Below are 72,089 nucleotides of genomic sequence, written 5' to 3'. Positions count from 1 at the left end.
ACCAAAACATTATTGCCCTTTTGTCCCAGCCTACTGCTCTGGTTTCCTGTATACTTATGAGTGCTGCATCCTAAGAGAAATTTCTTTTTGGCCCCATATATTCTGCTGGTACAGAGTCATCTTCAACAAAGACCTCAGCTGAACTGAACTGAAGTAGTTGATGCTTCAGAATCCGTTCCTGTCAGAAGCACTAGGAAGACTAATGTGTCTTCATTTGTGGATTCCTTGCTCTGTCTTCTGTTCTTCTTTTAATTTCCAATACCAGCAAAAATATGGATTTCTATGGCTTGTTCATGGGAAATAGCTATGTTTTTCAGTTTGCCTCTATTATCACTCTATACTTTTCAACCAGGTTTAGCCTGTGTCTTCCAACCAAAAGAAAAGTAATTTGTTTCTCTTGTTGGCAAACCATCCTTTTGCTGTTGCTCAGCACTCCTGAATTGTCTGCCAAGACTAAGGTGACTTTTCTTCCTGAGGCTCTGTGTTTCCTTCTAAAACCCCTTTTCTTATGTCCAATACTGAAGCCTTCTCAGCTTTTTATTGTAAATTTTTACTCTGCCTAAAAGCAAATTGAATTTCAAGAGCAAAGCTACCCCAGCTACACAGCTTTCTAAACTCATTGCCCCTTAATTTTATAATAATTTTGTTGAGATTTTCCCAAGAAGATGAAAAATGTCATACAGAATAAAGGCCTCCATTTTTCACTGAAAAATATATTTTAGACAACTGTAATAAACTTGACCTGTGACTTTAAATTCCCAATAATAATTTAGTACAAGTTCAAAACATGGAGTGTTACAGGGATCTGTGACAGAGCGGGGCATGCCCTTGGCCTGGATGCACTTCATGATAGGTAAGGAGGAGTTTGGCATGATCAATCTTAATACCATCAGTGTTGTTAGACCCTGTACATATCCACTTCCTACAATTTAAAGGAAGCTTCCCCATCCCCTAAGGAAGCTGTCTGACTTTGTCATGAGAGAGTCCATCAATACAATATATAATTAACTGTCCTGGAATGCTCTTAGTACACCTCCCCTGATTATAAGGGGAAAAATGTCTCCACAGCCAAAACCATATACCAGATTACTTATTCTATGGTTGAATTATGTCTTATCAAAAGACATGTTAAAATCCTAATCTTTGTCCTATTAATATTACCAAATACTTTCCTAAATTGATCAATAGAGTCAAAGCAATTGCTAGAAATATCACAGCTACTTTTTTCAGATATAGATATAGACATACTAATTCTAAAATTCATGTGAAATTGAATGGGAATCAGAAAAGACAAATTGTCTCAAAAGAATAAAATTGGAAAATTCATTATTTCTACAAGAATACAATAATTTACTACAATGATACAGTAACAAAATATGGTGGTAATGGCAGAAGAATAGACATAAAACAATGGATAAAATCCTCAGACAGAAATAAACATTATTTACAATTGATTTCAACAAAGTTGACTAGGTAATTCACTGAAGACATAATAGATTTTTTTAACAAATGTGACTAGAGAAACTAGGTCTCTGTATAGGAAAGAATGAATTTGAAATTCTACCATGCATCATGCCCCAAAATTAACACAAAGTGGATACAGGACTAAGTGAGAGAAGGAAAAAAATTATAAATTTTACATACAAAAAAATGAAATAAATCATCATGACCTTGAGTTTGTCAATGGTTTTTGAGATAAGACACCAAACAAAGTTAAAAAAGACAGACAAAACAAATAAATTAGACATCATCAAAATTAAACATTTTGTGCTACAAAGAACACTATCAATAAAGTGAATCCTGGTGTGGGGATGCATTACTGGAGGCTGAGGCAGGTAGATCACAAGTTTGAGCTCAGCCTGGAGACATTATTGAGACCCTTTCTCTAAAAAGTGGGGAGTTGGCTGGGGATATAGTTCAGGGCAAAGACTCTCAGTTTAATCCTCAGTACCAAAATAATTAAATTTTTAAAAATTTCAAATCATATATCTGATAAGGTACTTATATAGAGAATATATATAAAGCTCTTAAAATTTGATAGTAAAGACATACAAACCTTAATTTAGAAGTAAGCAAAGAACTTGAATAGACATTTCTCCAAAGAAAATAAAGAAGTGACTAATAAGCATATTAAAAGATAATAAATATCACTTATTAGAAAACTCAAATCAAAAGCACAAGATAACCACTTGACTACCACTAGAATGGCTGGGATAGAAAAGACAACCACCAGTACTGTATGGGTGAAGACAGAGAGAAAACAAAACTCTCATTCATTACTAATGGGATCAGAAAACAAGGTAGCTCCCCTGGAAAAGTCTCACACTTCTTCAAAATGTAAAACATAGAGTTACTCTACCTACTTAAAGCAATCTGAGGGAAGGTCAAGGCTAAAGACCTGACCTTGAGATGGAAAACAAGTTCAATTCAGGCAGTGCTTTGACAGGTCAGCTGTGGAGGAAGATGCTCCTAGCAGGAGACTTGAAAGCCGGCCTGGAGACTGTCATCCAAGGGGAGGAGGTGAGGGATGAAGATAAAGAGAGCCTGTGGGTCTAAATGATGCCATTCAGCCCCACATCAGGGAATCTGCAGCACAGCAGCAATTTGGAGTCTTTCACAGACCCAGTTTAATCTGCCATATTTCTGGCAGATAGATATTAGGTATTGTTTTGCAGGGTAGACCAAGCAGACAGGCTCTAAATGGCTAAAAGTCTGCTTATTTGCTCTATATTTAAAATAACTAGATATGTAAAAATTCAATTGTGGCACTGACAGCCTTGATCTAATGAGTGCTGACCTGTTGGAAAGATTTACACAATGTAGGGTCAACATATAGTCTTCTTTTGTGAAATTATATAATATATTCCACATGGCCCATCGATGCTACTGTTAGCCATATACCTGAGAGAAATGAAAACAGACATCCTCATAAAAATGTACACATAAATGTTCATGACAGTATTATTCATAATTTCCAAAAAAGTGAAAACATCCAAATGTCTACCCACTTATGAAATGATAAATAAATTGTAGTATACCCACACCACAGAATATTATTCAGCATTAACAAAAATAACATAGTGATTCATGCTCCAACGTTGATGAACTGTAAAAATATTACGTGATAGAAGCCAGTCACAAATGACCACATATTTTATGATTCTATTTATGTAAGTTTTCCAACATAGGCAAATCTAGAAGTAGGAAGTAGATTAGTGCTTTCCCACAGCTAGAGGGGAGAAGAATTGAGAGTGATTGCTAGTGGGTGATGGGTTTCTTTTTAGAGCAATGAAAATATTCTAAGATTAGATTATGCTAGTGGTTGTACAAGTCTGTATATATAATATCTCATAAATCATTTTAAATGTGTAAATATTATATGTGAATTTATATTTCAATAAAGCTATTAAAATTGCCATAGAAAGATCAACACACTAAATTCACAATTTATTTCTTACACTTTACTCATCTTTTTATCACATGCATATCTTGCTGCACCCAACACCTTGTTCCTTTCCCTCACCTGAAACTCCTTCATTCTACCCTCTGGAAGTCAAGGTCAGTCACCAGCAAAACCTTCTTGAACCTATCCTTCTCTCTGCAAGTTCCTTCATATTTTTGCTCTAAAACCTAGCTCTCTGTAAAGCACAATTTCCCTTCAGCTTTTTCAAATGGTTATTTTATTTTATATATATCTCACATTTCAAGACCAAGAGGTATTCTACAGTATCTACAGTCTTAAATACTTGAATAAAGAATGTAAGAGGCCTTATTATACATGAGTACAGCCTGGCTGCACATCTAAGCTCAGGTCCCCCTATTCTCTCCAGATAGCTGCCTTGTGGCTACCACTGGGGCACAGCATGAACTGCCCCCAAAAAGGCAGATTCAGGAAACAGGTTCACCCCAGCCCTGGAAGCTGGCTCAGGACAATTTGAGCACAGAAGTCCAATGTCCTACATACCAGGTATGTAATCCAGGCTGTGAGTGGCCTATCTTCTTTGTCCCATGGAATCCTTTATGGAAAGGGACATGGCAGGAGGAGGGCCAGCTGTGAGCCTTGCAAAGAGTGAAATGCATACGTATTAAACTGTTTGAGTCTGAGGATAATACTGTCATTATATTACTTTATGTCTAATATATGTATGACCTAAAATTTTAGTGTTTGTTTATACCATACATTGACTTCAGAGTGAAATTTTCTTCATATTTGGACTGGTCAATGTTACATATAAGAATATAGCAGAGGCGTCCAAAAGAAGAATCAAGATACATTATGTACAAGTACAAAATCCCTATGATGAATGCAATCATTATGTATATCTAAAATATACCACTAAAGTTAATATAAAATATAAAAAAGAAAAGTAAACTCAAGACATTTCTAGGTAAATAGATGCACCTTGAGACCATATTCTTAAATGAAATAAATTGGACACACATGCTTAAATATCACATTGTTTCTCTGGTGTGAGAAACTAAAAGAATAAACAAGTACCAAAATGTATAACAGGTATTGGGAAGTAGGAAGAAAATGTTCAAATGGGAAGGAGAACAAAGGATAGGTAGGGGAAAGGGCAGAAAATAAAAAAAGAAAGAACAGAAGGAAAAAATGGAAACAACATTTTTGTAAATAAGGATGGAAAGAGGAGTTGAAGGGAAGGGAGAGCATTGGGAAAGAAAGAAGAGTCAAGATCTATTGTGTACAGGTACAAATTCCCTATGATGAATATGATCATTATGTATATCTAAATGTACCAATAAAATTAATTTTTAAAAAGACATCTACATGAAATAATTCATACTGGGAAGAAACCCTATGTATGTAAGCAATGTGGGAAAGCTTTCAGTACACACATGTATTGTCAAATACATGAAAGAAATCGCACTGGAGAGAAACTTTATATATGTAAGCCTATTTTGAAAATCCTGTGAAAATTTCTTTAGTAGAGACCTGTAGGAGTAATTAATACAGAAAGATTGAGGTCACTATTTCTCTGTAAAATTTCCAAAACTAAAATCCCAGATAGAGATATCCTGAAGTACATACATTATTTGTTTTTCAGTAAATAACATAAATATATGAATTACATATCTACAGTGTTTAATATAAAAATATTGAGTTGACATAGATATTTTTGTGTATCTTTGAGCTTAATACATAGTATCTTGAGCATGGTGAATTAAAAGGTATTTTTTACTTTCAACTACAGTTAGTATTTGTATAGTTTTTATTTTGTCTTTACAATTTGGAGGTATAGGCTACTAAAAAACTTAATTTTGTTAATTGCTTTTTGTCAATTAGAATTTTTTTGGCTTAAATTCTTTTATTGGTACATTTTAGGTATACATTTACATTTATGATTGGGTACTTGTACCTGTACATGATGCATCTTGGTTCTTATTTTTTCCCCATTCCCTGTCCTCCCTTCACCCCCTCCACACTTCCCTATTTACAACGACCTTGTTTCTATTTTTTCCACTAATCATAATTTTTCCTTCCCCTCTTCTTTCCTTTTCCCTTCCCCTTCAACATCCCCTACCCCTGTAGAATTATCTTCCTATTTCAAATTACCAACTATTCATTTTAATCATTGTAATCCTTATTTACACTTTCAATTTCTCACACTAGAGAAACTATTCAGTATTTACACTTGTGTGTCCTATTTATTTCACTTAAGAGTATGGCCTCAATATGCATCCATTTAGCTACAAATGTCTGTAGTTTCTCATTCTTTATAGCTGAGTAGTACTCCATTTTATAAAAAAAACAAAAAACAAAAATCTTCTTTATCCAGTTTCCAGTTGATAGGCACTTGGGCTGTTTCCAAGCTTTAGCTGTTACTAACTGTGCCGCTATAAACATGGGTACACATATATCACTGTGGTATGATTCTTTTAATTCTTTTGGGAAGATACCCACCAGGGGAATAGCTGGATCAAATGGGACCTCTAGTCCTAGCTCTTTGAGGTATCTCCATACTGATTTCCACAGTGGTTGCACCAGTATGCACTCCCACCAACAATGGAAAAGGGTTCCTTTCTCAATACACCACTGTCAGCATTTGCTATTGGTTGATTTCTTAATAGCACCCATTCTTTCTAGGGTGAGGTGGAATCTCAGTGTTGTTTTCATCTGCATCTCTCCAATGACTAGTGTTGTCGAACATTTTTTCATATGTTTATTTGCTGCTTTTACTTCTTTGTCTGAGAAATGTCTGTTAATTTCAGATGCCCATTTTTGAATTGGGTCTTTAAATTTGTGGGCTCTGATTTTTTTAAGTTCTTTATATATTCTAGATAGTAGTCCTTTCTCTGAGGTACAGCTGCTAAAACTTTTTTGCCACATTGTAAGTTGTCTCTTAGCTCTGTTGGTGGTTTCTCTTGCAATGCTGAAGCTTTTTAGTAAGATGAGATCCCACTTGTTGATTCTTTGTGCTAGCTCCCATGCTACTGAGGTTTCATTCATAAAGTCTCTTCATATGCCAATGTCTTTAAGAGTTCTACCTAACTTATCTTCCAGCAAGTTTAGTGTTTCTGTTTTAATATTTAGATCTTTAATCCACTTTGATCTTATTTGAGTGCATCATGAAAGATAGGGATCTAGTTTTAATCTTTGGCAGGTAGAAATCCAGTTTTTCCAAAACCATTTATTAAATAGGCTATCTTTCCTCCAGTGAGGGTCGTAGGCTCCTTTGTCAAAGATGAGGTGGCTGAGTATGTCTGGAGTTCTTTCTGCATCTTCTAATCTATTCCACTGATCCTCAGGTCTTTTTCTTTGCCAGTACCATGATGTTTTTATCACAGTATATTTGTAGTATAGTTTCAACTTGGGGATTGTGATACCCCCTGCCATGTCTCTGTTGCCTAGAATTGCTTTTGCTATTCTAAGTATCTTCTGGTTCCAAATGAACTTTTGGATTGTTTTCTCTAGTTCTGTGAAATGTATTGTTGGAATTTCAATTGGCAGTGCTATAAATCTGTATAGCAGTTTTGGAAGTATGGTCATTTTCACTATACTGGTTCTTCCTATCCAGGAACAAGCAATGTCTTTTCATTATCTTATATCCTCTTCAATCTCTTTTTTCAGATCTTGTAGTTTTCTGTGTAGTGGTCTTTTGCTTTCTTTGTTACATTGATTTCCTAGATATTTCACTTTTTTGGATGCTATTGCAAAAGGAATTGTTTCCCTAATTTCTCTCTCAGTGAGTCTGTTATTTGTGTACAAGAAGGCTATTGTTTTTTGTGTGTTGACCTTGTATACAGCTACTCTACTGAACCTGTCAATTAAGTCTAGAAGCCTTTTGGCAGAGTTTTTTGGGTCTTCTATGTAAAGTATCATATCATCCACAAATAATGACATTTTAAATTCTTTTTTTCCTATCTTTATTCCTTTCATTTCTATCTCTTGTATAATACCTGTGGCTAATGTTTCCAGAGCTATATTGAACAGGAGTGGTGATAGTGGGCATCCTTGTCTTGTTCTTGATTTTACCATGAAAGTTTTCAGTTTTTGACCATTTAGTATAATGTTGGCTGTTGGTTTTTCATAGATAGCCTTAATCAGGTTGAGATAAAGACCTTCTATTCCAATTTTTGGTAGGGTTTTTATCATGAGTGGATGTTGGATTTTGTCAAATGCTTTTTCTGCATCTATTGAGATGAGCATATGATTTTTGTGCTTAGCTCTGTTAATATAGTGTATTACATTTATTGACTTACAGATGTTGAAGCATTCTTGCATCTCTGGGATAAATCCAACTTGGTCAGGGTATATGATTTTCTTGAGGAACCTCTGTATTCTTTTTGCCAGTACCTTATTGAGGATTTTTGCATCCATGTTCATTAGGGAGATTGGCCTCTAGTTCTCTTTTTTGGTTGGATCTTTCCCTTGTTTTGGAATCAAAGTAACACTTGATTCCAGGAATGAATTTGGAAGTACTGCTTCCCTTTCAATTCCTTGATGAGTTTAAAGAGTAATGGTGATAGTTCTTCTTTAAATGTCTTATAGAATTCAGTAGCAATGCCATCAGGCCCTGTGCTTTTCTTTGTTCGTAAACTTTTAATTATGTTTTCAATTTCACTGGTTGTAATTGGGGTGTTTAGAATTTCTATATCTTCTTCATTTAACTTTGGCAATTCATATGTATCTAGGAATCTGTCCATTTCTTCTGTGTTTTCCATTTTATTAGAGTACAGGTTCTCAAAGTAGGTATTAATGATCCTCTGGATTTCTGCTGAATGTGTTGTGACTTCACCTTTTTCTTTCTTAATTGCATGGACTTGAGCCTTTGCTTTCCTTTTTTGATAAGGTTGGCTAAAGCTTTATCAATTTTATTTACTCTTGAAAAACCAACTCTTTGATTCATTGATTTTTTATATCATTCTCTTAGTCTCCATTGCATTGATTTCTGCTCTGATCTTCATAATTTCGTCTCTTGTATGAATTTTGGGTTTGTTATGCTGTTCTTTTTCTAGGAGCTTGAGGTTCAGCATTAGGTTGTTTATTTGAGCTCTCTCTGTTTCCCTAATATGGGCGTTCACTGCTATAAATTTACCTCCTAGAACTGCTTTCATTGTGTCCAATAGATTCCTGTATGTTGTACAGGCATTATCATTTACTTATAGAAGCTGTCTAATTTCAACTTTAGTTTCTTGGAGCTTGAGGTTCAGCATTAGGTTGTTTATTTGAGCTCTCTCTGTTTCCCTAATATGGGTATTCACTGCTATGAATTTACCTCCTAGAACTGCTTTCATTGTGTCCAATAGATTCCTGTATGTTGTACTGGCATTATCATTTACTTTTAGAAACTGTCTAATTTCAACTTTAATTTCTTCTTTAATTTCCTCTGTGACCCATTGCTTCTTCAGGAGAGTGTTATTCAATTTCCATGTGTTTGTGGGGGTTTTATGGTTTCTTATGCTATTGATCTCCAATTTTATAGCATTATGGTCTGATAGTATACAGGGGGTAACTTCAATTCCTTTATATTTAAACATGTCCTATGAGCTAGCATGTGGTCTATTTTGGAGAATGATCCATGTGCAGCTGAAAAGAATGTATACTCTGGTTTTGTGGGATCGAACACTCTGTAAACATCTATTAAGTCCATTTGTTCAATAGTTTGGTTCAGTTCTAGAATTTCATTGATTTTTTGTCTAGATGATTTGTTTGTCTGTGATAGTGGGTTACTGAGGTCCCCCACTACAACTCTATTAGTGCTTGTTTTATTTTTCATACCATTAATATTTGATTTGTATATTTGGGGCCTCTGTATTTGGTGCACATATATTTATGATTGTCATCTCTTTCTCTTGGATTGTTCCCTTCTCAAGGATGTAGTGACCATCTTTGTCCCTCTTAATTACTTTTGGTTTGAAATCTACTTTGTCTGCAAATAAGATTGCTACCCCCGCTTTTTTTGCAGGTTCCTGTTGCATGGAGAACTGTTTTCCATCCTTTTACTTTCAGTCTATGAATTTCTTTTCGAGTTAGGTGTTTTCCTTATTACAGCATATTGTTGGATTTTGCTTCTTAATCCATTCTGCCCATTTATTTCTTTTGATTGGCGAATTAAGGCCATTAACATTGATGGTTATTATTGATAGATATTGACTCATCCCTGTCATGATGTTTTAATGTTATTTGCTCTTTTATTTTTCATTTTTCCCTCTTTCCCTTTAGTTTCTTACCTTGCCTGGTGGCTTCCCTCTGTTGGCTCTCATGGAGTTGTGAACTTCATTGTCTTTTTCTAGGATATTGTTTAGAATTGTCTGGAGTGCTGGTTGGGTGTTCATGAAATTTCTCAGGTGTTCTTTGTCGTGGAAGTATCTAATTTCCCCATTAATATTGAAAGATAATTTTGCAAAATATAACAGTCTAGGTTGAAAGTTATTTTCTTTTAGGGCTTGAAATACTTTTCTCCAGGCTCTCCTTGACTTGAGGGTTTGTGTTGAGAAGTCTGCTGTGATTCTGATTGGTCTCCCTTTGTAGGTGATTTGTTTCTTTTCTCTAACTGCTTGTAGGATTTTCTTCTCCTGTTGGGTTCCTGGGATCTTGACTATTATATGTCTAGGTGTAAATTTTTTTTTATCATGGCTAATTGGAGTTCTATATGCCTCACTTATCTGTATGTCCAATTCTCTACCTCTGAATGGGAAGTTTTCTACTATTACTTCTGTGAACATTTTTTTATGTCAATTGTACTTTCTCCTGCTTTTTTGTGGTCTTCTATCAGTCTTATATTATTCTTCTTTTCATCATCTAGCAGCTGCTGGATTGATTTCTCATGGTCCCTTACTATTTTTAAGAAATCTCTGTTTTCATGGTCCTTCACTGCAATCCCATCTTCTATATCTGATATTCTATCTTCATATTCCCTTAATCTGATGTGAATACTTTCAATGGAGTTTTTAATCTCCTGGATATCTACTTGAATCTGTTTCATGGATTCCATTTCTTTATGTTGGGTGATCATAGTTTCCATTTATTTCTTATGCTGGGAATTCATGGCTTCCAGTGTGGTTCTGAGCTTATCAATTTTTTTGTCTGTTTCTGATCTAGAGCCTCTAATCATGTCTTTCACTCTGCTCACCATCTCTGTAGTTATCTGGGAAATTATTTCTGTTTTGAATTTTTCTAGAGCCTCATTCATCTCTTTTGTTACTTCCTGTGCTATTAGTTCAGGGTGTCCAAGGGGTTGAATATCAGACTTTTCCACCTCGTTTCCCCCAGGATTTACCCTTGGTGGGGTGGAAGTCTGAGTTTGTGCCTTGCTTAAATGTCTTTTCATTTTTGTTTTTGGTACTGTCCTTGGTTTAATTCCTGGGTTGTTCTTGAAATTGCTTATTGTAAGTATCTTTGTTGCTTGTAATTAGAACCCTTATGGAATGATTGCTTCTCAGAGGTGTCTTCCAGATATAGCTGGTCTTTAGGTTTTGAGTTTCTAATGACTCTGAGGCTATCTCATTTTCATTATACCAGGAAGGACAACTGATTAGATCAATAAAAACTCCTTAGCCCAAATGAAACATTCAGCAACCCCATAGCATCAAGCACAGCTTAGAAAATGATAATTTGTGGTAGTTATTAATCTATCAGCTTTAACTGTGTTAATTAAATCAAAATCGAGGACCAGCCTATCTATGTTTATAGTGAATAAACTCTTCAATATGGCAACTTTACCCTTTGGGATGGGGAGTTAGAAGGAGCTGGGGAGGGAGGAATAGGTAGAAGGATAGGGAAAGGTTAGCAGTGAGGCCAGAGGACACAGGAAGATCACACAACCTCTAAGAAACTGTTGAAGACAAGAGGAAAAGACAGAATGAAAGAACAAAGATGAGAACGGAACAACCCAACAGCAATAGGGAGGCTAGAAACTGTATTTACTTTCCTTTAAAACTAATGACAATCAAGAGAAGGAAAAAGAGAAGAAAAGAAAAATAAATAAGAAATCCAAATTAGGCCCAGAACAGGAACAAAAAGGAAGATGAAGAACAATGTGGGACAGTGAGAGAACAAGAGAAAGAAGAGAGAAAAGAAAGGGAAAAAAAAGAACAGAAAAATAAAAATCTGAAAAGAGTAGAAAAAAATAAAAATTAAAAATAAGAGCAAAAATATTTTGAAAATAACAAATAAAAAATAAAAATGAAGGGCCTCCTTCAGGGTATGTCTCTGCTGTCACAAAAGACAATGTGGGCAGCAGTGTGCAGATATTAGCCAATAAGTCTCAGCAAGCCAGTACCAGATCCTTGAGATTCAGCCAGATTTTTGGTTGCGTGTCCCAAGTTAAGCTCCCTGTCCTCCTGCAAGGTTGAACTCTGCAAAGTTCTACTCCAGGTTCCAGCTGCCCTTCCCATGAAGATAGCCCAGGTTCCAATGGGAGGCGATGATCCCTCTAACTTTCCAAGTACAGTGGTCTGGTGTGCCTTTATTGCAGAGATTCTCTTCACTTTTCCAGTGGGCTTCAGTTTTCATCAAGGAGCCTGAGAGAGGCCCTCTTTCTGTTGTTCACTTCTGCTCTATCTTCTGGAGCTCAGGACAACGGCCTTTATGACCTCCTGTGCCTCTGTAGTGTGGAACCAGGTAGTGTCACAGCCAGAAGGCCAGAGGGGTGTGGTTGCAGTCACCTACGTGGCTAAGCTGGTTGCTGGGGGGCCAGGTGCAGGGACTGAGCAGGGCTGCACATGGCCAAGTTCCTCACCATCTGCTGGCTCTGTTAATTAGGATTTTGCCACTACTTTTGTTTTAAATTTTTGGTGTGTATACCCTGTATTCTGTGTAACAAAAGAATTTGCTGCCATATTAAGATAAATATTTTCAGAACTTGTGAACATGTGTTTTTGACAAAGTTGATTTGTTTTCACACAACTTGTAGATGAGCATGTTATTTCTCACATTGTGACAAGATTATCCCAACATTATATATTTTATCATTACCTAATTTTGCCTATTTTTCTTTCATATTAAAGCTAATATTATTATTTACAATAAAAGACATCCACTTGAACTCTTCTTTATCATTCCTTAATATGCTCTGTTCTATTGAAAATGTGTTTTTAAAAATAAGAATAGATTATTCACCAAAAAAGATAAAAACTTAGCCTCCAGATATAAAAAAAATTCAAAGATACTCATACTTAGAGCAATATGCATTAGAACACTGAGATAGCATTTCTCACCTCAGATTGTTAAAAATCACAAAGTATGACAGCATGCTCTGCAGGAAAGCATCTGGAGAAGCAGGGTTACCTTCCACACCTGCTGTCCTGATTCTAGGAATCTGTCCTGCCGACATACATCTGACCATATGGACATATGTAAGTGCATTTATGCATTGCAGTATTTGTAATTGCAAAACACTAAGTTGTTCATAATTGCAGAAACAGACTAAATCCACATACTTTGGAGAGTAACTGAATAAAACTCCATATACCAACAGCCAACATGATGGAAGAGTATCCACCTATAAAAAGAAACTGCAAAACATCTCCATGAACCAAGACTGGATGATTTCTATGATAACTGTTAAGTTCAAAACAAAACCAATGTGCAAAAGATTATACTGTTCTATCCTTTGTACAAAAGAAAGGGTAAAAGAAAATGTATATGCATTTGTTCATTTATATAAATACAGGAAGTATAAACCAGAAACAAAATAAAGTGGTTACTGTTACGTCCAGTGTGTCTAAAGTCTAGAGTCCCCAGACTCACCCTCACCAGGCTTGTCTCTCTCTCTCTCTCTCTCTCTCTCTCTCTCTCTCTCTCTCTCTCTCTCTCTCTCTCTCTCTCTCTGTTGTAGAAAGGGGAAGAGGAGTTAGAGAAGACCAATGCAAAATGAAGCTAATTCTATTGTAGGTATTTCAAAAGGAAGTGACAGGGCACAGAGCTGACTCTGGGGCTGCAGTACTGTTTTTGGGGGTAGGGTTCCTGTCTCCACTCCACCTAGTTGATTTGATATTGGGGTTGTTGCTAGGAGTTTGGTCTTGCAGGCTAATGGGAATTTGGGTAGACATGGCAACCTGCAGTAGGAGAGGTAGAGAGGCAGGTACCTGCACAGAGGCAGGTGTCAACATCATGGAGGGTCAGCTCAGTGTAACTACACAGACACAGATCTCAAAAGCACAGGCCGTTGACTTAGCTGCTTGCTGAGATGCAGAGGCCCCCTTCTTACTACCTTTTGAAAGAGTCTGGTTTCCTCATCTAAACCTAGGGATCTCAACTGCCCCTACATCATCGACAGAGGTAGATGTTGAAGGGGTGGAAGAAAGAAAAGAATAGAGGGAGGCAGTAACAGTTTCAGAATCTATCTTTTTCTGTAGCTCTGACTCTTAAAATGTTATTAAGGTTTCACATACAAAACATGTAAATCATTAAAATCAATCACGATGGTGGAGGAAAGATTGAAAATAGAGTATTGATGGTAACAAATGAATCACAACGAATGAAATCTTAAGCACATCAAAGAAGGTAGGAAAGAACAGGCCTAAGAAACAACTATGTAAGACAAAAACACCTTTTCTTCCTATTTCACATTATCTATTATGCCTTTTGATTCTTATTTACACTTTCAGTTTCTTACACCAGAGGAAGAAAAGGTCCAAAGGGGAAGGGGAAGTGAGAGGGGTTGGGGGAAGGAAAGAAGGAAATGGAATTAATACAAGAAAATGAAAAAATGGAAACAAAGTCTTTGTAAATAGGTAGGGGTGGAGGGTTAAAGGGAGGGAAGGGGAATGGGGAAAAAATAAGAACCGAGATACATTATGTAAAGGTACAAATTTCCAATGATGAATGTCATCATGATGTATACCTACAGTGTACCAATAAAATTATTTTTTAAAAAAGCCAAAAAGAACACTATGCAATAACTTTACTCTAATTAGTAACTTTGTTTCTCACAAAGGTATGGTTTATCAATTCTGAATCCATTTTGTGTTCTTACTAGAATTAAACAAATAAGTAAATAAATGAGATAATTACACCCAAGTATATCATTGCTGGAGAAAGATGATAGGGAAAATAGTCCTAAATACTGCACTTAGTAAGGGAACACTAGTATGAAACTTGTCTGTAGTATTGGGATTAAAGTTTCCACTATTATGTATCTTCAAAGTACATCATTAGTGATTAGTGCTTGAGCTAGGAGAGTGTGACATAAGGTTTCTATTCTCTATTAAAACATGAAAAGAGATAATACAGGAGGCCATCATCGGCTATCGCCACACGCCAGTGTGCATTTATTCCTGTGGCTCTTTAATGGGGCTTAGGGCAGAATCTTACACGAAAGGGATGTAGGTCATTTGTGCCTTGGAAAAATAATACAGGAACTTTCCTTAAAGGTCAACCTACCTGGATGGCATTTGGCACCATTTGGACTAGTCAGCTTCCCAGGGCAGCCCTCAGGCTCCTCAGCTTTCTGTGTTACAGCATTGAGGGCAGTGCAACCCTGTTTCCTTGACTCACTGGGGGCAGATATTTTCACTCTACAAAGTGTGATCACAAAATAAGATGAATGTTTACATTTTAAAACATCACAGTAAAAAACAGATTGCCACTAATCCTCCTCACAATACTACCCACACTTCAAACACATTATCCCATTTTTCTTGCCATTTTCTGAAGCACTTCTAGAAGTCCTCTTTCACCAGTGTCACTAGTTGCACTGTGTTGCTGTCCTGATTGAATTCAAAATATTTACCTTTCAAGGTCACTTTGATTTTGGAGAAGAGTCAGAGATCACATGGTGCCAGATCTGGTAAATAAAATGGATAAGGACATACTCTAATGTTTTTATTTGACAGAATTATTATAAATATTTAATCAATGTAGGGAGATTATAAAATACAATGAATGTTTAAATTTAAAAACCTATTACAGTAAAAGACACATTTCCATTAGTCCCTCTTCAAAATGATCAGAACACACCCCCTCATTTTGAACATGCTTATCATATCATTCTTGGAAATGTATCTTTTGCTGTAACAAGTTTTGTTAAATTTAAACCTTCACCATATATTTAAATCACCCTGCATACTTAAAATTTTGTTCCTGGAGCCAAGTGTGGTGCTGAATAGATATTTGATATACAATATTATTATCTTGTCAAATGATTAAGGAAACATTTCAAGGCCTTCATTTTTTTAGTAAGAAACATCAAACAAATTTTCATGTGCAACATCTCTTCATAGTTATTGAAGTTATTATAGTTATTATAGTTGTGTGTTTTAAACATATTCACACTTGGTGTGAGAATTGGATTTGGGTCATCCTCACATACATACTCAATAGCTGATTGTCTAGTAAACAACAAAAGCTATTACTAAATCATGATCACTATGTATAACTTTTGTGTATTTATGAATAACTGACATTATATTTCATACATTATATATATTTATACAGTGAACCCTTGACTTATGAACTTAATTCTTTCACAAGGGCTGTTTGTAACTCAAAGGCTCAGGCTCCTCTATACAGCCTTCAACGTCTCTCTCTTGCACACAGGCAGATTTCAGTGTTCTTAGAGAGACATTGGCCCAGGATTTCTCAATTAACCCCACACAAGAAAGGATGTTGTAATGTTCCTTCCAGAACTATTTAAGGGCTAAATCTGTATCTGAGACCATCTGGAAGCACAAGTGGCTAGCATTCAGGTCATAACTGAAGACTTTGGTCATAAGTTAAAACTAAAATTCCAATTGTAACCCAAATTGCTCATATGTCAGGCCAGTCATAACTCAAGGGTCCACTATACATTATAAAGCATAATTACATTCTAGGTAACACTAAAATTCTAAAACAAAATTTCTACCCACAATCAGGCTCAGGCATCTATTTCCCATGGGTGTCTGTGGGAGAAAGTTCCCACAGGGTAGTGACCTAGGAGACCATTCCATGTGGAAATCTATACAAGAAGTGTATTGCCTCTTCAGTTAGGAGACACCTGATTCACTCATCAAGCCTTGATTTTATAAGAAGGCAGAGTCACAAGGATCAAAGGGATTTGGCAAGAGGGGGAAAGGGCAAATATATTTAGTGTGAACTACAGCTACTATCCAAGAGTGCATTTGGAAATCTGTACAATGAACACTTCATCTATAAAAATTTTCTACAAAATTCTTTCACATGATTTTCTACATTCAACCATTAAGTATTCAGATAATACATAAGTTGGTGAAGCTTGTAAATCCTTTTCTTTCCAGCCATAATTAGCTGCACAATCATAAAACTTAAAATATCTCAGATATGACCTTTAGCAAGGAAGTAAGAAATAGTGTAGGGTCTCATTTCCAACCACCAGCCTGTGGTCCACCCAATGTATTCTGAACAGTGTTAGACATTATAGAGACTGTACAGAAGACCACATACCCTTGTCCATGGTTATAGGAGGGAAAAGCCTGGTTGCAGAGCCACACTCTGAGAAGAACCTGAACTGAGTAGGAATTAAATTCCACTGCAGTCAAGACATTGACTAAGCACCACCCTCATCCCATGAACTTTATACCAGGGGGCACAAGTGATGAAGACCTATCAAAATGATGTGCACATTTTTCTGTCTCAGCCTATCTAAAAACCCTCCCTTTCAAAAGTTTGTAAGATGCTCTAATCCCTTTATTGTCAGACCCTTTCAATTTTCACCATCTTTTATCTTTCCACATAATTATTTTATCTATGAATATTTGATGGCAGTTTGAAAGAAACCCATTTTCAAAAGCTCTTTTCAGCATAAGCCTCTGTGTTTAATAATCTTAATGGGGCAAGCCTATTTTTAAGCTGAATAGCTCAAACCCTTGTTATCAATTCAAATGTGCCTATTTATTTATTTAGAATCACAGTTTCAGCAAAAAGTTTCTGAAAGACCTTTTCTCTTTTTTTTCTGAGCCATAATAATTCTGATATCTCTGGTTAAATTTGAAAGCTAAAATCAAATTTTAAATAACTCTGGAACTATAACTTTTTCCTAGTATAATTTTTCATTTCATATCTTTATAAAGAATAATCATAAATGTCATATTCTTGTATAAAGTGATCCTTAGATGTAACACTGCCATTGTGTTTGAAAGAGGTTTTTATTTTCCTAGGAATTAAGATATTCTGCAGGGGGTAAATTGTCCTTTAAAAAAATCTTTAGGAATTCCTTAGGAGGTTATAGTGAACTGAACTGAGTTCAGTGGCTTTTTGTGCCAGTTTAGTGTAATAAACTATAAAAAATCTGAGACAAATACCAGAGGTGGAGATCAAGGTAGGAGAATGAGAAATGGGTGACAAGAGAAGACTGAGTGAAGATAGGCCTGAAATTGAAGGTCAATCAAAGGTCAGTAAGACATGAACACCAACAGAGGTGCCCTCATCGAGTTATACAAGGCCATATTTCTTTCTTTGTGGCTCTAGTCTCATTACTTGACTTCGCAGTTGGATTATATTTAAGTCATCATAAAACTTTACTATTTAGTCTGAGTTTAAAACTTTAGTATCAATCTTCAGGAAATACTTCAAATATTTAATTGGAATATAAGTATATAGGACTTGTTAATATAAAAACAATACCAGATCCATATTTTAAGCAGGATACCTTTTCTTCTTTCTCTTCCACTGCATGTCTTTTGGGAGAGTCTACAGCAGATGCTGGAGAACCAAAGATTCTGCTATGACAAATAAAAATGGGCAAATGAATAACAATATTTATATTTTGAGAGACACCAGATATCCAAGATCTATGAAAGTGATAAGGGCTGGAAAAACTAAGACTCCAGACAGAAGAAACTCTTGGAAGTAAGCTACAGCCTAGAAGATGTGTATGATTAGAAATCTGTTATAGGAACTGACTCAGTGGATTGTAGGCAGGCTAAGCTAGTCTGGAATCCCTAGGGCAGGCAGGCAGCAAGGGAAGCTTTCAAGGAGGTTAGAGCTGTCTGGATTGAGGAGGATTTTCTTCTCTCTTGGGCAAGCTTGCTTAAGTGATGTCCACTCAGGTTATCCAGGATCATCTCCCACACTTAGGTACTTCAATTATATTTATAGTATCCCTTCACAACACTACCTAGATTAGTGTTTAGTAGAACAGCTAGTGACTCCAACCTAGTCAAGTTAATACATTTTTTTAAAAACCATCATGGTCCATCCTTTATAAATCTACAGTCCACTAACAAGCCATACTAATTATGTTCCTGCCCATACCACTGTCACACCTCATTTCATAAGATTAAGGTGTGAGAAGATTCTACCAAGTGGCCCCAAAGGATGGCTAATCTTAAGGAGCTAAGACTTGGGGCCTATCCAGAACCTGCCATTCTCTGAAATCAAGAAGCACAATCAACCTCATGGTTTCATAGAAGAGGCCATAAAAAATTTTAGAAAGGGGAGTAGGCATTAATGAATCAGTCCGATACCTTTTCCTTCTTTTTGAGTATTGTCATACACCTGTGGTAAGGGTAAGTTATCTGGTTCAGTTTCATATAAATATATTGGGAAAACGACTTTTAATTTAGGGAAGTATCTTCTTCAATTCAAAGATTTTTTTTTTCAGTTTTTCTGGTGTTCTCCAACTATAACATGTTTTTGGATCATCCACTGTTTTCTGTTGAAAATACTCCAATACCAAACTTACATTCAAAAACATCTGTATAATCCAAAGCCAGATCTTTCAGAAATGATCTTTCAATGTTGTCAAAGGAAGCAGAAACAGAGAAGAAAACACTTCTGTCCTGCACCTCCTTAGGGTCTGCATGTGTTAATGTCCATGTTTTCCATGGCAAGGAAGCCCAGCAAGACTGTATCTGGCAGAATGATCCAGCTGCCTATGACCAACCCATGTCTTTTCACCAAATCTGTACGTCTGGAAGTGAGGTAGGCAGACCAGTGAATCAGACACTCTCCCAGCCACTGGCAAAGGAAATGACTTGGCCCTGTAGCATTTAATGAGCAATGAAGCAGAAAATTTAGCATGTGGCTTGCCACATACAATGTGAAGCAAACTTCCACCAGGAGCACATAATAAAATTGAGCTGCAGCAAGTGTCATGCCCCATGAAAGCCAATACTGTATCTCCACCAGCCCCTCAGTTCAGCCCTGAAGATCTAAGCAGCTTCATTTCCCAGGTCTCCAGGGACAGCCAAGCTTGCAGCATCAGGAGAAGCCAGGCTCCATCTCATGATTCCTCTCAACTCTTTTACCCAGAAGATATTCCCACCAGTTAAGAGTAAATAGGAGCCAGGGATATAGCTCAGTGGTTTCACTGCCTGCTGCACAAGTGCAAGGACCCGAGTTCAAATCCCAGTATCAAAAAAAAAAAAAAAAAGGAATGAGTAAACAGGCACTGCCTCTGATTTCCCAGTCTGTCCATCACCAATGTTGGCGTCATCTGAACTCAAATAAGGCATTTCATAGAAAGACAGACACTTGGTTTACTAAATCAAGATGACAAAATGTTTCTTCTTTACCCTTGGAAGGCAATGTGTTAAAGCCAAAGGACCTATTTATTCTCTGGGATCCTGTTGCTACAAATACTGACCAGGTTTGGAGTCTTCCTCCATCCTCATTCAGCTGGCACAAACTGAGCCACCTCCTTCCAGAGGAAATCAGCTCTTCAAGTGACTTTGTACCTAGTGCAGCTGATAGTCCTTTGGTGGGGCCATGTAGTAGCAAGAGCCCTGAAAATCAAGCTAGCTTATAGGCTGAGGCAGGCCAGAGTGGCAGGGTTGGACAGTGAGGGAGAGTCTGCCCAGGGTGGGCAGATTCTGCCTCTAGAAGTGGCTTGGCAAAACTGCAGTGCCCACCACTCTTGGGTGCTTCCATAGGAATAGAACAGCTCACAGGGAGAGTTAACACTGGGTCCGGATCCCAGCCCCAGCTCCACTTGGTTAGTGTTCCAGACCACTGCATTTTCCTCCAAGCCAAATCTCCAACATCCTCCCAAACTACCAAAGCTATCATCACTCAGCTGACTCCAATAGGGTATTTCTTCCAAGAGAGTTCTTTAGCTCCATAAAGTGCCTTGCCATGATAGTTCCATCTCTACATGCCCTGCATATTCATGGAAGTGGTTCTTTTTATTTATTTTTTGATAGGATGTGTTTGTATTTACATGGTACATCTTTAAAGCAATGGCTACATTGGTCACACATATTAGAAACCATTAAAAAAAGTTAAGAACTAAAATGTACATCATACATTTGTAAATATATTTTTTACACAGAGGTAAAAGGGCTTATTACAAAAAAATCAATACAACAGGGATTTTAGTATACAGGTAAAGAATGAATTATGCTTCAGGCACTTTAATTTGTTAATGTGAGCAAATAGCTTCGGGGGGGGGGCACTGGGGGAAGCCTCCAAACAAAATCTTTTGGTTAATGTTTGTTACCACAGATTAAAAAATTAAAATCTGAATAATTCCCTCAGATGATTGATATGAGTACGGCAAAGCTGACTGGGAAAATACTACACACTGTTCAGCAGCAGTGTGGCAATCAGAGAGACGTATTCACACAGATGTCCCCAGCGTTGTCTTTGTGCCCTTAACCACTGCCTTCAAACCAGTGTCCACCAAGTAAGATTCACCAGCATAACTCTTACAAGGGGTGAGCAGCACACTGGCAAGGGTAAAAGAAGAAAGAACAAGTAATGACCAGAGAAGTGACAAACACAAAGCCACTGGGATATGTTTTCAGTGAAATAAATAGGGGCACTGTAACTGAGGTCTGAGGAAGCATACATTAGAGTTGTGCTTTGTAGAGAGGCAACCTTAGAGAAAGGCCCTGAGCCAACACCTCAGGCTCAGAGTAGATGGTCTCTCCAAAGCATTAGAGACTGGCTGAGGGTTTTCTAGATGTTACTCTGGCAGGGAAGGGTTCTTTTCTTCCATTGATCCAGACGGACTACTCCCTGCTCCTTTTCCACACTAGAAAGCCCCACCCATTCATTCCAACAGATGAAAACATCTACCAACTAACTCATAAGCACATTGGTTATTTACACTGATGCTCTGTTTAAAGAAAAGGGATGGGGCCAGGGATTTAGCTCAGTGGTTTCACCGCCTGCTGCACAAGCGGAAGGACCTGAGTTCGACCCCTGGTACCAAACAAAAAGAAATGGGATGGGCTTTCAGGCGAGCTTAAAACATTCCCATGAAGATAAACATGGCTAGCATTTTCCCAGTAAGACTGGCAGACTGCAAGAAACTCCCTTTCCGTGAAGACTGATGTCCTGTGTGCAATAAAAGGATGAGGGAAGGGAGGAGAGGAGACCAGGCCATGCCTTCAACTGGCAATTACCAGTGAAAGACTGTGGCTGGAAGAACAGCCAGCATCGATAGGCGTGTCCTCTATGATCTCCACAAGGTTCTGATTGTACCATGCTAGGTACAAGTAACCATTCTTCACATTTCTTCTTTCTTTAATAAGAAGATTTGGCTATTCCTTGCAATATGTTACAAAAATACTCTTTTCCAGCTAACTAGACACCTCCTACATGGCAAGGCAACAGGGGGAATCAGTCAGCTGACCTAACCATCTATGCACCCGAAGTGGCAAGTCTAGGTGTGAAGCTGCAGGAGAAAGACACTTAGGCATTGGAAGGGTTTTTACAGATGGCCTTGATTTTTCCCAAGTATAAATGAAGAATTTGGTGATAAGAAATTGAGTCCAAAATGAAAGCAAAACATAATCCTACAAACAAAATGCAAACCACCACTGTTCAAATTTATGACATTTAAAATCCCCCCTGGTTAATATAAAACAGTAGCAGGGCTGGGGGAAGCTCCTATAGTTTTATTCACCACAATCTTAGTGTTTTTCAACAGGAACTTGTTCGTAGAATACCAGTTGGTGTTTGAATAGACTGTTTGGTTTGCAAATCAATGAGCAAAATTTCTGACTTCATTAGCATCTTATTCTAATATTGTTAAGGTTTTTACATGTGGTGGCAACACAATTTTAAAAAGTTCTATTTCATGGGTAACTGGGGAGGCTCATAGAAACCTGAAATCCCCTTTTAAGCCCTGGTCCACAAGGATGTGACGGAGTTTAAGGAATTTTTCCAGATTCTCACAATTTAAACTGAAGTTAAGGCTCAATTCTTCCTCATTTTACAGGTGAATGTTTTGCATCAGTGAATAAATCCAACAGACTTTGGGTGGGTTGGCCAGAAAAATGTAGATGGGCTAAAGATAGAACTAACTTACACGGAAATTTGGCTTTAGACGAGTGAAAGCTGTATTGTCTCCTAGTATAAGATTGTTGACAAGCTCATCTATACCTAACTGACCGCAGGTTAGAATAATTCTGGTGGGTTTGTTTCATTGCTCAGTCACTACTCCGTGGGAACCTGATGCTGGCCATCAACAGGCACCACCCGAAAGACACTCTTCAGTGCTTTTGGAAAAAGCAGCGACAAAACCCACCAAAAATCAGTAGCTTGCATTGCAGATCCTTTTGAACTGGAAGAGACAGGGTGGGAGGAGAGACAGGAAGATCAACACATGGATAAGACAGTTTGAGTACAGTCTGGTAATAATACAGGAGAGTCTATGCAAAAGGTTCCTTCCCTTCGAATACTTTTCGAGCGTGTGTATGAGTGTGTGGCAGACGCGGCAGGTGGTGGGGAGCAGAGAGTCCACCCGGCGCGTTCCCCAGGCTGGAATGGTGCCTCTCCTCGCCCCTTGGAGTAGAAGGGAGCAGGGGAGAAGATGAGAGTAAGAGACAACAAGTTCCCTTGTGGCTGTGGATGGAGGAGGGGAAGGAGGGGAAACTGAGTCAGACTGCTGCTTTGTGCTTCCTGCAGCAGCACCTGCACATCACTCCGCAGTGGTAGCAGGCCCGAAGGGGCAGGTAACAGCACACACAAGGGGCCAAGAAAGACAAGGCATTAAGAGCCATCCAGCAGAGGCAAAAGTTCTCGTCGCTAGTGTCGCATGAGCAAGGGTCTGTATAGTTTCCCTCAGGATCTGACAACAAGTGATTGAGCATGCTGTCCACACGGCACGTACAGCTCACGTGGTAGACGCAAGTTCTCACGGAGTCGGGCGTGTCCTGACAGTGGCCCCTCCAGTTCTCCTCGAGGTTGAACATGTCGCCCTCCTCCTTCCTCCACTGGGACTTGCCCCGGGGGGCCTGCGTCTTGATCACACTGCCCCCGCGGTCTTTGAGGTCCTCGCCTAGGGCCTACCCACGTAGGGGTAGTTGTAGTCATGCTTGGGGACCTCGCCCTTGGCGAAGTGCACATAGGAGTCCGCGTCTTCTGAGGTGTCCAGGTACTTGGCTCTGATTGGCTCGTGCCTGTTGTCCTCACAGCCCGTCAGAAAGATCTTCTCCCTGGGGTTGATGCGCAAGATCTCCTCGTCGACGTCTGGGAAGCTCACCTGGTGGGTAGGGCCTCGGCATCCGCGGGTAGAGGTAATAATGGTCCGAGGGGTACGCGTCGAGAGTATAAATCCTCCAATGCTCACAGGATGTGGGAGAGAAGACTGTGCGAGTAGGCTGTTCCCTCTTCTGAGAAGAATCAGAAGAACTGTCCGTAGCTGGTGTAAAAACGTCATCATCGTCAAGCTCAGCTCCGTTATGAGTAGTGGAAGATGATGTAGTTGAACCTTCCCTAAGGTCTTTGATGGCTTTCCTCACTCGCCTGTCAAAGGCGCTCGCATCAGCAGGGCTTTGGAAAGTAAGTCTGAACCTCCTATTACCGACCTTCCAATGATGAAGTGTCGGATTGGCTTTGGTGTGGACCAAGTCCTTTCTTACATAGATAGCATTCAAGTATAACCAGTTTGTCTTTCTGCCGATCACCATGGATGAGAAAGCCACTTCCATTGCCTGCGGGGTGCATGACCTTCAGACCCCCACTCGACTGATCCCGCCTCCTTCCTGTGGGAACCATGCCCCGCTGGAGTCATCTCTGGTCATGGGCACAGCCTTGACAAGCACAATGTAGCTGTCATCGTCCGGGTGTGCTCTTCGGTCATTTTCTTGTTCACCTAGACGCCTATCCCTTCATCTTCCTGTGCGCTGTCCCCGCTTCTTCACATCTCCGAAGAGAGCCTGATTTAGTGGGGGTGAGGGGTGCTGGAGATGAAGGGCCGCCGCAGCAGAAAGGGAACCAGGGCAATTCCAGCGCGGGCGAGGCTTGAGGAAGGGTGCGGGCAACGCGAGGAGAGAGTGAGCGCCGTGGGCCCGGCGGGCGGGGGCTCCAGGCTTTGAGTGCGCGTAGGGCCGGAAGGGGACCTGGGACCGCGGTGGGGCAAAGCAGGAGAAAAACAAGCGCGCCCTGGAGCGGCGGGGCTGCTCCTGGGAGAAGGCGCAGGGCCGGCTGCCTGCCGGGTCTGGGTCCAGGCTCGCCCCCGGGGCTGGCCAATCACGATTCCGGGGAGCGGTGGGTGGCCGAGGGAGGTGCGCCTTGGAGGCAGTGCACGGCGCCCGTCGGAGCCCCATCTCTAGACTCAGCCGATTTACTCCATATTGGATTCTCTCCGCAGCCAACAGGAGATGGGAGTGGTTCTTCAGGCTACCCCTAAGCAAAACGCACCTACTGATTCTGATCAGTAGTTAAGATAATGAGGTATTTCTCACCATCATATTCTTTCTTTCTTTATCCTCATTTAAACAACAAGGTCACCCTGGCCAGTGCTGCCAAATGCACCAGATAAGGTAGACCAAGAAACAGTAGCTCATCCGGGGTAGGGTCGTTAAGAACACAACCTCAGACACTGTGAAGACTTTTTTCCATTGGAGATGCACGGTGCTATGAATCTACTTTGCCCTTAGCACTTTTCTTCTTCCTGGAGGAATTTCCCAAAGCTGGTGGTCTCAGCAGGCCCTGAGGAATGGGAAACCATCTGGGTGAGAAAAGACAGGCATGCAAGCTACTGACTGGACACTTTTAAACTGTGCAAGAGAGTTGAATGTGACATGGCCCTCATGAAGCATTCTATTACCACAAAATGGAATTTCCCATTGTACCGCAGTTAGAAAATCACCCTTTCCTCTGTATTCTGTTTCTTGCTCCCCGTGGGCTTACACCAGATATCAGTAGCTTAGGGCAGGGTATAAATTGCCTAAGTGCATGATTTGTTTGTGTTATTCTTCTATATTCTGAAGCTTTTAAATGAAAACAGGAGATAGAGGAAAAAATAAGTTATCATTTTAAATCTTATTCTTGAGAGACATAAAGCAACTTTGCAGAATGACAAAAATGTCCAGTACCTTAAAATAAACTTTCATTTGTAAGGCATGTACATTTACCAAAACTCATTATATAGTACATTTAGAATCTATACACATGTGACAATATAAACATACCTAGCTTCCATGAAAGTGCATCCTTAACAAAGGTTAAAATGGCAAATTTTATGTTATGTAAGTTTACCAACCATTTAAAAACTAGGTCTGTGTTTATCATTATATATAAATTTGTCTTAAAAGGAAGATTTTTAAAACCTTGAGTTGACCATCCAGAATCTAAGGGATTATATACTATCCACACCACCCCCACATCATGGTGTCAGGGATTTGCTCCTGGTAGGGTAGGTTTTTTTTGGGGGGGGGGGTGTTGTTTACCCATTTTACCACACACACCCCCATCACCCTGTGAATTCTGGCACTATTTTCCAATGAAGAACCACTTCAGGGACTAATCTGCCGCCCCTCTAGTGCTTTCCCTAAGGAGTGTGCACCTGCAGAAGTGGGTGCACCTCTGTCCACAGCCTGTTTAGGTGGCAAGCTGAGGACCCCAAACTGTGCTCAGGAGTGGCAAAGCTGCTGTCGGTTCAGAGGAAACTTCAGCTGGCAGGTGTGAGAGAGCCTGACAGTGAGCTACTGAAGGGTGACTTACAGTAACTGGTAAAGCCTTTTTTATTTTCTAAAACAAAGCCTTAGGAAAAAGAAATTGGTGTTTTTCTTTTTAAAGGTTTGCACAGTGAATACAAAAATGCCTTTGTGAGAGAGCATGCTTTCAACAGGGCTTCAAAACAGAGCTAAGGTAACTAGTTAACAGTCTCAGAGTAAATGAGCAAGTCTATCCAGGAAAAACATGTTTTAAATCTTATTTCATTTTTATTCAAATGCACTGATGTGTATTCAAGTGAAGGTGTGGGTATTTCTCAGATATAATTTCTGAAGACCTTACATTTATCAATTTTGATAGTATTGATCACAGTTTAAGCCAAATCTTTTTCTTACAAGAGTAGGATTGATTGAATCCCCTAAAATGACTTCCAGGATTGTATGCTTTGGCCTAGTATCTGGTCTATGTGTTCTAGAACTGATTGACATTCTTCACTGATATCATATTTTTTAAAAATCAGCCAATCAAAACAACTCACTTCTATGGAAAAGTAAAACTTTCACACTAAAAAAAAAATTTTATCTCTTGCTTGGTTCATCTAACATAATAAAGTTTAAATTCTCTGGCAAACACAAATCCTTTGAGAAAAAGTCAAATTATGACTGGAGCTCAAATCTCTTTTTTAAAGTAATTTTATTGGTACATTTTAGATATACAGTATAATAACATTCCTCTTCGGAAATCTGTACCTTTACATAATCTATTTTGGTTATTGTTTTCCCATTCTCCTGCCCTCCCTTCAACCCCTCCACCCCTCCCTATTTACAAAGGCTTTGTTTCCATTTTTTCATTTTCTCATATTAATTCCATTCCCTTCTTTCCTTTTCCCAATCCCTCCCTCTTTCCCTTCCCCTTTGGACCTTTTCTTCCTATTTCACAATATCTATTATGCCAATTGATCCTTATTTACACTTTCAGTTTCTCACACCAGAGAAAGTATTTGGTATTTACATGTCAGTCCTATTTATTTCACTTAAGAGTAATGTGCATCCTATAAATGTCTCTAATTTCTCATTCTTTATGCCTGAGTAGTACTTCATTTTATTTTGTAAAAACCCACATTTTCTTTATCCAGTTTCCAGTTGATGGGCAATTGGGCACATCTCTTGAATGACCAGTGATGTTGAACATTTTTTCATATGTTTATTTGCTATTTCTACTTCTTTGTCTGGAAATGTCTGTTCATTTCAGATGCCCATTTTTGGAATTGGTCTTTAAATTTGGGAGGTCTGATTTTTTTACATTCTTTATATATTCTAGAGAGTAGGCCTTTGTCTGAGGAAAGCTGGTAAAAAATTTTTCCCACACTGTGGATTGTCTCTTCACGCTGTTGGTGGTTTCTCTTGCTGTGAAGTAGCTTTTTAATAAGAAGAGATCCCACTTGTTGATTCTTTGTGCTAGTTCACATGCAACTGAGGTTTTCTTCATGAAATCTTTTTCTGCACCAATGTCTTCAAGAGTTCTTCCTAACCTCTCTTCCCGCAGTTTAGTGTTTCTGTTTTAATATTTAGATCATTAATCTATTTTTATTTTAGTTTAGCACATCTTGAGAGACACAGTTCTTTCTAGTTTTAATCTTTGGCAAGTTGAAACCCAATTTTCAAGCACCATTTAGTAAAGAGGCTATCTTTCTTCCAATGAGGGTGTTTGGATCCTTTGTCAAAGAGGAGGTGGCTGAGTGTGTCTGGAGTTGTTTCTGCATCTTCTAATAGGTTCCCCTGGTCCTCAGGTCTGTTTTGTTCCCAGTACCATGATGTTTTTATCACAGTGGCTTTGTAGGGCAGTTTTAAGTTGGGAATTGTGATTCCCTATAATTTGTCTTTGTTGCCTGGAATTGCTTTTGATATTCTAGGTCTCTTCTTATTCCAAATGAATTTTTGGATTGTTTTCTTAAGGTCTGTGAGGTATGCTGCTGGGATTTCATTTGGGATTGCATTGAATATATATAGAAGTTTTGGAAGTATGGCCATTTTCACTATATTGGTTCTTGGTATCCAGGAGCAAGGGATGTCTTTCCATTTTCTGATATGCTCTTCCATCTCTTTTTTCAGAGTGTTATAATTTTCAGAGTAGAGGTCTTTGATTTCTTTTGGTAGGTTGAGTCCTAGGTATTTCATTTTTTTGGATGCTATTGTGATGGGAGTTGTTTCTCCAGTTCCTTTTTTCAATGGGTCTGTTGTTCGTGTACAGGAATGTTATCGATTTTTGTGTGTTGACCTTGTATTCAGCTACTTTACTGAATCTGGTAATTAAGTCTATAAGACTTTTGGTGGAACTTTTGGGGTCTTCTATATAGAGTATCATGTTGTCTACAAATAATGATAGCTTCTTTGTTTCCTATCTTTATTCCTTTTATTTCTTTCTCTTATCTAATTGCTCTGGCTAATGTTTCCAAGACTATATTGAACAGGAGTGCTGATAGTGGACATCCTTGTCTTGTTCCTGATTTCAGTGTGAAGGATTTCAGATTTTGACCATTTAATATGTATTGGCTGTTGGTTTTTCATAGATGGTTTTTATCAGGTTGAGATAGAGACTGTCTATTCCAATTTTCTGTAGAGTTTTTATCATGAATGTGCATTGGATTTTGTCAAATGCTTTTTCCTGCATCTATTGAGATGATCATATGGTTTTTGTCCTTCGCTCTATTAATATAGTGTATTACATTTATTGATTTGCATATGTTGAATCATCCATGCATCCCTGGGATGAATATCACTTGGTCAGGGTGTATGATCTTCTTAATGATCTTCTGTATTCTGTTTACCAATACATTACGAAGGATTTTTGCATCTATGTTCATTAGTGAGATTGGCCTATAATTCTTTTTTCAGTTGGGTCTTTCTTTGCTTTGAGGATCAAGGTGATGCTTGCTTCCAGGAATGAATTCAGTAGTATTGCTTCCCTTTCAATTTCATTGAAGAGTTTAAACAGTAGTGGCAATAATTCTTCTCTAAACGTATTATAGAATTTAGCAGTGAAGCCATCAGAACCCAGGCTTTTCTTCATTGGTAAGTTTTTAATTATGTTTTCAATTTTATTGATTGATATTGGGTTGTTTAGAATTTTTAGGTCTTCTTCATTCAACTCTGGTAATTCATACGTATCTAGGAATTTGTCCATTTCTTGTGTATAGGTTCTTGAAGTAGGTATTGATGATCCTCTGGATTTCTGCTGGGTCCACTGTAATTTCACCCTTTTCATTTCTAATTGCATGGATTTGGGTCTTTTCTTTCCTTTTTTGGATAAGGTTGGTTAAGGGTTTGTCAATTTTGTTTATTCTTTCAAAGAATCAACTCTCGGCTTTATTGATTTTTTTGTATTGCTCTCTCAGTCTCCATTGCATTGATTTCTACTCTGATCTTTTTAATTTCCTCCCTTGTATGAGCTTTGGGTTTGTCCTGCTCTTCTTTTTCTAGAAGCTTGAGGTTGTGCATAAGGGTATGTATTTGAGCTCGCTCTGTTTTCCTAATACGAGTATTCACTGTTATGAATTTCCCTCGTAAGACTGCTTTCACTGTGTCCCATAGATTCCAATATGTTATATTGGCCTTGTTATTTAATTGTAGAAACTACCTCATTTCTTCTTTATTTTCCTCTGTGACCCATTGGTTATTCAGAAGTGTATTCAATCTCCATGTGTTTATTAAATTCTTGAACTTTCTTTTGTTATTGATCTCCAATTTCATCACATTATCATCTGATGATATACAGGGGATAACTTCAACTCCTTTGCACATACTTAAACATGTTCTATGAGCAAGTATGTGGTTTATTTTGGAGAACTACCTGTGTCCACCTGAAAAGAATGTGTATTTTGATTTTGTGGGGTGGAACACTCTGTAAACATCTGTTAAGTCCATTTGATCAACAATTTTATTGAGTTCTAGTATTTCATTGCTTATTTTTTGTCTAGTTGATCTAATTGTGACAGGGTATTGAGGTCCCCCACTACTATTGTATTAGGGCTTATTTGATTTTTCATGTCCATTAGTGTTTGTTTTATATAGTTGGGCGTGTGTGTGGTGCATATATATTTGTGTTTGTCATCTCTTCCTCTTGGAATTTTCTCTTTACAAGTATGTAGTGGCCTTCCTTGTCTCTCTTAATTAGTGTTGGTTTGAAATCCATTTGATCAGGAAAAAGTGTAGTGATTCCTGCTTTTTTTCAGGTTTCTGTTGCATGGAGTATTGTTTTCCACCCTTTAACTTTCAATCTATGTGTTTCTTTTTGAATTAAGTGCGTTTCTTGTATGCAGCATGTTGTTGGGTCTTACTTCTTGACCCATTCTGCCAGTCTATTTCTTTTGATTGGTGAATTGATACAATTAACATTGATGGTTATATCTGATATGTATTGACTTATCCTTGTCATGACTTTTTATTTTTGTTGGATTTTCCCCCTTTGCATTTAATTTCTTATCATGCCTAATGGATTCACTCTGCTGGGCTTCCTGGGGTTGTGATCCTCATTGTCTTTTTCTACGATATTGTTTAAAATTTTTTGGAGTGCTGGTTTGGTATTCGTGAAGTTTCTCATGTGCTCTACTTTCCTTTAAATCCTTGAACATATTTGCAAAAAATAATTTTTTTTAGGCAGGGTCTCATTTTTCAGTTGAGTCTGGCCCTGAACTATGTAGCCCAGGCTGACCTCAAACTCATAACAATCCTTCTGCCTCAGCCTCCCAAGTGCTTGGATTACAAGCATGTGCTGCCACACTTGGCTGCAAAAACTTTTTTCTTTTTTTTTTTTCTAGTTCTTTTATTGGTACATTTTAGGTACACAATTCCTTTACATTTATCATTGGGTGTTTGTACCTGTACATGATATATTTTGGTTTTTATTTTTTTCCCCATTACCTGTGCACACTTCACCCCCTTCACCCTTCCTTATTTACATAGATTTCATTTCCATTTTTTTTTCCTTTCTCATAGATTTTCCTTTCCCTGTTTTCCTTTCCCCTCCTGCTCCCTTCACTCCTTCATCTTTGGATCTTTTTTCCTATTTCAAATTATCAATTATTCACTTTAATCATTTTAACCCTTGTTTATACTATCAGTTTCTCACACTAGAGAAACTATTCAGTATTTACACGTGTGTCCTAATTATTTTACTTAAGAGTTTGGCCTCGATATGCATCCATTTAGCTATAAATGACTCCAGTTTTTCATTCTTTATGGCTGAGTAGTACTCCATTTAAAAAAAACACATTTTCTTTATCCAGTTTCCAGTTGATGGGCACGTGGGCTGCTTCCAAGCTTTAGCTATTACAAACTGTGCATATATATATATATATATATATATATATATATATATATATATCACATATAGCTCGGTCAAATGGGACCTCTAGTCCCAGTTGTTTGAGGTATCTCCATACTGACTTCCACAGTGGTTCCACAAGTATGCACTCCCACCAACAATGGAGAAGGGTTCCTTTCTCCCCACAAACCCACCAGCATTTGTTATTTGTTCATTTCTTGATAGAAGCCATTCTTTCTGGGGTGAAGTGGAATCTCAGTGTTGTTTTCATCTGCATCTCTCAAATGACCAGTGATTTTGAACAATTTTTCATATATTTGTTTGCTGCTTTTACTTCCTTGTCTAAGAAATGTCTGTTCATTTAAGATGCCCATTTTTGAAATGGGTCTTTGAATTTGGGAGGTCTGATTTTTATCAATTCTTTATATATTCTAGATAGTAGTCCTTTGTCTGAGGTACAGCTGCTAAAATTTTTTTTCCCATATTGTAGGTTGTCTGTAAGCTCTGTTGGTGGTTTCTTTTGCAGTGCAGAAGCTTTTTAATAAGATGAGATCCCAGTTGTTGATTCTTTCTGCTAGTTCCCGTGCTACTGAGGTTTTGTTCATGAAGTCTTTTCCTATGCCAATATCTTCAAGAGTTCTACCTAACTTATCTTCCAGCAAGTTTAGAGTTTCTGTCTTAATATTTAGATCTTTAATCCACTTCAATCTTAGTTTAGTGCATGGTGATAGGTACTGGTCTAGTTTCAATCTTTGGCATATTGAAATCCAGTTTTTCCAACACCATTTATTAAATAGGCTATCTTTCCTCCAATGAGGGTGGTTGGCTCCTTTGTCAAAGATGAGGTGGCTGAGCATGTCTGGAGTTGTTTCTGCATCTTCTAATCTATTCCACTGATCCTCAGGTCTGTTCCTTTGCCAGTACCATGCTGATTTTATCACAGTAGCTTTGTAGTATAGTTTCAAATTGGGGATTGTGATACCCCCAGCCATGTCTCTGTTGCTTAGAATTGCTTTAGCTATTCTAGGTCTCTTCTGGTTCCAAATGAATTTTTGGATTGTGTTCTCAAGTTCTGTGAAGTATATTGTTGGAATTTCAATTGGCATTGCATTGAATCTATACAATACTTTTGGAAGTATGGCCATTTTCATTATATTGGTTCTTCCTACCCACGAGCAAGGGATGTCTTTCCATTTTCTTGTATTCTCTTCGATCTCTTTTTTCAGAGTGCTGTAGTTTTCAGTGTAGAGGTCTTTTGCTTCCTTTGTTATATTGATTTCTAGATATTTCATGTTTTTGGATGCTACTGTAAAAGGAATTGTTTCCCTAATGTCTCTCTCAGTGAGTCTGTTATTTGTGTACAACAAGGCTATTGTTTTTTGAGAGTTGACCTTGTGTCCAGCTACTCTACTGAATCTGTCAATTAAGTCTAGAAGTATTGTGGTGGGGCTTTTTGGGTCTTCTATGTAAAGTATCATGTCATCAGCAAATAATGACAGTTTAACTTCTTCTTTTCCTATCTTTATTCCTTTTATTTTTTTCTCATTTCTAATTGCTGTGGCTAATGTTTCCAGAACCATATTGAACAGGAGTGGTGATAGTGGGCATCCTTGTCTTGTTCCTGATTTTAGCATGAAAGTTTTCAGGTTTTGACCATTTAGTATGATATTGGCTGTTGGTTTTTCGTAAATAGCCTGAATCAGGTTAAGATAAAGACCTTCTATTCCAATGTTCTGTAGGGTTTTTACCATGAATGGGTACTGGATTTTGTCGAATGCTTTTTCTACATCTATTGAGATGATCGTATGTTTTTTGTCCTTGACTCTGTTAATATGGTGTATTACATTAATTGATTTATGAATGTTGAACCATCCTTACATCCCTGGGATAAATCTGACTTGGTCAGGGTGTATGATCTTCTTGATGATCCTCTGTATTCTGTTTGCCAGTATCTTGTTGAGGATTTTTGCATCTATGTTCATTAGGGAGATTGGCCTGTAGTTCTCTGTTGGGGTTGGGTCTTTCCATGGTTTTGGAATCAAAGTAACACTTGCTTCCAAGAATGAATTTGGAAGTATTGCTTCCCTTTCAATTTCCTTGATGAGTTTAAAGAGTAATGGCATTAATTCTTCTTTAAATGTCTTATAAAATTCAGCAGTGAATCCATTCGGACCTGGGCTTTTCTTCCTTGGTAAATATTTTATTCCATTTTCATTTTCACTCATTGTAATTGGGGTGTTTAGAATTTCTATATCTTCTTCATTTAACTTTGGCAATTCGTATGTATCTAAGAATCTGCACATTTCTTCTGTGTTTTCCATTTTATTGGACTAGAGGTTCTTGAAGTAGGTATTGATGATCTTCTGGATTTCTGTTGGCTCTGTTGTGACTTCACCTTTTTCATTCTTAATTGCATGTATTTGTGCCTTTTCTTTCCTTTTTTGATAAGGTTGGCTAAGGGTTTATCAATTTTATTTATTCTTTCAAAAAACCAACTCTTTGATTCATTGATTTTTTTTGTATTGTTCTCTTAGTCTCCATTGCATTGATTTCTGCCCTAATCTTTATAATTTCCTCTCTTGCACGAGCTTTGGATTCATTATGCTGTTCTTTTTCTAGGAGCTTGAGGTTCTGCGTTAGGTTATTTACCTGAGTTTTCTCTGTTTTCCTAATATGGGCATTCACTGCTATGAATTTCCTGCCTAGAACTGCTTTCATTGTGTCCCATAGATTCCTGTATATTGTACTGGCATTTTCATTTACTTGTAGAAACTGTTTAATTTCTTCTTTAATTACTTCTGTGACCTATTGGTTGTTCAAAAGGGTGTTATTCAATTTCCATGTGTTTGTTGGGGTTTTGTGGTTTCTTATGTTATTGATCTCCAATTTTATTGCACTATGGTCTGATAATATACAGGGGCTAACTTCAATTCTTTTACATTTACTTAGATATGTCCCATGAGGTAGCATGTGGTCTATTCTGGAGAACGAACCATGTGCAGCTGAAAAGAATGTGTATTTCGATTTTGTGGGGTGGAACACTCTGTAAACATCTATTAAGTCCATTTGTTCAACAGCTTGGTTCAGTTGTAGAATTTCCTTGTTAACTTTTTGTGTAGATGGTCTGTATATTTGTGATAGTGGGGTATTGAGGTCATCCACTACAATTGTGTTAGTGTTCATTTGGTTTTTCATGTCTATTAATATTTGTTTTGTATAGTTGGGGACATTTGTATTTGGTGCATATATATTTAGGATTGTCATCTCTTCCTCTTGGATTGTTCCCTTCACAAGGATGTAGTGACCAACTTTGTCTCTCTTAATTAGTTTTGGTTTGAAATCTACTTTGTCTGCAAATAAGATTGCAACCCCTGCTTTCTGCTGGGTTCCTGTGGCATGGAGAACTGTTTTCCATCCTTTTAGTTTCAGTCTATGAGTTTCTTTTTGAGTTAGGTGTGTTTCTTGTATACAGCATATTGTTGCATTTTCCTTCTTAATCCATTCTGCCAGTCTATTTCTTTTGATTGGTGAACTGAGGCCATTAACATTGATGGTTATAATTGAAAGATATTGATTTATCCTTGTCATGATGTTTTACTGTTGTTGGCTATTTTATTTCTTATTTTTCCCCCTTTCCCTTTAGTCTCTTACCTTACCTGGTGGCTTCCCTCTGTTGGGCCTCATGGAGTTGTGATCTTCATTTCTTTTTTCTAGGATATTGTTTAGAATTCTTTGGAGTGCTGGTTTGGTGTTCATGAAATTTCTCAGGTGTTCTTTGTCGTGGAAGTATCTAATTTCCCCATTGATTTTGAAAGATAATTTTGCAGGGTACAACAGTCTAGGTTGGAAGTTATTTTCTTTTAGGGCTTGAAATACTTCACTCCAGGCTCTCTTTGATTTGAGTGTTTGTGTTGAGAAATCTGCTGTGATTCTGATGGGGTTTCCTTTGTAGGTGATTTGTTTCTTTTCTCTAACTGCTTGTAGGATTCTGTTCTTCTGTTGGGTTTCTGGGATCTTGACTATTATATGTCTAGGTGTAGTTTTTTTTTTTTCAATCATGGTTAGTTGGAGTTCTATATGCCTCACTTATCTGTATGTCCAATTCTCTTCCTCTGTCTGGGAAGTTTTCCACTATTACTTCTGTGAACAGTTTTTTTTATGTCAATTGTACTTTCTCCTGTTTTTTCATGGACTCCTATCAGTCTTATGTTATTCTTCTTTGCATCGACTACCAGCTGCTGGATTGATTTCTTGTGGTCCCTTACTAGTTTTAAGAAATCTCTATTTTCATGGTCTCTAACCATGATCCTGTCTTCTATATATGATATTCTATCTTCAGATTCCCTTAATCTGATGTGGATATTTTCAATGGATCTTTTGATCTCCTGAATATCTGTTTGAATCTGTTTCATGGATTCCATTTCTTTCTTATATAGGACGATCATGGTTTCCATTTCTTTCTTATGCTGGGTATTCATGGTTTCCAGCATGTTTCTGAGGTCATCTATTTTTTTATGTGTTTCTGTTCTAGATCTTCTAATCATGTCTTTCACTCTGCTCACCATCTCTGTGGACATCTGGGAGATTATTTCTGCTTTGAATTTTTCTAGAGCCTCATTCATCTCTTTTGTTACTTCCTGTGCTATCAGTTCAGGGTATCCAGGTGGTTGATTATGGGACTTTTCCATCTCACTTTCCCCAGGATTTACCCTTGGTGGGGTGGAAGTCTGAGTTTGTGCCTTGCTTAAATGTCTTTTCATTTTTGTTTTTGGTACTGTCCTTGGTTTAACTCCTGGGTTGGTAGTTCGAAATTGCTTATTGTAGGTATCTTTGTTGCTTGTAATTGGAACCCTTATGGAATAATTTCTTCTCAGAGTTGTCTTCCAGATATAGCTGGTCTTTAAGTTTTGAGTCTCTAATGACTCTAAGGCTATCTCATTTTCCTTATACTAGGAAGGTTCATTGACTAGATCAATACCAACACCTTAGCCCAAGTGATACAATCAGCAACACTATTACATCAAGTACATCATTGAAAATGACATTTTGAGGTAGTTATTAATCTATCACCTTTAGCTGTGTGAATTAAGTCAAGATCGAGGGCCAACCCAACATATAGTGAATAACTCTTCAATATAACAACTTTACCCTTTGGGATGGGGAGTTAAAAGGGGTTGGGGAGGGAGGGATATATGGGAAGAAGGATTGGGGAAGGTTAGCAGTGTAGCTAGAGAACACAGGTGAGAAGGAAAATGAGAATAATAGGAAAATGAAGAACTCAGAATGAGGACCAAAACAGGGACAAAAAGGGAAGATAAACAATGTGGGAGAGCAAGAGAGTGAGTATAAGAGAGAGAGAAAGGAAAGAGAAAAGAAAGAAGAAAAGAAAAGAAAAAAAGGAGAGAAAAATATTTGCAAAGAGTAGGAAAAAAAATTAAAGATAGGAGGAGCAAGAGAAAAGAAAAGAGAAAAAAAAAACAAACTAATAAAACTAATTTTGGGAATAAAAAATAACCATGAAGATGAAGGGCCTCTTTCAGGGTATGTCTCTGCTGTCACAATAGACAACGTGGGTTGCAGTGTGCAGATACAAGTCAATGAGTCTCAACTAGCTAGTCGCAGACCCATGAGATTCAGGCAGATTTCTGGCTGCAAGTCCCAAGTTGAGCTCCCTGTCCTCCTGTAGGGTTGAACTCTGCAGAGTTGTGTTGCAGGTTTCAGCTGCCCTTTGCCTGAAGAAAGTCCCTGTCCTGATGGGAGGTGAAGATGACTCCTACTTACCTGGTACAGTGGTCTGGTTGTCCGGTGTCCTCTGAGTCTTTGTAGTGTGGAACCAGGTGGCTGTACAGAGGAGTGGGGAGGTGTCCAGTGGGTTGCTGTCCGGGCGCGGGCTGATTTGGCGCATTCCGCCCGACTCGCGCCGTTGCTACGGCGTCCTGCAATAACTTTTTTAAAAGTTCTTTCATGCCAATTCTAAGACCACTATTATTGATGGGTCTATTTTATTGTTCTATGTTCTGTTTATGGATATCATTTTCTTATTTCTTTTACACTTTTTATTAGATGCTACATTGTTGTGCTGTTTTGTGTGTTCATTGCATTACTGATAGACTGACTTCTTTATATCAAAGTTTGGTTTTACACTTTGATAAGGCAGGTGTACTCAAATCAGTACTAACAAGTACAAATTTCTGTGATAGCAGTGTTTAAATTTTCAGTTTTCAATAACACTGCCACTAGCCATGTGTCATGATGAAACACTGAAGATGAGCAATTGTGTCAGAATAATTTCATGTTTAATTGTATTTTTTAATTAGTTTAAATGTATATAATCCCTTGGCACTACAGCTTCCCATATAGTAGGAATCCATAAGTGACCTATTCCTTAGGCATGGTTTATGTGTGGTCTCAGATCAGTGTGTCGGGTTGTCAGCATGTTTCCTTCAGTCTGACTCACCTGAATTCTAATGTCTCACAGCATCACATGGCCTTCTGTGTCCTATTTATTTCACTGTGCTCATGCAGCTCTTCTCTGAGCAGTCCTTTGGGATCTCACTGTACATGTACTTGGTATTCAGCCAAAAATTCAAGAGGACCCACATGTTGGAAATGTTTAGAGATTTTCCTCTGCATAGTTCTCTTCCTGTATCCAGTTCTAATGACAGGAGCACTGCAGAATCCCTAAGTTACAATTTCTCTGTTCTGTGAAATCAGGGCTCCTTTTTTAGACCTTGGAGCCCTGTTATGGAAATGGCCCCAGGAAAAATGTTGGAACAAATGTGGACCTCATCTCATGCTTTTCCTCCTCTGCAAGGGTCAGTGTCAGTCCTTGCCTAACGTTCAGTGCCTGAAAATGAACAGTTTTGACCTCTGTTATAGATGTTTACATTGTGAGACCAATTACTAAACTCATAACCTGATCCAGGAAGAAGAAAGATTGCTTTATTTCCTATTTATTTACTCAATATTTTATTACACAAAAAAGTTACAGGACTTTAAAGTTAAAAATATATAACACCCATGCACATGTCTCCTCCAACCCTGTCCTCTCTGCTTTCTTCCTTCTCATCTCCAGCATTAAACATGTTATTAGCTGTAGGTAAACACCTGTGTGTTTACATTAATATCTCCTCATTCCTGTGTAAAAGAAAGCATACTATAAACACTTGCCTGAACAGTTATTGCTATATTTATTTAAAATGGATCTTGGCAATCACTCTCCTTTTTAAAAAAAATCTTTGTGGTACTAGTGATTGAACCCAGACATTTTTGTTTTTTAGACAAGGTCTTGCTAAGTCACTAGGTTACCTAGGCTGAGCACAAGCTTGCAATCCTCCTGCCTCAGCCTCTTGAGAGTGCTAGGATTATAGCGATGCACAACCATATCTGCCTTTACCCTCCCTTTTACTGCTACATAGTTCTGAACTTTTTAAATACACTATGTTTTATTCAACCAATCCCCTTTTGATTGACATTTCAATAATTTCCATTTCTGTCCTGCCACAAATAATACTGGGTCCATTAGTCAATGCCAGTATATTGAGAGAGAGTACAAGAAATAAGATTTTTGAGTCAGAGAAAAATCTATACATTTCACATCTTTATTTCTTTACAATTTTATGTGTTATATATTATGCACTCTCAATGAATCACATTATTTGCAATTTTCTAAGAAATCACTTGCTTCTCCTCTGGGTTTGGCATATGTTAATTTCTTTATATAAAAGTTCTTTATCATCTTCCCAATATGAATTCACTGTACTAATTTCTTAGGGTTTCATTTTTGATAGAACCTCTTTATATAGGCACTGGCAGTGCATATGCATACACACACACACACACACACACACAGAGCTATGTGTGGTTCTTTGTCTTACTAACTCCATTTTATTTTTCACTCAAATGACAAAGCTGAAAATTTGCATCATGATTATCTTTTTTTTATTACCTGTTCCTTTTTAAAATGTCAGTTATTTCCTAAAACAGTGTTCACTTTTTCCCTATATACCCCAAGTCGAAGAGACTGTTTAGCAAACACAGATTTACAACAAAAATTTGATTGATGAATTTAAAGCTGTAACTACTAAGGTTACACGGACATCAACCTCAATAATTTCCCAGTGCTGCATAAACACACAGCAAAATTTAACAGCAAAATTATAATATGCTATTTATGCAGGAACCTACTGTTTCTCTTAGTAATGTGGAAACAGCTTTAAGTCACTAAACACGGAGTGACAAGACAAAGATGTTCCATCAGTGACATACTATTGTATCCTGCTTATTCTCAAATTAAAGCCAAACAAAGGAATTTAACAAGCTCAAAAAGACACAATCAAAGGACTCCTTCTGTGAGTTGAAAAATAAACTGTAATTGCTGTTTGTTTTAAATTTGTATGGAAGGGTACACGTGAAGTTTTTCAAGGGAGGAATAATAATGTAAATTTTCTTCACACAATTTTGTTGGCTGTTACTGTATTATATGTAAATATTCATCATAAATTTTATGCATCATTTAGTAACATTTTGGTATTGCAACTTTTATTTAACCTCCAACTGTTTTATGGCAAACCTCATAAGTTACTCTAATTTAAAAGCATATGGCAGACCTCATAAGTTACTGTGTAAGTGGGAGAAAAACATTTTCCAATACTGGCTATATGATACTCTGTTCCTAATACTATTTATGCAGCAGATAAAGATTATTTATTTTGCATATCTATTGTGATATAATTTCTCCAAGTTTTTGTGCCAAGATTTTCTTAATAAGATTATAATTCTTGGATGTATTCTTTTTTACCTTCTTCTTCACAGCCCAATCCTTCCCTGCATACTTTACAACACCCACATCCACACAGTACATTTTTCCATTCTTTGTAGGTAATACTGTATATCCATAGTTCTTCCTTTCTTCCATGATGCTGCTGTGGTTTTCTGGGGTAAGATATACATATGAAGAACATGTCTCAGGTAGCAGCTGCCCCCTGCTAAGATCTTCAAAGCAGAGACAAGTGCAGGAGCATGAACCCAATCAGTAGCTTGGGACCATTTGTAGCTATCAACTGCCAAGTTCTAAGGGGGGTTGTTACATAAAATAAATAAATATATATATATATATATCATATCCACAGAATATATATATATATATATATATATATATAGGCTCTTCTCAGTCAAAGAATTCTAAATTTATTGACAATTACATTGATTTATCAAGTCCCCATGCATTTTCCTAGTATAAATAATTCTATTTGTACTGCTTCTAGACAGCACTTCTATGAAATGAACATCTGGTCTCTAATATTAAAAGTATTACATTCTTTTTTTTTCCTGGTACTGGGGCTCGAACTCAGGACCTTGTGCTTTTGAGACAGGTGTGGCACCACTGAGCTAAATCCCCAACAAAAGTGTTACATTCCTATATTAAAAAATTAGAAATAATTGAGAAAGAATGAACAAATTAATGGAAGAGCAAAAGTCAAACATTGTTTTAAGGAAACCATTGGCATTATGGAAAGCATGTGGATATCCTTTCATTACTCACAGAAGTCCAAAATATCAATGGATAATAAGATGATTGCTAGAAAAGGGTTTATGTTCATGTCCACTACAGCATTTTACACTTGATCTTAGCCAAAAGGCCGAGAAGCAATAAAACAATTTATATTTTGGGGGGGTGGCGGGGGGGACTGGGGATTGAACTCGGGACCTTGCACTTGTGAGGCAGGCAGCAGAACCACGGAGCTAAATCCCCAGCCCCTACTATAGTGTTTTAATTTAAAACTTCAGTAGTTAGATATCTTTCCTAGTCTCCACATTTTGATCTTTTATGTACTTGCATTTGTGTGTGTTGTATTTAACACTAGACAGTAGACTCAAGAAAAATTTTGTTTCTTTCATTCAATGCTATAGTGATAGCATAATTCTTGGTACAGTATATTATAATTGCCAGTAGTGTACTTGCCTCTGACTGAGCTTTTCAACATCATTTAAACTGTAGTACTTAGTACATATTATAACTAAAAATCTTTCATCTTTATTTTGTAATAAAAGTTATCATCAATTATATTGACTAGGTAGTAAAATATCACAGAATATAAAAAGGACTAATCAAAAAGGATATAAATAAATCAAGTAACAAACATTTAAAAATATAATGTCTTCTTTCAGATCTTTTTGATCCTCAGTCAAGGGTTCATTTCTTCTTTTACTTGCTTCCCAATTATTCTAGGGCATTGAATCAAACTTACTCACATTAGAGACAAAATATATAGAAATATTAGAAATAAACACTACAGATTAAAAATTAAACTCCAGTCAATAAAAAGAAAAAAAGAGAAGTATAACATTTTCAAATACAAGGTAAATTTGATGACCTTGTTACACAGATTTTATAATGCAGAGAAAATAAAATTTACCTTCAGAAGAAGTACCTGGAAGCAATAACTGTAATTAGAATTCTTCAAAGAAAGTCAGGTGAAGTATTATGCAACACTAAGAGGGAGGGGTGAGTCAATGGAAAAGGCAATATCCTTGTCACAATGGTACAATGAAAATGAGACAGCCTCAGTGCCATTAGAAACTCAAAACCTAAAGGCTAGCTATACCTGGAAGACACCTCTGAGAAACAATCATTCCCTAAGGGTTCCAAATACATCAACAAAGATACTTACAATAAGCAATTTCAAAGTATTAACCCAGGAACTAAACCAAGGATGGTAACAAAAACAAAAATGAGAAGACATTTAAGTAAGGTGACTTCCACCCCACAAAAGGCAAATTCTGGGGGAAAGGAGGCAGAAAAGTCCAATAATCAACCACCTGGACACCCTGAACTGATAGCACAGGAAGTAACAAAACAGATGAACAAGACTCTAGAAAAATTCAAAACAGAAATAATCTCCCAGATAACTACAGAGATGGTGAACAGAGTGAAAGGCATGATTAGAGGATCTAGAACAGAAACAGATTAAAAAAAATAGATGACCTCAGAAACATGCTGGAATCCATGAATGCCCAGCATAAGAAAGAAATGGAAACCATGATCGTCCAACATAAAAAAGAAATGGAATCCACGAAACAGATTCAAACAGATATTCAGGAAATTAAAAACTCCATTGAAAGCATACAGAACAGATTAAGGGAACCTGAAGATAGAATATCAGATATAGAAGACAGGATTCCAGTGAAGGACCATGAAAACAGAGATTTATTAAAAATAATAAGGGACCACAAGAAATCAATCCAGCAGCTGCTAGATGGTGCAAAGAAGAGCAACATAAGACTGATAAGAGTCCAAAAAAAAAAAAAAAAACCAGGAGAAAGTACAATTGACATAAAAAACTTTTCACAGAAGTAATAATAGAAAACTTCCCATATAGAGGTGGAAAATTGGCATACAGATAAGTGAGGCATATAGAACTCCAACTAGCCATGATCAAAAAAAATCTACACCTAGACATATAATAGTCAAGATCCCAGAAACCCAACAGAAGAACAAATCCTACAAGCAGAGAAAAGAAACAAATCACCAACAAAGGAAAACCCATCAGAATCATGGCAGACTTCTCAACACAAACACTCAAATCAAGGAGAGCCTGGAGTGAAGTATTTCAAGCCCTAAAAGAAAATAACTTCCAACCTAGACTGTTGTATCCTACAAAATTATCTTTCAAAATCAATGGGAAAATTAGATACTTCCATGACAAAGAACACCTGAGAAATTTCATGAACACCAAACCAGCACTCCAAACAATTCTAAGCAATATCCTAGAAAAAGACAATGAAGTTCACAACTCCATGAGGCCCAACAGAGGGAAGCCACCAGGCAAGGTAAGACACTAAAGGGAAAGGGGGGAAAAATATAAAAATAAAAGAGCCAACAACAGTAAAACATCATAACAAGGATGAGTCAATATCTATCAATTACAACTATCAATATTAATGGTCTCAGTTCACCAATCAAAAGAAATAGACTGGCAGAATGGATTAAGAAGGAAAATCCAGCAATATGCTGTATACAAGAAACACACCTAACTCAAAAGGAAATTCATAGACTGAAAGTAAAAGGATGGAAAACAGTTCTTCACATGACAGGAACCCAGAAAAAAGCAGGGGTAGCAATCTTATTTGCAGTCAAAGTAGATTTCAAACCAAAAGTAATTAGGAGAGACAAAGATGGTCACTACATCCTCATGAAGGGAACAATCCAAGAGAAAGATATGACAATCCTAAATATATATGCACCAAATACAAATGCCCCCAACTATACAAAACAAATATTAATGGACATGAAAAACCAAATAAGCACTAATAGGACCTCAATACCCCACTATCACAAATATACAGATCATCTACACCAAAAAAAACAACGAAATTCTACAACTGAACTAACCTTTTGAACAATAGATATTTATAGAGTGTTCCACTCCGCAAAATCAGAATACACATTCTTTTCAGCTGCACATGGGTCATTCTCCAAAATAGACCACATGCTAGCTCATAGGACATGTCTAAGTAAATGCAAAACAATTGAAGTTATCCCCTGTATAATATCAGAGCATAGTGCAATAAAAGTGGAGGTCAATAACATAAGAAACTGCAAAACTCTCACAAACACATGGAAATTGAATAACACCCTCCTGAAAAACCAGTGGGTCACAGAGGAAATTAAAGAAGAAATTAGCCAGTTTCTAAAAGAAAATGATAAAGCCAGTACAACATACAGGAATCTATGGGACACAATGAAAGCAGTTCTACAAGGGAAATTAATACCAGTGAATGCCCATATTAGGAAAACAGAGAGAACTCAGTTAAATAAACTAATGCAGAACCTCAAGCTCCTACAAAAAGAAGAGCATAACAAACCCAAAGCTCATACAAGAAAGGAAATTATAAAGATCCAAGCAGAAATCAATGCAATGGAGACTAAGAGAATGATACAAAAAAAATCAATGAATGAAAGAGTTGGCTTTTTGAAAGAATAAATAAAATCAATAAACCTTTAGCCAACCTTAACAAAAAAAGGAAAGAAAAGGCTCAAATCCATGCAATTAAGAAAGAAAAAGGTGAAGTAATGACATACCCAGTAGAAATCCAGAAGATCATCAATACCTATTTTGAGAACCTGTACTCTAATAAAATGGAAAACACAGAAGAAATGGACAGATTCCTAGATACATATGAATTGCCAAAGTTAAATGAAGAAGATATAGAAATTCTAAACACTCCAATTACAATGACTGAAATTGAAAATGTAATAACAAATTTATCAACAAAGAAAAGCCCAGGTCCTGATGGCTTCACTGCTGAATTCTACAAGACATTTAAAGAAGAACTAATGCCATTACTCTTTAAACTCATCAAGGAGATTGAAAGGGAAGCAAGGCTTCCAAATTCATTCCTGGAAGCAAGTGTTACTTTGATTCGAAAACCAGGGAAAGACCCAACCCAAAAAGAGAACTACAGACCAATCTCCCTAATGAAAATAGATGCAAAAATCCTCAACAAGATGCTAGCAGACAGAATACAGAGGGTCATCAAGAAGATCATACACCCTCACAAGTTGGATTTATCCAAGGGATCCAAGGATGGTTCAACATTCATAAATCAATAAATGTAATACACTATATTAACAGAGTCAAGGACAAAAACCATATCTTCATTTTGATAGATGGAGAAAAGTCATTTGACAAAATCCAACACCCATTCATGATAAAAACACTACAGAAAATTGGAATAGAAGATCTTTATCTCAACTGCATTAAGGCTATTTATGAAAAATCAACAGCCAACATCATACTAAATCATCAAAACCTGAAAACTTTCATGCTAAAATCAAGAACAAGACAAGGATGCCCACTATCACCACTCCTGTTCAATATAGTTCTGGAAACATTAGCCACAGCAATTAGAAATGAGAAAGAAATAAAAGGAATAAAGATAGGAAAGGAAGAAGTTAAAGTATCGTTATTTGTTGATGATGTGATACTTTACATAGAAGACCCAAAAAACTCAGTCAAAAGTCTTCTAGACCTAATTGACAGATTCAGTAGAGTAGCTGGATATAAGGTCAACACTCAAAAAACAATAGCCTTCTTATACACAAATAGCAGACTCATTGAGAAAGAAATTCGGGAAACAATTCCCTTTACAATAGCATCCAAAAACATGAAATATATAGGAATCAACCTAACAAAGGAAACAAGAGACCTCTACATTGAAAACTTACAGCACTCTGAAAAAAGACATTGAGGAGGATATAAGAAAATGGAAAGATATCCCTTATTCCTGTGTAGGAAGAACCAATATAGTGAAAATGGCCATACTTCCAAAACTACTATATAGATTTAATGCAATTCCGATTGAAATTCCAACAATATACTTCACAGAACTAGAGAAAACAATCCAAAAATTCATTTGGAAACAGAAGAGACCTAGAATAGCAAAAGCAATTGTAGGCAACAGAGACATGGCAAGGGGGTATCACAATCCCCAACTTGAAAGTATAGTACAAAGCTACTGTGATAAAAACATCAGGTACTGGCAGAAAAACAGACCCGAGGATCAGTGGAATAGTTTAGAAGATGCAGAAACTCCAGACATACTCAGCCACCTCATCTTTGATAAAGGAGCCAAAGACCCTCACTGGAGTAAAGATAGTCTCTTTAATAAATGGTGTTGGAAAAACTGGATTTCAACCTGCCAGAGATTAAAATTAGACCCATACCTATCACCATGCACTAAACTAAGATCAAAGTGGATTGAAGATCTAAATATTAAGACAGAAACACTAAAATTGCTGGAAGATAAGTTAGGTAGAACTCTTGAAGACATTAGCATAGGAAGAGACTTTATGAACAAAAGCTCAGTAGCATGGGAGCTAGCACAAAGAATCAACAACTGGGATCTGATCTTATTAAAAATCTTCTGCACTGCAAAAGAAACCACCAACAGAGCTAAGAGACAACCTACAATGTGGGAAAAAAATTTTAGCAGCTGTACCTTAGACAAAGGTCTACTATCTAGAATATATAAGGAACTGAAAAAAATCAGACCTCCCAAATTCAAAGACCCAATTCAAAAATGGGCATCTGAAATGTACATTTGTCAGACAAAGAAGTAAAAGCAGCAAATAAATACATGAAAAAGATTCAACATCACCAGTCATTTGAGAGATGCAGATGAAAACAACACTGAGATCCCACCTCTCCCCAGAAAGAATGGCTGCTATCAACAAATCAACCAATAACAAATGCTGGTGGGGGTGTATAGAGAAAGGAACCCTTCTCCATTTTTGGTGGGAGTGCAGACTTTTGCAACTACTGTGGAAATCAGTATGGAGATACCTCAAAGAATTACTAGGGCTAGAGGTCCCATTTGACCCAGCTATTCCCCTGCTGGGTATCTTCCCCAGAGAATTAAAAGAATCAAACCAGTATCGTGTTGAGGATTTTTGCATCTATGTTCACTAGTGATATTGGCCTGTAGTTCTCTTTTCAGGCTGGGTCTTTCCCTGGTTTTGGAATCAAAGTAACACTTGCTTCTAGGAAAGAATTTGGAAGCCTTGCTTCCCTTTCAATTTCCTTGATGAGTTTAAAGAGTAATGGTGATAGTTCTTCTTTAAATGTCTTGTAGAATTCAGCAGTGAACCCATCTCTGGGTATCTTCCCCAAAGAATTAAAAGAATCATACCACAGCATTATATGTGCACCTATGTTTATAGCGGCACAATTTCTAATAGCTAAGGATTGGAAGCAGCCCAAGTGCCCATCAACTGGACACTGGATAAAGAAGATGTGGGGTTTTTTTATAAAATGGAGTACTACTCAGCCATAAAGAATGAGAAACTAGAGTCATTTATAGCTAAATGGATGCATATTGAGGCCATACTCTTAAGTGGAATAAATAGGACACACATGTGTAAATACCGAATAATATCTCTAGTGTGAGAAACTGAAAGTGTAAATAAGAATGAAAATGATTAAAATAAATAATTGATAATTTTACATAAGAAAAGGTCCAAAGGTGGAGGGGTGGTGGGAGGGGAAGGGGAAAGGGAAGAAAGGAAAGGAAAAAGTATGAGAAAGAAAAAAAAAATGGAAACGAAATCTATGTAAATAGGGAAGGGTGGTGAGGGTGAAGGGCGCACAGGTAATGTGGAAAAAAATAAGAACTAAGATACATCATGTTCAGGTACAAACACCCAATGATAAATGTAAATGTATTGTAAAGCTAAAATGTACCAATTAATATATATACATATAAAAAGAATCAAATCACAGCAATATATGTGCACCCATGTTTATAGCGGCACGGTTTGTAATAGCTAAAACTTGGAAACAGCCCAAGTGACCATCAATTGAAAACTGGATAAAGAAGATATGGTTTTTTAATAAAATGGAGTACTGCTCAGTCATAAAGAATGAGAAACTAGAGACATTTATATCTAAATGGATGCATATTGAGGCCATACTCTTAAGTGAAATCAATAGAACACATATGTGTAAATACCGAATAGTTTCTCTAGTGTGAGAAACTGAAAGTGTAAATAAGGATTAAAATGAATAATTCATAATTTGAAATAGGAAAATGTCCAAAGGTGTAGGGGTGGTGGGAGTGGAAGGGGAAAGGGAAGAAGGGAAAGGAAAAATTAGGAGAAAACAAAAATGGAAATGAAATTTATGTAAATAGGGAAATGTGGAGGGGGTGAAGGGCACACAGTCAATGGGGAAAAAAATAAGAACAAAAATACATCATGTACAGGTACAAGCACCCAATGATAAATGTAAACGTAGTGTATACCTAAAATGTACCAATAAAAGAATAAAAAAAAAATTAAATAAGAAAAGAACATAAGCCAAGCATAGTGGTACATGCCTATAATCCCAACACAGGGAGGCTGAGGCAGGAGGACCACTCAATTCAAGCACAGCCTAGGCAATTTAGAAAGACTCTGTCAATAAATAAAAATTTAAATATAAGGACTTTATATGTAGCTATGTGAAGGCCCTGAGTTCATTCCCCAGTAACAAAAGGGGTGGAATTAAACACATATATGAATTCAAATTTTTTATCTTATATCCCATTATCTTGCTAAATATTTATTATTTATAGTGGAAGCTTTTGTAAAATCTATAAGGGTCATAGGCTGAATATCATTCCATAAAGACATCACATCCTGGTCCCTGGAAGTTGTAGATATTATCATATAAGGCAAAGGAAAACAAAAAGACATTATATATGAATTTATTCTCCTTGATGGATGTAGTAATTATGTACTACAAATATGTACTAATAAAAATTAATATATTATAAATGCAATTAAGCTATATCTTGGATTATTCTGTTGGGCTCTGAATGCAATCACTTGTATCATTATAATAGGGAAGCAGAGAGAGTGTACAGACCCACAAAAGAAGACAATATGAAGACAGATTAGAAACAGATTTAAAGAAATTGAAATTTAAGATTGGCATGATGAAGCTGTAAGGGAAGGAATGCTAGCAGCTACCAGAAGATTGAAGAGGCAAGGAATGGGTCCTCCCTAGAACCTCTAGAGAGAATGTGGTCTAACATTTTGATCTGGGCCCAGTGAAGTTGATAGCAGACTTCTGGCCTCCAGAATTGCAAGACTGTAAAACTCTGTTATCCTAAAACATCCAATTTGGGCTAGTTTGTTAAAGCACCCTCAAGATAGAGCTTTAATATATAAGGTATGATAGAAAAATAGAGTACTTGATTAGATTTAATAAATTTATTACAGTGAAAGACACATTGCCAATAGTCCCCCTCAAAGTACCCCCCACACTTCAAATACATTTATTCCATCATTCTTGCCACTTTTGGAAGCAGTTCTGGAAGTCCTCCTTCCTGAGTCTCCATTCCTGAATCAATTCAAAATGTTTACATTTTAGTCATTTTGACTTTGGGGAAGAGCCAGAAGTTGCATGGTGCCAGATCCAGTGAAAGGCTGGATGAGGCCACAGCATGATGTTTTTACCAGGCTGCTTTTCATTAGATAGCACTCGGAAGCAGCATTCGCTGTATTTGTGATACACTTGGTAGAGAGACTCAGGAAAGAGGATTTCCAGAACAGCTTCAGAAAGTGGAAAGAACAATGGGATAAATACGTTCAAACAAGGGAAATACTTTGAGGAGAATTAGTGGCATGTGTCTTTAACTGTGATAAATTATTATAATTTAAATATTCACCATAATTTCTGATCATCCTTTGTATTTTGTTAGCTGTATTACTACAATTGTTTATAATAAAACTACTATAAATAATATTTTTATTTTCATCCTCAAATTGTTTATTGCAAATATTTAAAAATAGAATTGATTTTTTATTCTGACTTTGTATGCCATGATATCACTAAATACTAGCAATTTATGTGTACACAGATTTCATAAGATTTTATAGGTATATATTACATAGTCCAAAAGTGAATTTTATTTTTTCTTTTCCAAATTCTATGTCATTTATTTCCTTTTCTTGCCTAATATTCCAGGAATTTCAGCATATTATTTCATGGAAGTGATCATAGCACATCACTTCTTTGTCTTTGTCTTGTTCCTAACAAGAAAAACACGAAAGAGTTTGAATTTTAGTATAAACCTGGCTATTTTTTTCTTTATTCTGTGGTACTAGGAGCTGATACAACAGCCTGGTTCATGCTAGGTAAGTGCCCTACCATTCAGCTATATTCCCAGCCCTTTTTACTTTGTATTATGAAGCAAAGTCTCCCTAAGTCATTCAGGTGGGACTTGATATTGCGATCCTCCTGCCTCAGCCTCCTGAGTAACAGGGTTACAGACCTGTACCACCAAGCCCAGCTGGCTATTGTTTTTGTCAATGTACTTTATCAGATTTAATCTCTAGTTTACTGACAGGTAATTTTTAAATTCATAAACAGATGAGTTTTTTGAAGTGCTTCCTTCTCCATCTATTGAAAGAATCATATAATTTTTCTCCTTTATCATGTTAATGTAGTGAATTTCACTGTTTGACTTTTGAATGTTAAATCAGTCTTGCTCTATGAGGATAAATCCTTCTTGATCATAATATATTATACATTGCAAGTTTTAATTCACTAATAGTTTATTATGAGTTTCTGCATTTATGTTCATGAGGAATGGTGGTATATAATTTTTTAATCAGGATTAGGATGACCTCATAAAACAAGTTGGGAAATAAATAATCCTTCGTTATTTTATGAAAGAATTTATGAAACAGTGACAGTGTTCCTTCCTAAAACACTTGCTAGAATTCTTCACATGGCCTGGAATTTGTCACATGGGCCTGGAATTTGTTTTAGGTTATTTTTTAAAATTATATTACATCCTTAATACAGGAGGTTTATTTGGATTTTTCTATTTTGGCCCCCATTAATACTAAGATGTATTTTTTTCAAAGACTTGGTCAATTTTATCTATTTTGCCAAATTTACTGCATAAAGTTAATCACAACACAGTCATATTATCCTCTTAGTGTCTATGGTAATAGCCCCTAAGTTTCTGGACAAGTTTTTTCTTAGTTATCCTGTGTGCCTCAGCATTTAGCATATCCTTCACATCCGTTCAGTGAGGGACATGGTAAAGAAACAGGAGATGTGTGCAGACTCACTTTGAGGTGGGAGCGCCTTGATATTCTCATTTATCTTATCAGTCCAAAGATGGCCGTTAAAAGCCAGTTTAAGGTTCTGACAGTTTCTCCATCTTTGATGGATTCTTCCCAACCTCACCACTTTACCAGATATGATGCTCCTATGATGGACAATTGCCTCTTGGATTTTAGTTCAATTCTATTTTAGATTTTAGTTTATTTCTTCCCCCAGTGATCTGAGTGGGACATAAAACATATATAGTCCCATCAGGACGTAGACTCAGACTTTAGTTTTGAAATTCTCTGCCCCCACTCATATTCATATGTTTCATGAGAGACTACTTGTTGCTTGAAAAATCTCAACGGATGTATGTGCCACTTTATTATAAAGTAAAAATGAATGTTGGGAATTTTATACTAAACCCTTTACATACCAGACTTGAGAATAACTCCTTTATCATAAAAAAAAATTTAACCTTCACTTTTTTGAAGAATGAAACCCTAGAGTTAGAAATATATAATTTACTTCTTCAATAATAAAGAAGTTTTCTTTTTATTCCTTATGAAACAATCTTTATTCCAGACAGTAATGCCTAAGCTAAGGAAACAATACTTTTAATGAATTTTAAAATTAAACCAGAGAGATGTGCTTTAACAGGAGAATATGATTCCAAATATGTGCTTTTCCCCTTGTAAGTTTTTATTACTTATTTATTACTAGTATTTACCATGTCAAACCTTACCATTTTCCAAAGAGAAAAGAAACCTTTTCTCCTTGTCAGCATTGTGTGAGTTCTGAAGAGATTCACATGCTCCATAACCTCGAAAACATCCTTAATGAAGTAATAACATCATATATCACATCTGCCAGAGTTACATTAAAGATACCTGCCTGTGAGATCCTAAATCATGTCTTCTCCTTGGGGCACACAAATTTACATTTTCCTTCTTCCCTATGAATCATGCTCTGATTTCTAAACAGGATTGCCCAAGGCGGAGACCAGGTAGCACCCTAAGGAGGTCAGGTAGTCTTTACTTGCACCTTATCTAGGGTGATATCCTATCTTAAGATCTGAGTTCCAGCCTTGCAGTTCACCACACTGGACTTTCTTAATGCACCTTCAGCCCATGGGTAACTAAGGAATAAGTACACCAACTAAAATATACTCTAAAAGGTACATAACAGTAAAAAGCTAAGTGAAAATAGAACTGAGCACTTTTTAATGACCAGAATGTTTTGGTTCCTACTTAGCATCCCCCAACCCTCTCCAGACGGAAGTTCCTAAAACCTAAAATCCACCAGAATTTAGCTTTGTGCTCCTGTAATTCCATCCACAAAGGTAAGATGGTTTTAGGAAATGTTTGACCCAAGTTTTGGGAAGGTGCAACACAAGAACTGACTCCACAACAGGGAACATACACTGTTCCCTTTGTACAGATGTACTATCTCATAAAAAGTATTACTACTTTTCCTTCCACCTCTGAACAATAGATATAGTGACCATATTCCTTGTGACTATGAATTTTTCTTTTCCTGTAAAGATGTTGCTAGCTTTACTGAAATTACTACTAAGGTTTATTTTTTTCCTTGAACCTAGTAAACATTTTTTTCCTCCATATCATTGAGGGCCCTTTGTAGTTCAAATGAAAGAAAAATCCAATTAAAATTAGCTTGAACAACAAATTGAATGGAAAAGTATTTCAGTGGTTAACTTAGAGTTTGAACCTGCCCAGTATCCCATTTCCCACTGTCCATTTTCTGTGTCAATGTCAATATTTTTGGATAATTAAACTTACTTGGATAAATTTCACAGGAAAAAACTCAGGTACCCCAGGAAATGTGTCTTCAAACCTCCTTTGCTCTGATTGGATGATTGCCAATCCTTGAAACAGCCACAGAAAGGTGGGAATTATAATGTTCCAACTTGCTAAAACCAATCAGGACCTAGCCCTAGAGTTTAAAGAGAAATCAAAGCCACTAAACCCGTAGGGTCAAAATGACATGATTGGATTTCCCAGGAGAAAAATCAGGTATATTCCAGGGAAACAACCAACAAATACCCACTATGAACCCTTTGAATGGTCCACATATTAAATTATTAAAATCTCACCATTTTTCAACCCTTCACTACAGTAGGCAATAGGAATAATCACAAATTCCCCCAAAAAGAAGAAACAGGAACAAAATAATGGACCTAAAAGCACTTTCCTTCTCCAAAGATCTATGTTAGGAAGAGGGTGGGAGATCTCAGTTTCAGATCATACAAACTTACATTTGACTATTAAGATTTATTTTAGTGTTTATGGATAAAAGCAAAGAATTATTAAGATTCTATAGATTATATTATTTATTTTTAGAGTTAATTCCAAAATATTTAGTCTATCCTTGCACAAATGCATCCTTTAAAAAAGCAGAGTTATTGGAATCATTAGAATAGAATCCTTATTATGTCAAATCTCAGAACACATGCCAAGTCTTTTGCCCTCTGTTAAGTATCACTCATCAATATCCCCATGTTGCTTAGGCAAGTCTATTGTAAATTTTCCTTCTGATCTGGATAAGAATGATATTCTTCCTTACCCTCCCCCTCTCTCTTATAGGTAGTCGATTACTCCAGCGCTAATGCAGATCCAAGTGCTATTTTGGTGTCCATTGCCTCGCTGATGAGTGACCAGACCCAAAAGTCTTTCCTTTTACAATGAAGGGCACAGCCGTCCTTTGCTGCTGCAGCTCTCTAACTGCACACAGAACCACTGCTGCTCTACAGGGTTCAAAGACAAAAGAAGCCTCTCTCCCCAGTATTCTCTGATGAAAGCTCCAGGCCAGAGCAGACCTGGGTTTCCATCATCACATCTTCAGTGCTGCAGACCTTCAGCTCATCCAGACCCATCATTTTCCTAGTCATGGCTTGTGAGTACTTACTCTGAGTCAGGAGTCAGCCAGGGTCAGGCGACAGAATAGCAAGAGCTGGTGATCACACACAATCATCTAGACCTGCCAAAGGCACATAGCTAGTACAGCCATCCTTGCCTCTCCCAATCTTTTCCACCTAGGTCCAGGTTTTGTCCAAATGCCCCTTTTGTCTTTTCCCAACAACTAATTTGGGTTGAAGACATTTATGTTTATTCAACAAGATGCAATAACTTCTAACTCAACTGTTCAACATCAATATCAGTATAAATCGTACTATTTACCTATCTTTCCCCCTGCAACTGTGAGGCTCCACATATTAGTAGAAATGAGGGGCATGACCACATCCACTTTCAAAGCTGATGCCAAGGATCTGGGTCATACCAATGTACAATGTGAAGTTTTTCCCCAAAACAAAGATAGCTGAGCAAGCCAACTACTCAAAATTGAAACTGTTAGCACTCTTTGCCTAGAAGTTATCTTGAAAGGGAACAAAACAGAAAAGGAGGAGAGAAAAATTCTATGAGAAGTTTGAATTCATCTGTTTCAGTTGGGAAAATGAAAGAAAAAAATCATGCATTCATCCGAATGGCTTAATAAACACATCTAATTATTATGCAGCATAGGAATCTACTTGTTCATAAAAAAAGTGGTCTAAATCTACTTTGTTATCATCTCATCTGATTAGAACATTTGATCATGGTGATCATTCCTGCTCAGCCATCCTGGCTTGTGCAGAGAATATCCACCTAAAACTTGAGCTAGCTAAGTACATCACTGCTTCCATCACAGGCATGCCTCTGCTGTCTGGGGCTAGGAGAAGTGTGAAGCACACAGGAATAGATAGGATCTTATCCTTAGGTGACTGTCACACAAGGGGATAAAATCTCAAACTTAAAATACAAAAAAGTAAAATTTCAGAAATAAAAACTAAAGCACATTCATAAATCATAAAATGTGCACACATAAATTTTGTGGACATATTAAATCCAAGATAAAAAGTCTTTGGTTTTATGTAAGCAGAATAAATTAAATGTAACACAAATCATCACTGTACACAAGTTTCAGAGGCATGGATGTGTCAAGGCTTTTGCTTTGTGAGACTTCTATTTTCAGAATTCATTACATTTCAGCTGTAAGAATTGTTTATGCCCATATTAAAAAGCTGACAACACCAGTGGAATGCTAAAGGGTAAAAAGCACAAGAAATGTCAAGAGTTTGATTGTCTGTCTTTGTCTATTTGGGTACAGGTGAGAATTCTTGTGTGAACAGGTAGAGTGTGGATGATACATAGGATATAATTAGGAAATGCCCAAAGAAGCAAAGAATAATCTGAAAATATAATAATTGGGAACATGTCCAACAGACACATTAGCTATGTGGAAGTTGCCTGAATTTCTCATATATGATAAAAATATCCTAACTTTGAAGTTCTACGAATTTTTAGTTGAAAACAATGTGTTGCATTTGCTCTCTCTCTCTCTCTCTCTCTCTCTCTCTCTCTCTCTCTCTCTGCCATTCTGCTATATAAATTAAATGCATACAGCATGATAGATCCATGGCTGCAGGGAGAAGGAGAGAAGGACTGGGGCAAGTCTGGGCAGAAGCACCATAGCTGGTTCTAGACTGCAGATTCTTCAGATGCACTCAGTTCAAGGTCAAGAGCTCAAATAATCAAAGCCTTTATAATTGAGAAAAATGCCTAAACTATAGAAAAGTGGGAAAGGATAGCTCAGTATGCTCTCCCACATCCAGCACTGAAATTCAGCTATTATGATCATTTTGCAACATTGACTAACTGTGGCTCACTGTCTTTCTCTCTGATAGAGATAGACAGACAGACAGACAGGCAGAATCCATATATATTCAGTATATTTTTATCTTAATTCCTTTTTTATTTCTCTGAATTAGATTACAAACAAAAGAGCTCAGACTTACATTTTTATATTTTTGTCTTGTTACTACTTGTCAATCATCATCAAGTTGGGCTCTTCTACTCATTGAACGGTTTTAAATCCATTTCCCTGGTTCAAGCCTTCACTGTTTCTAAATGATGTTATAGACATGACCTTCTAACTGTTCTTCCTGGCCCAAATATTTCCTTCTTCTATATCTCCTGTCTGCATAATTGTTCTAAAACAAATATATAACTGCCACACTCCCCCAGTGTCTGAAGAATAAAGTCCAAATGCATTAGATGTCTTGTCAACTGGCTCTGGTTTTCATTTCTTTTCCCATTTATGTCTCTTCTCTACTGCAACCCTACTGCAACCCAATTGCCATTTCCCCAAGGAATTTCCAAATCCTCTGCTTCAGATGCTCATTCTATTCTGCTTGGATAAATGCAATCCTACTCTTTCTTAGTCTTCTTCAACTCTTCAAAATAAGGCATTTGGTCTCTCTTCTGTGATCATAAGACATGTTAATCTATTATGTTGCATTATAATCATTAATTTCCAAGTCTGTCTCCCCCAATAGACTATGTTCCTTCCACACAGCACTAAACTGGATCATTGTACAATTCACTAATACTGTTCCTACTTCCAAAATGTGGTGCTTCATATTTTCTGATTATCTGAATATTAGTAAATTATAAAAGTGGAAAAAGAAAACAAATTTGATACTCAAAAAGCATCAGACCATGTTTTCATTAGTTTTCTCACATTCTACATGTGTTTTTACTATTGCATGCTTCTGAAAATCTCAAAACCATTTTATAAAGTATTTTGTCATCTTTAGGGATGGAAGTTGAACAACCACTTAAAATGGTGATTATGGTTTGTTTTGACAACAAGATTCCCAATTAATATATGGTGTCCAACAGTTAAATTTTAATACAAATGAGAAAAGTGAAGTTCGAGGAAGAGAAAATATGACAGCTGGTAGAAACAAATTTTTCATCCCACTAATATGGGGACTACATCCCATGTTGCTTATGATCTGTGTCTCAAATCACATTGCCCCATGTCTCTAGGCTGTCCACCAGTTAATGTGGCTCTTTTGAATACTGGTTTTTTGGCCTTATATTTACATTCAGTCCTTCAATATTCTCTCATGAAAGGCTGAAAATCTTGGGCGCACCCAAAAATTGAATGTCGATACTTTAAAAAAGTGATTAGATTATTCAGCTTTCCTATTGCTGAGACAAATTCCTGACATATGCAACTCAAAGGAAAAGTACATTTTGGCTCACAGTTTCAGAGGTTTTTGTCCATGGTCAGTTGGCTCCAAGAAGAAATAAAGTGGCAAAGAGCATGGTGGAGCAAAGCTACTTACTTCCCGACAGCCAGGAAGCAAAGAGCAGAAGAAGAGCATTAGAGAAAGGGGCCAAGGATCACATACAGTCCCCCAGGTCATGCCCCTGAAACCCACTTCCTCCAACTAGGTTCCACCTCCTAATGGTATCCTCAGCTATGAACTCGTCAATGGGTTAATCCACAGATGAGGTTAGAGCCTCCACAATTCAATCACTTTTTCAGGAGTCTCCTAAGCTGACAATCAAGATTAATGGACACAGTGGTAATAACTGGTAAACTACTGATAAAAGTTCCCTTATGAGGTTTGGTAGCTATGTTTTTCTACCTATTTTTTCCTTACATATTTCCAGAAGATTTTTCTCTCCTTCATCTCTTGGTTCACAGTTGTGGCTTCCCTTTTCTGCTATTATTTTCAAGTGATTGTGAACTATGCTTATAAAGGGACGCTCCAGGCACAAGTTACCTAGAAATTAACCTCGTGGGTTTTGCCAAGCCATACCAATGGGCACTGTATTTCTTTTCAATTAAAACTGGAGTGAATATTCCTCAACCCAAATATACTTTTCTTTCCCCTCTTTTTCATAATCCTCTACAAATAGCCAATTAATAAATTTAACCTTCCCCCCATACATACATATACCCTAACTCTAAAGAAGGCTCAAAGAGCTGGCACATCACTCTTGACTGCTCACGAAATCTGCCTAAAGACATCCACTCAGACTACAGGTTTAATTATAGCCACTGTGGACTATAGCACCTCTCAGCCATTCTCATTATTGAAAGTTCTCAGGATCTCACAGAGCCTAGTGATAACATCTAACTGCCATAGCAAATCTCTCTACCTGCACAGTGAGTGTCTGCCTCTATCTGGCTAATTGCACCCCATTATTGTGTCATTTAGACAGAGATTCTGCAATATTTTGAAAGACATTGTGATGGCAAGGTCTCCTTGTTCCTGGGTATACATTTGCTGCCTAGAGAGGAGCAGATCATCTTTCAGGGAGATGGCCAGAAAGAAACTGCATATCTCGCCACAGTGAGCATAGTCACCAACCCAATCATCATAACTCTCCCAAGGAAAATGGCTATTTTGGTCTGTGGATTAAGTGACAATAAAAGCCTAAGGAAATCCTGTGTTTTTGCCATAAGCGAAATCTTTCCTGTTTCTCATCTAGTTCCAATGACAGTCTAAAGTCAACTTACACCTCTGTTTCACAAAAGAATAATATGCCCCATAATTATAGTAGACAACAATCAAAGCCTTAATATCCTGGTCCCCTGTCCTACCACTATCCTTACCCTAGAAATTGCTCATTTAACAAACATTATCAGGATTATAGGCATATTGTCACTTGTACATTCCATTGTTTGTTTTTGCTTTAAACACATATAAAAGTAAAATTTCACATTTCCATGGTGAAAGAGAACTGTCACAAAACTAAGCCATGCCAAACAGAATGCAGCAAACCATCAAGAATCCAACAAAGTTGGATTCACAGGGATTCAGGGATGGTTAAACAAACATAATTCATGATTCAGCATGATTCAGCAAATCAATAAACATAATACACTATATTAACAGAGCCAAGGAAAAAAACTATATGATCCTCTCAACAAATGTAGAAAAAAGCTTGTGACAAGGTCCAACACCCATTCATGACAAAAACCCTACAGAAAATTGGAACAGATGATCTTTATCTCAATCTGATAAAAGTCAACTATGACAAACCAATGGCCAAGGTCATATTAAATGGATAAAAACTGAAAACTTTCACTCTAAAATCAGGAACAAGACAAGGATATCCACTGTTACCTCTCTTGTTCAGTATAGCTCTGGAAACATTAGCCAGAGCAATTCAACAAGAGAAAGAAATAAAAGGAATAAGGATAGAAAAGGAAGAAATTAAATTATCATTATTTGCGGATGAGATGATATTCTACATAGAAGACCTCTACCAAAAGACTTAGATTTGATAACAAATTCAGTGGTGTAGCTGGATACAAAGTCAACACTCAAAAGTCAATAGAGGCCTGGGAATTTAGCTCAGTGGCCCCGCCGCCTGCCCCATAAACACAGGGACCTAAGTTCAATCCTGGGTACCAAAAAGAAAAAGATTAATAGCATTCCTGTACACAAAAAACAGACTCACATAGAGAGAAATTTAAAAAACAATTCCTTTCACAGTAGCACCCCAAAAAGTGAAATACCTAGGAATCAATCTAAAAAGGAAGTAAAAGACCTCTACATTGAAAATTACAATGATCTGAAAAATGAGATTGAAGAGGATATCAGAAAATGGAAAGATATCCCTTGCTCTTGGATAGGAAGGAACAATATAGTGAAAATGGCAATACTTCTGAAATTGTGATACAGATTCAAAGCAATCACAATCAAAATTCCAACAGACTATCTTACAGAATTAGCAAAAGCAATCCTAAAATTCATTTGGAACCAGAAGAGACCTAGAATGGCAAAGGCAATTCTGGGCAGCAAAGGCAAAGCAGGGAATATCACAATCCCTGACTTTATTTTTTTTCATAAAGTTTATTGGTACACTTTAGGTATAAAATAGTTAATTCCTCATTGGAATCTTGTGCTTGCACATGATATATCTTAGTTCTTATTTTGTCCCCAATTCCCTGCCCTCCCTTCACCGCCTCCACCCTCCCCTATTTACAAAGACTGTTTCCATTTTTTCCTTTTCTCATATTTTTCTTTTCCCTTCTTTCCTTGTCCCTACCTTTTCCCACTTCCCCTACTCCTTTAGACCTTTTCTATTTCACATTATCAATTGTACTATTTAAGCCTCATTTACACTTTTAGTTTTTCAAACCAGAAATACCATTTGGTATTTACACATGTGTCCTATTTATTTCACTTAAGAGTATGGCCTCAATATGTATCCATTTAGCTATAAATGTTTCTACTTTCTCATTCTTTATGGCTGAGTAGTATTCCATTTTATAGAAAAAGCACATCATCTTTATCCTGTCTCCAGTTGATGGGCATTTAGGCTGTTTCCAAGTTTTAGCTATTACAAATTGTGCTGCTATAAACATGGGTGTACATATATCGCTGTGGTATGATTCTTTTAATTCTTTTGGAAAGATACCCAGCAGGGGAATAGCTGGGTCAAATGGGACCTCTAATCCTAGTTTTTTGAGGTATCTCCATACTGACTTCCACAGTGGTTGCACCAGTCTGCACTCCCACCAACAATGGAGAAGAATTCCTTTTTCCCCACAGCCCTACCAACATGTGTTATTGGTTGGTTTCTTGATAGCAGCCATTCTTTCTGGGGTGAGGTGGAATCTCAGCATTGTCTTCATCTACATCTCTCAAATGACCAGTGACGTTGAAAACTTTTTTCATATGTTTATTTGCTGCTTTTACTTCTTTGTCTGAGAAATGTCTGTTCATTTCAGATGCCCATTTTTGAATCAGGTCTTTATATTCGGGGGGGTCTGATTATTTTTGAGCTCTTTATAGATTCTAGATAGCAGATCTTTGTCTGAGGAACAGCTGGTAAAAATATTTTCCCACATTGTGGGTTGTCTCTTAACTCTTTTCATGGTTTCTCTTGCACGGCAGAAGCTTTTTAATAAGATAAGATCCCAGTTGTTGATTCTTTGTGTTAGTTCCTGTGCTACTGAGGTTTTGTTCATGAACTCTTTTCCTATGCCAATGTCTTAGAGAGTTCTACCTAACTTATCTTCCAGAAAATTTAGTGTTTCAGTTTGAATGTTTAGATCTTTAATCCACTTCAATTTTAGTTTAGTGCTTTGTGAAAGATTGGGGTCAAGTTTTAATCTTTGGCACATTGAAATCCAGTTTTTCCAACACCATTTATTAAAGAGACTATCTTTCCTCCAGTGAGGATGATTGGCACCTTTGTCAAAGATGAGGTACCTGAGTATGTTTAGAGTTGTTTCTGTACCTTCTAATCTATTCCACTGGTCCTCATGTCTGTTTCTTTGCCAGTACCATGTTGTTTTTATCACAGCGGTTTTGTAGTATAGTTTCAAGTTGGGGGCTGTGATACCCCCCTTGCCATTTCTCTGTTGCCTAGAATTGCTTTTTCTATTCTAGGTCTCTTCTGGTTCCAAATGAATTTTTGGATTGTTTTCTCTAGTTCTATGAAGTATACTGTTGGTATTTCAATTGGGATTGTATTGAACCTATATAGCAGTTTTGGAAGTATGGCCATTTTCACTCTATTGGTTCTTCCTACCCAGGAGCAAGGGATGTCTTTCCACTTTCTTATATCCTCTTTGATCTTCTTTTTCAAAGTGCTATAGTTTTCAGTGTAGAGAAGGAAGCTTTGCTTCCTTTGTTAGATTGATTGCTAGATATTTCATTTTTTGAATGCTACTGTGAAAGGAATTGTTTCCTTAATTTCTCTCTCAGTGAGTCTGTTATTTGTGTGCAAGAAAGATATTCATTTTTGAGTGTTGACCTTGTATTCAGCTACTCTACTGAATCTGTCAAGTCTAGAAGTCTTTTGGAAGAGTTTTTTGGCTCTTCCATGTAGAGTATCAAGTCGTCAGCAAATAATGACAGTTTAACTTCTTCCTATCTTTATTCATTTTATTTCTTTCTCCTGTCTAACAGCTGTGGCTAATGCTTCCCAAAATATATTGAACAGGAGTGGTGATAGTGGACATCCTTGTCTTGTTCCTGATTTTAGCATGAAGGTTTTCAGTTTTTGACCATTTAGTGTGTTGGCTGTTGGTTTTTCATAGATAGCATTTATTAGCTTGAGATAAAGACCATCTATTCCAATTTTCTGTAAGGTTTTTACGATGAATGGATGTTGGATATTGTCAAATGCTTTTTCTGCATCTATTGAGATGATCATATGGTTTTTGTCCTTGACTCTGTTAATATAGTGTATTACATTTATTGATTTATGTATGTTGTATCATCCTTGCATCCCTGGAATAAATCCAACTTGGTCACAGTGTATGAGCCTCTTGATGACCCTCTGTATTCTGTCTGCTAGTATCTTATTGAGGATTTTTGCATCTATATTCATTAGGGAGATTGATTGGCCTGTAGTTCTATTTTTTGGTTGAGTCTTTCCTGGTTTGGGAATCAAAATAACACTTGCTTCCAGGAATGAATTTGGAAGTATTGCTTCCCTTTCAATTTCATTGACGAGTTTAAAGAGTAGTGGCAATACATCTTCTCTAAATGTCTTGTGGAATTCAGCAGTGAAGCCATCAGGACCTGGGCTTTTCTTCGTTGGTAAAATTTTAATTACATTTTCAATTTCACTGATTGTAATTGGGGTGTTTAGACCTTTTTATATCTTCTTTGTTCAACTTTGGTAATTCATAGGTATCTAGGAATCTGTCCATTTCTTCTGTGTTTTCCATTTTATTAGAGTACAGGTTCTCAAAGTAGGTATTGATGATCCTCTGGATTTCTGCTGGACCTGTTGTGACTTCACCATTTCCATTACTAAGTCCATGAATTTGAGCCTTTACTTTCCTTTTTTGATAATATTGGCTAAGGGTTTATCGATTTTATTTATTCTTTCCAAAAACCAACTTTTCGATTCATTGATTTTTTTGTATCATTCTGTTGGTCTCCATTACATTGATTTCTGCTCTGATCTTTATAATTTCCTCCCTTGTGTGAGCTTTAGGCTTGTCTTGCTCTTCTTTTTCTAGGAACTTAAAGTTCAGCATTAGGTTATTTGAGCTCACTCTGTTTTCCTAATATGGGCATTTACTGCTATGAATTTCCTTCCTAGAACTGCTTTCACTGTGTCCCATAGATTCCTGTATGTTGTACTGGCATTATCATTTACTTGTAGAAACCATCTAATTTCTCCTTTAATTTCCTCTGTGATCCATTGGTTGTTCCGGAGGATGTTATTTAATTTCCATGTGTTTGTGCAATTCTTTCAGTTTCTCATGCTATTGATCTCCAGTTTAATTGCACTATGGCCTGATAATATACAGGAGATTACTTCAATTCCTTTGCATTTACTTAAATATGAGCTAGCATGTGGTCTATTTTGGAGAATGACCCATGTGCAGCTGAAAAGAATGTATATTCTTATTTTGTGGGGTAGAACACTCTGTAGACATCTATTAAGTCCATTTGTTCAAAAGCTTGGTTCAGCTCTATTATTTTGTTGTTGATTTTTTTGTCTAGATGATCTGTCTATTTGTGACAGTGTGGTATTGAGGTCCCCCACTACAATTGTATTAGTGCTTATTTGGTTTTTCATGTCCCCTAATATATGTTTTGTATACTTGGGGGCATTAGTATTTGGTGAATATATTTATGATTGTAATCTCTTCCTCTTGGATTGTTCACTTTACAAGGATTTAGTGGCCTTCTTTGTCTCTCTTAATTAGTTTTGATTTGAAATCTACTTTGTCTGCAAATAAGATAGCTACCCACACTTTTTCTGGGCTCCTGTCACATGGAGAACTGTTTTCTATCCTTTTACTTTCAGTCTATGAATTTTTTTGTGAACTAAGTGGGTTTTTGTAAACAACATATTGTTGGATTTTGCTCCTTAATCCATTCTGCCAGTCTATTTCTTTTGATTGGTGTGTTGAGACCACTAACTGTATATAACATTGATGGTTATAGACATGTATTGGCTTATCCTTGTCATGTTATTTTCTCATTGTTGGCTCTTTTATTTTTTATTTTCCCCCCTCTCCCTTTAATTTCCTGCCTTTCCTGGTGGATTTGCTCTGTTGGGCCTTATGGAGTTGTGAGCTTCATTTTCTTTTTCCAGGATATTGTTTAGAATTGTTTGGAGTGCTGCTTTGGCATTCATGAAATTTCTCAGGTGTTCTTTTTCATGGAAGTATCTTATTTCTCCATCAATTTTGAAAGATATTTTTGCAGGATACATCACTCTGGGTTGGGGGTTGTTTTTTAGGGCTTGAAATACCTCAGGCCAGGCTCTTTTGGACTTGAGGATTTGTGTTGAAAAGTCTGTGGTGATTCTGATGGGCTTTCCTTTGTATGTGATTTATTTCTTTTTTCTAACTGCTTGTTTCAGAGATCTTCATTATTATATGCCTAGGTGTAGATTGTTTTTGATCATGGCTAGTTGGAGTCCTATGTGCCTCACTCATCTGTATGTCAAATTCTTGTGCTCTGTTTGGGAAGTTTCCTGTTATTAATTCTGTGACCAGTTTTTTTTAATGTCATTTGTACTTTCTCCTGATTTTTCATGGATTCCTATCAGTCTTATATTATTCTTCTTTGCAACATCTAGGAGCTGCTGGATTGATTTCTCGTGGTCCCTTACTATTTTTAAGAGATCTCTCTTTTCATGGTCAATGACTGCAGTCCTATCTTCTAATATTCTGTCTTCACATTCACTCATTCTGCTGCAAATGCTTTCAATAGAGTTTTTAATCTCCTGGATATCTGTTTGAATCTGTTTCATGGTTTCCATTTCTTTCCTCTGCTGGGAATTCATATTTTCCATCATCATCCTGAGCTCATCTATTTTTTTTATCTGTTTCTGTCCTAGAGTCTCTAATTATGTCTTTCATTCTGCTCACCATCTCCGTGGTTATCTGGGAAATTATTTCATTTTGAATTTTTCTAGAGCTTCATTCATCTGTTTGTTATTTCCTGTGCCATCAGTGCAGGGTGTGCAGATGATTATCAGATTTTCCATCTCATCCCCCCCCCCCCAGAATTTGCCTTTGGAGAACTGGTAGCCTTTGTGCCTTGCTTAGGTGTCTTCTCATTTCTATTTTTGTTGTTGGTACTGTTTTTGGTTCAATTCTTGGGTTGATACTTCAATATTGCTTATTGTAAGTATCTTTGTTACTTGTATTTAGAACCTTTATGGAATGATTGTTTCTCAGAAGTGTCTTCCAGATATAACTCATCTTTAGATTTTGAGTCTCTAACGACTCTTAGGCCATCTCATTTTCCATATACCAGTAAGGACAACTGATTAGATCACTCATAACACCTAAGCTCAAGTGATACAATCAGCAATAACAATAGCATCAAGCACAGTTTAGAAAATGACAATTTGTGGTAGTTATCAATCTATCACCTTTAACTGTGTGAATTAAATCAAAATTGAGGACCAGGCCAAAATATGTCTATACTGAATAAACTCTTCAACATAGCAACTTTACCCTTTGGGATGGGGACTTAGAAGGAGTTAGGGAGGGAGGGATAGATAGGTGTGATAGGGAAAGTTTAGAAGTGAGGCCAGAGGGCACAGGAAGATCATGCAAACTCTAGGACACTGTTGAAGAGAAAAGGAGAAGACAGAACAAAAGAACAAACACAAGAACAGATAAACCTAACAGCAATAGGGAGGCTAGAAACTCTATTCACTTTCCTTTAAAACTAATGACAATTGAGAGAAGGAAAAAAAGAAAAGAAAAAGTAAGAAAAAAAGAAATTCAAATTGGGACAGGAACTGGAATGAAAAGGGAGAGAAATGATGAACAAGGTGGGAGGGAGAGAGCAAGAGAGAAAGAAAAATAAAAGAGAAAAAAGGGAAAATTTTGAAAAGAGAAAACAATAGATAAAAAATAGAAAACAATAATAAAAATAAAGAGAAAAGATTACTTTGAAAATAAAAAATAAAAATTAAGGACCTCTTCCAGGGTATGTCTCTGCTGTCACTATAGACAGTGTGGGTGTGAGTGTGCAGATGTAAGTCAATTAGTCTCAGCAAGCCAGCAGCTGTCCCCTGAGGTTCAGGCTGATTTCTGCCTGCAAGGTCCAAGTTGAGATCTCTGACCTCCTGCTGGGTTGAACTCTGCAAGATTCTACTGCAGGTTCCAGCTGCCATTACCCTGAAGATAGTCCAGGTTCTGATGGGAGGTGGTAATCCCTCCAACTTACCAACTACAGTGGTCTGGTGTGCCTTTATTCCAGGGATTCTCTGCACTTTTCCAGTGGGCATTAATTTTCATCTAGGAGCCTCAGAGAGGCCCTCTCTCTCTTGTTCATTTCTGTTTTATCTTCTGGAGCTCAGATCAATGTCCTTTCTTTTTTTTTTTTTTTTTTTTGTCCTTTCAGACCCACTGCCCCTCTGTGGTGTTGATCCAAGTACTGGCTTGGGTCAGTGGCCAGAGGTGGGGGGAGGCTGTGTTGGTGCCCGCACAGCTCCAGTTCTCTGTGCTGAAGGGACAGGGCCACTCCTCCCTGACTTTAAATTATACTACAAAGCTACAGTGATAAAAAACAGCATGGTACTGACCAAAGAACAGACCTGAGGATCAATAGAACAGACTAGATGATGCAGAAACAGCTCCAGACATACTCAACCACCTTATCTTTGACAAAGGAGCCAAACACCTTCATTGGAAGAAAAATACCCCTTTAATAAAAGGTGCTGGGAAAAAATGGTTTCCACATGCCAAAGACTGAAACTAGACCCATATCTTTCACCATGCACTAACCTAAAATTGAAATGGATCAAAGATCTAAATATCAACACAGAAGCACTAAATCTTCTGGAAGAGAGAATAGGTAGAATGCTTGAGGATATAAGAGTAGGCAAAGACTTCATGAACAAAACCTGCCCACCCAGGAAATACTACAAAGAATCAACAACTGAGACCTCATCCTATTAAAAGCCTTTGCATAGCAAAAGAAACCACTAACAGAGTAAAGAGACAACCCACAATGTGTGAAAAAAAGTTTTACCAGCTATTCAAACAAAAGACTATTATCTAGAATATATAAAGAGCTCAAAAAAAAAATAATACCCCCCCCCCAAATTTAAGACCCAATGCAAAAATGGGCATCTGAAATGAATAGACACTTCTCAGATAAATAATTGGAAATGGCAAATAAATATATGAAAAACTGTTCAACATCACTGGTCATTTGAGAGGTACAAATTAAAACAATCCTGAGATTTCATCTCACTCCAGAAAGAATGGCTGCTATCAAGAAGTCAACCAATAAAAAATGCTGGCTGGGCTGTGGGGAAAAAGGATCCCTTCTCCACTACTGGTGGGAGTATAGAGTGGTGCAACCACTGTCTCAAAAAACTAAAACTAGAGGTTCCATTTGACCAACTATACCTCTTTTTAGTATCTTCCCAAAAGAATTAAAAACATCATATCACAGCAATATATGCACACCCATATTTATAGCAGCACAGTTTGTAATAGCTAAATCTTGGAAACAGCCTAAATGCCCATCAACTGATGAGTAGATACAGATGTTGGATTTTTTTAATACAATGGAGTACTATTCTGCCATAAAGAAAGATGAGCTTCAGACATTTATAGCTAAATACATGGACCTTGAGATCATACTCTTAAATGAAGTATATGGGACACAAGTGTTTAAATACCACATTGTTTCTCTGGTGTGAGAAAATAAATGTGGAAATAAGGACTGAGATGTATAATGGATGTTGGGAAATGGGAAGGTAGTGTTCAAAAGGGAACAGGAACAAGGGACAAGGGAGAGAGAAAAGAAGGAAGTGACCAAAAAAGTAAAAATAGAAGGAAAAATAGAAACAAAGCTTTTGTGCTTAGGGAGAGGAGGGGGCTTGAGGGAGGAATGGGATAAAATAAAATAATATTTATTAACAACAAAAAAAAATTTAGTCATACCAGTTGATTATCACATCAGAAAGTAATACATTCAGTCCTGAATCCCTGAGCTCTTGCTGGTATACAGTTTATGTCTTCTTCAAAAATCCAAATTTATTGCCATATTTCCTTTTTATCACTGCAAACCATTTGTATTTGGGATGCTGAATCAAGCACCAAGTGCATGGGAAAACAGTGTTTCTGTTGAATTCAGATTATTTCACTAGAAATAATTTGTGCCTCGACTATCATGCTGAGAGCTGAATTTAATGATCATTTTCTCTTTAAATTTATGTTTCATATTGAAAATTCTTTGACACTTTCAAAGTTTGGAAAATCACTTCTAGGCAAGGAGAAAACTTCTTCACCCTAAATAATCTGTCTTGTAATAACTATCCAAAGTCACTGACATAACTAATATATGGTGGCTATTGAGCATCTTACCTTATCAGACAGCCAATGACTGAATCATTTTATTCCTGACATTTACACTATCAAAATCTAATATATTATACCCACAGAAAAGATATTTTCATTGATTTTGGTGGGGTTTTTTTTAGGAGTTTTGAGCTGGAATTTATTACCTCAGAAGCAAAAATGCTTTGCCTGTTCTCTATTTAAAAGAACTGGGTTCTACACATTATATGCTTCTTTTCATATATACATATATATATACACACTCATATAAGTATATGATATAATATGCATATAATAAGCATATAATGTGTATGCATTTTTTGCTCTACATATCGATACTGATATTCAAATGTGATATAACTTTAGATAAACAACTATAAAAATTCAGGGTTTAGTCATTAAGACTATTTCAAGACACTTGTTCTATACAACCTATTTTAATGGATATAATTATCAACATTCTAAATAGGCACTTTAAATAAATTTTGGTATTTACTAACTTAAGTATTCAAGGACTTGGTTTGAAGAGTCCAACAGACTGAGTCTGCTTTTCAAGAGTACCATGATCTTCTATCAATGAAGCGGTTTTGGGATTTCTATATTCTAACAATTCATGCTCCTTGCTTCATGGCAGTAACTCATTATCAACTATGCTAATAGTTGCATCTTCTACCAGGACATTTGCTTGGTGTGTTCCAACTGGAATTTCAGGCAATCCAAATGTAGTCATTATCTGCCACTACAGAACCTTGCAAGAGATAAAGACTATCTTGCTCACTGGATTCTCTTACATAAGGCTTAAAGTGGAACATTTTGGTAGGTCTTTTAAGCCTAATCCCCATATTGTCTCTCAGGACAGCACATCCACTTTCTGTAATATAGTCTATGACACAAGGACCAATCCATTCAGACTAGAAATGACTGTCATCTTTCCACCGATTTTTCCTTTGTCTTAAAAATTCATGACCCACTTTTAAATGAAATGGATTTAACTGCTTTGGTTTCTTTTTAACAATGATCTTGCTTTTATGTAGTCCATTCAAATGGTTCTCCATCTGGCCCACTGAAGTTGTCATTGCCTCCATTATTTTATCAGCTTCTTTAATTGCATCTAGAATTCTGGCAAACATACTTGTATTATCAGCATCCATTTCATGAAGAGTATCTGAAGTCTTTGGCATATAAGGATTTTAATTAAGGGTTTGAAAATATGGTGTATTTTTAGCAGGCTCCAAGTGAATTGCATTGAAGGCAAAGGAAACAGCTGATAAGTGTTCATCCCAGTTCTCTGGGTGGTCAGCACAGTGTTTGGAGAGAAATGCTATGATTGTTCTAGGTGCACATTCAGTTGGATTAACAGTTCCAGTGGCATGAGAAATTATAATCTCTTTTGTACCAAACAATCCACACAGTTCAAAATTGATCTGTTGAGTGAATTCATCTCTTTGGTCCATTATTTTTTCTGAGGAGATCCATATAAGAAAAATACATTGGTAATAGTTTTAGAAATTTCCGATGCTGAAACATCACATAGAGGAAAAATCATAACCCATTTTGTGAACAAACCTGTCAAAATTATACTATACACATGACTTCTGTTGCTTGTATGAAAAGGTCCCATCGGATCCACAGTAACTATACTCCATGAATTTTCCACCTTGAGAAGGTGCTGTTTAGGTGCTAGAATAACTATATTTTTTGCCACTTGGCAGTGCTGACAAACATATACTGTTTGACATCATTGGTCACAGAAGTCCAATAGTAATTAGATTCCACTAGAGTGAGCATTCTGGATATGAGCTCCAGCATCATTTTCATGGCATTCTCTTAGGACTTTATTTCCTCTTCTGAAACAATTACCAAACGATTTTGTTTTCTGTCTTTTCCAACATAGAATAGCTTTTTTTTCTTTGAAGACAAACTTTTTTGTTGCTCTTCTTATGCTGCTTCTCTCACTTGGCAGTGTAGTTGCATGATATTTACCAGTTCGTTTATAATATCCAATCTGTTTAAGATGAAGGTGACCATTTTTTCCACTATGGACCATTGTGAACTGAAGCAGTTCTAAGTGCAAACACCCTCATTGATTTTGATTTTAAAGAAAAAATAAAATGAGTCTTATAGGAAAAAAACAAAGTTTGCATTCTTGAGAATTAGAATGGGAAGGTGGGAGGAAAATATTGCTAACTAGGTAGCACAGTTAGAAAACAAGAAGACTAGTTCTAAAAAAACAAGCATTCATAACTTCACTATAAGCTTGAGAAAAGAGATATGTCTAACTTGAATGACATTCTAAAAAATACCTGACTAGTACACCTCAAAAACTGTTGAGGTCAGGAATACTGAGAACATGTCAGATATTGGAAGAGAGTCAGAATATACAGTAATGAGCCGGGGATTTAGCTTAGTGGCATCGCACCTACCTTGCAAGTGTAAGATCCTGAGTTTGATTCCTGGTACCAAAACAAACAAATAAATAAATAAATAAATAAATAAATAAATAAATAAAAGATACAGTAACTAATGAGATATTTTGAATTGGATTTAGGAAGAGAAACAGATTAATGGAGAAAAAATTAGGAAAACCTAAAAAAGTCCGTAATTTAGTTCATAGTATTGAACCATTTATAATTTGTTTGAAAAATGTACCATGATATGTGTGATGCTACATTAAAGAAAGTTGGGAAGGGGTTATATTTGAGAACACTTTTTACTAGCTTTTCAGCTAATTCTTCTGAAAAATCTATTATTTCAATACATAGAGTATAAGGAAAAAATATAACTGTTTGGGCTGGCCAATATATTCTCTAAGCAGAAGTGCAAATTCAAACAACACTGAGACACCATCTTACTTCAGAAAGAATGGCTATCATCAAGAAATCAAATACTGATGAGCTGCAGGTATAAAGGAACCTTTCCACATTGTTGGTGGGAATGTAAACTAGTGCAACCACTATAGAAATCAGTGTGGAGATTCCTCAAAAACCTAAAAGTAGAAGTTTCATTTGACCCAGCCATTCCCCTTCTGGATATCTTCCTGAAAGAGTTAAAGTCATCATATTACAGAGATACCCATGTTTATAGCAGCACAATTTATAATACTTAAATCTTGAAAACACCATATATGTCCACTAACAGATGAATGGATAAAGAAAACTGGTATTTATATACAATGGAGTACTACTCTGACATACATACAAATGATATATTTAAGGCATTGATAGGTAAATGGAAGCACCTTAAAGCCATATATTTTTTTTTTTTTTGGTACCAGCGATCGAGCTTGGGACTTCGCGCTTGCAAGGCAGGCACCAGAACCACCGAGCTAAAATCCCCAGCCTTGAAGCCATAATATTAAGTGATATAAGTCTGACATAAAAGTTTCTCTTATATGAGAAACTAATATATATATAAATGTGCATATATATACACATATCACATATATATTATATATAATGAATGAGGGAATAAGAGATTGAGGGAGGGGGAGGGAAGGGAGGGAAAGAATACGGGAGAAAAGAATTGAAGAAAAAATTGAAAATAGAACTTTTGGATGGAGCAGGGAATGAGGAGGGAAGGGTGAGTTAGGGAACAAAAAAAAAGAAAAAGAACTAAGGTGTACTATGTCCGTGTACCAACTTCCCACCTGCTTCTCCCCAGCAGGTCCCACTTCTCAACAGCATACTCAGCCACTGAACTCACCAGTGGATGAATTAATCAGTGTGTACAGCACC

At 36.9% G+C, this 72,089-nt stretch overlaps 1 non-coding gene and 1 pseudogene across 1 annotated transcript; both read right to left on the bottom strand.

The window, feature by feature from the left end:
- Positions 1-22,788: 22,788 nt before the first annotated feature.
- On the bottom strand, positions 22,789-24,477 carry LOC101703506 (sprouty-related, EVH1 domain-containing protein 2 pseudogene; annotated as a pseudogene).
- Positions 24,478-41,061: 16,584 nt separating this feature from the next.
- LOC147826307 (U2 spliceosomal RNA) lies at positions 41,062-41,247 on the bottom strand. The gene has a single exon (XR_015439634.1). It is a non-coding gene; the product is annotated as a U2 spliceosomal RNA (small nuclear RNA).
- Between the last annotated feature and the right edge of the window lie 30,842 nt (positions 41,248-72,089).

The sequence above is a fragment of the Heterocephalus glaber genome, unplaced genomic scaffold (genome assembly GCF_053883595.1).
Source record: "Heterocephalus glaber isolate CG9 unplaced genomic scaffold, H.glaber_assembly_v1.0 deba00001472, whole genome shotgun sequence".
Classification (NCBI taxonomy): Eukaryota; Metazoa; Chordata; class Mammalia; order Rodentia; family Bathyergidae; genus Heterocephalus; species Heterocephalus glaber.
The sequence above is the reverse complement of the archived record's forward strand: the minus strand, read 5'-3'. Positions and strand labels throughout refer to the sequence as shown.